The sequence below is a fragment of the Mobula birostris genome, chromosome 14, assembly GCF_030028105.1.
Source record: "Mobula birostris isolate sMobBir1 chromosome 14, sMobBir1.hap1, whole genome shotgun sequence".
Taxonomy (NCBI): Eukaryota; Metazoa; Chordata; class Chondrichthyes; order Myliobatiformes; family Myliobatidae; genus Mobula; species Mobula birostris.
Window position 1 is genome coordinate 66,070,934 of NC_092383.1, and position 55,900 is coordinate 66,126,833.

The 55,900-nt window shown below is 40.8% G+C and overlaps 1 protein-coding gene across 2 annotated transcripts; it reads left to right on the forward strand.

Annotated features, from left to right (window-relative positions):
• Positions 1–24,837: 24,837 nt before the first annotated feature.
• Positions 24,838–54,809, forward strand: LOC140209947 (leiomodin-1-like). 2 transcript variants are annotated; one of them, XM_072278632.1, is made up of 3 exons: positions 24,838–25,274; positions 44,663–46,075; positions 51,763–54,808. In XM_072278632.1, exons 1-3 carry the CDS (start codon positions 25,071–25,073, stop codon positions 51,787–51,789), a joined length of 1,644 nt encoding a protein of 547 aa, XP_072134733.1. In that variant the 5' UTR covers positions 24,838–25,070; the 3' UTR covers positions 51,790–54,808. The 2 variants fall into 2 exon arrangements, with proteins under 2 accessions (XP_072134733.1, XP_072134734.1); XM_072278633.1 differs by lacking the exon at positions 24,838–25,274 and adding an exon at positions 35,137–35,212 and having other exon boundaries at positions 51,763–54,809.
• The last annotated feature ends 1,091 nt before the right edge of the window (positions 54,810–55,900 follow it).

The window sequence follows — 55,900 nt, forward strand, 5'->3', positions numbered from 1 at the left end:
GGGGTCCATGACATAAAAATGGTTGGGAACTTCTGCTTTAAAATGAAGGCTGGTAATTCTGAAATTAATAATATTATCTTGTTCATGTTTGGTCATTGTTTGATTCTCACACTAAATTATGGGTAATTAATATATTGTTTTAGAGTGCACTGTTATGATTCTTAACCCACCAGACCTCTTTGTTTCCTTCATGGCGCCAAAGTCAATGCCTTGAACACAAGAGAATAGGAACAGGAGTAGACCACTAGGCCACTAGGCCCTTCAATACATTGACGCTCCCCAACTTTTCCTTCGATACATTGACGCTCCCCAACTTTTCCTTTGATACATTGACCTGCTCCCCAACTTTTCCTTCAATATATTGAGCTGCTCCCCAACTTTTCCTTCAATACATTGACGACTACATTGGTGTTGCTTCCTGCACCCATGCTGAGCTCATCAATTTCATCAACTTTACTTCAAACTTCCACCCAGCCCTCAAATTCACTTGGTCTATCTCGGACACTTCTCTGCCCTTTCTCGATGTCTCGGTCTCCATCTCTGGAGACAGACTGTCCACTGAGATCTTCTACAAGCCCACTGACTCTCATAACTACCTCAACTATATCTCTTCCCACCCCGCCACATGCAAAAATGCCATTCCCTAATCCCAGTTCCTCTGTCTCTGCCGCATCTGCTCCCAGGATGAGGTTTTCTGTTCCAGGACATCTCAAATGTCCTCTTTCATTAAGGATCGTGGTTTCCCTTCTACTGTCATCAATGATACCCTCACCCGCATCTCCTCCATTTCCCGCACTTCAGCCCTCAACCCATCCTCCCGCATCCACAACAGGGACAGAGTTCCCCTTGTCCTTACCTACCACCCCACCAGCCTCCGGATCCAGCACATTATCCTCCGCAACTTCCGCCACCTTCAACAGGACCCCACCACTAAGCACATCTTTCCCTCTCCACCCCTCTCCGCTTTCCGCAGGGATTGATCCCTCTGCGACTCACTTATCCACACGTCCCTCCCCACGGATCTCCCACCTGGCACTTATCCCTGTAAGCGTAAGTGCTAAACCTGTTCCTACACCTCCTCTCTTGTCACCATTCAGGGCCCCAAACAGTCCTTCCAGGTGAGGCAACACTTTACTTGTGAGTCTGTTGGGGTCATCTATTGCATCTGGTGCTCCCGGTGCGGCCTCCTCTACATTGGTGAAACCCGACGCAGACTGGGGGACCGCTTCGTCGAGCACCTCCACTCTGTCCGCCACAACAGACAGGATCTCCCGGTTGCCACCCACTTCAACTCTGCTTCCCATTCCCATTCAGATATGTCCATACATGGCTTCCTCTACTGCCATGATGAGGCTAAACTCAGGTTGGAGGAGCAACACCTCATATACCATCTAGGTAGTCTCCAGCCCCTTGGTATGAACATAGAATTCTCCAACTTCCGGTAATTCCCTTCCTCTATCCCTATTTCACATCACCTCTCTCATAGTTCCGCCTCCTTCTACTACTTCACATTGTTCTCCTGGCAATCACCTCCCTGCTTCCCCTTCCCCACCCCTTTGTCTTTAAAATTACTGTTTTTTTCAACTACCAGCATTCTTCAAACCCTCCCCAAAGTTCTTCCTTCAGTCCTGATGAAGGGTTTCGGCCCAAAACGTCGACTAATCTTTTCAACTGATGCTGACTGACCTGCTGAGTTCCTCCAGCGCATTGTGAGTAGGCCCTTAATCAATATGGTCATGGCTGGTCTATACTGACCAGATTCCACTTATCCTTAATTGTTCAATCTATCAAATACTTATCTATCTTCATTCATTTCAAATATATCCAACAATCTCGTCTCCACCACCCTTAGGAGGAGAAAGTTCCAGAGATACATTTACTCTCTAAGCAGCAGATTTCTGCAGGCTTCCATTTCAAATGACCAACTCCTTATTTTGTCCCTGTTTTCTTATTCATGAATCTCACTTGTGAAAGCATCTCAAAGACAATCCTGTCAATTCCCCCCAAGGAACTTATATATTTGATTAAAGTCAGCTCACACTCTTATAAACTCCAAAAGAATGGAGACCAAAACTGGATAAACTCTCTCAATAGGACAACCCTCTCCTCCTGGGAATTGACCTGGCAAACACGAGGAATTCTGCAGATGCTGGAAATTCAAGCAACACACATCAAAGTTGCTGGTGAATGCAGCAGGCCAGGCAGCATCTCTAGGAAGAGGTACAGTCGACGTTTCGGGCCGACGCAGACTGGGAGATCGTTTTGCTGAACACCTACGCTCTGCCTACCAGAGAAAGCAAGATCTCCCAGTGGCCACACATTTTAATTCCACAACCCATTCCCATTCTGATATGTCTATCCACGGCCTCCTCTACTGTAAAGATGAAGCCACACTCAGGTTGGAGGAACAACACCTTATATTCCGTCTGGGTAGCCTCCAACCTGATGGCATGAACACTGACTTCTCAAACTTACGCTAATGCCCCACCTCCCCCTCATACCCCATCCGTTATTTATTTATATACACACATTCTTTTTCTCTCTCTCCTTTTTCTCCCTCTGTCCTTCTGACTATACCCCTTGCCTATCCTCTGGGTTTTTTCCCTCCTCCCCCTTTTCCTTCTCCCTGGGCCTCCTGTCCCATAATCCTCTCATATCCCTTTTGCCAATCAACTGTCCAGCTCTTGGCTCCATCCCTCCCCCTCCTGTCTTCTCCTATCATTTTGGATCTCCCCTCCCCCTCCCACTTCCAAATCTCTTACTATCTCTTCCTTCAGTTAGTCCTGATGAAGGGTCTCGACCCGAAACGTCGACTGTACCTCTTCCTACAGATGCTGCTTGGCCTGCTGCATTGACCTGGCAAATCTGTTTTCAACTGTCTCTCAAGCTAGCATATCCAATATTAAATGACTATAATCTGTATTAATTTTACAAATACATCCTTTTCTTAGGGAAAGAGGCCAAATATTCCAAGGGTAGCTTAACCAACTCACTGTACAATTATAAAAATCTCCTTATTTTTAAATTCCAACTGACTTGCCATGAAGTCCAACATGCTGTTTGCTTTCTTAACCACTTGTTGGTTTTGCTGGCTAACTCATGCACTTCATGCACTTGAATCCTAGATCCCGCTGTACTTCATTTATCTGCAATCGCTTTCTTTTTAAATAATAATCCAGCTTCGCGTTCCTCTCACTGCCCATATGCAACAGTGAACTTCATTTGCCAGGTTTTTACCCAGTCACTCAATCATTCTACGTCCATTGTAGAATCACAACGTCCTCATCACAACATAGAATACAGAAATCTACAGAACATTACAGGCCCTTCGGCCCACAATGTTGTGCCAACCATGTAACCTACTCTAGAAACTGCCTAGAATTTCTCTACCACTTAGCCCACTGTTATTCTAAGCTCCATGTACCTATCTAAGAGGTTCTTAAAAGACCCTATTTTATCCACCTCCTCCACTATCACTGGCAATGCATTCCAGCACCTATCACGCTCTGTGTGAAAAAACTTACTTCTGACATCCCCCTGAACCTACCTCCATGCAAAAGTTTGGGCACCCCTATTCAAAATTTCTGTTACTGTGAATAGTTGAGTGAGTAGAAGATGATCTGATCTCCAAAATTCATAAAGTTAAAGATGAAACATTCTTTTCAACACTTTAAGCAAGATTAGTATATTATTTTTGTTTTGTACAATTTTAGGGCGAAAAAAAGGAAAGGAGCACCATGCAAAAGTTTGGGCACCCCAAGAGATTTGAGCTCTCAGATAACTTTTACCAAGATCTCAGACCGTAATTAGCTTGTTAGGGCTATGGCTTGTTCACAGTCATCATTAGGAAAGCCCAGGTGATGCAAATTTCAAAGCTTTATAAATAGCCTGACTCCTCAAACCTTGTCCCAACAATCAGCAACCATGGGCTCCTCTAATCAGCTGCCTGGCACTCTGAAAATTAAAATAAATGATGCCCACAAAGCAGGAGAAGGCTATAAGAAGATAGCAAAGCGTTTTCAGGTAGCTGTTTCCTCAGTTCATAATATAATTAAGAAATGGCAGTTAACAGGAATGGTGGAGGTCAAGTTGAGGTCTGGAAGACCAAGAAAACTTTCTGAGAGAACTGCTCGTAGGATTGCTAGAAAGGCAAATCAAAACCCCTGTTTGACTGCAAAAGACCTTTAGGAAGACTTAGCAGACTCTGGAGTGGTGGTGCACTGTTCTACTGTGCAGCGACACCTGCACAAATATGACCTTCATGGAAGAGTCATCAGAAGAAAATCCTTCCTGCATCCTCACCACAAAATTCAGCAGCAGAAATTTGCAAAGGAACATCTAAACAAGGATGATGCATTTTGGAAACAAGTCTTGTGCACTGATGAAGTTAAAATAGAACTTTTTGGCCGCAATGAGCAAAGGTATGTTTGGAGAAAAAAGGGTACAGATCTTTCTGATCCTCATGCCCTTTCATTTATTTTTATGTCATCAAGACTTGAAAACCATGCACTTTGTTCCGTTCTGCAAGTCATGAATGTAAATGGTAAACAATTGAAGACCAAGAACCAATTTTTGAAGTACTCCGGAAGGCAAATGATGTTAGCATCCATATCGAGAGGGCTAGAATATAAAAAGTTAGAATGTACTATAATGCTGAGACTTTTTAAGGCATTGGTCAGCCATATGTAGAGCAGCTTTGAGCCATTTATCTAAGAAAGGATGTAATGCCATTGGAGAAAAGATTAATGAGAATGATCATGGGATTTAAAGGGTTAATGTTTGAGGAGCATTTGATGCCTCTGGGCTTGCACTTGCTAGAGTTTAGAAGAATGAATGGGGACCTCATTGAAACCCATCAAATATTTAAAGGCCTAGATAGAATGAATATGGAGAGGATGTTTCTAATAGTGGGATAGTCTAGGATCAGAGGAGGCAGCCTCAGAATAGAAGGATGTTCTTTTAGAACAGAGATGAGGAGGTATTTCTTCAGCCATAGGATGGAACTATGTGGAGTTCATTGCTACAGATGGCTGTGGACGCCAAATCATTTGGTACATTTAAGATGGGAGTTGATAGGTTCTTGATTAGTAAGGGCATCTAAGGTTATATGGAGAAAGCAGGAGAATGGGATTGAGAGGGAAAATACATCAGCCATGCTTGAATAGACAAGCAAATTTAATAGGCCAAATGTCCCAATTCTGCTCCTATGTCTTATGGTCTTACATCTCTCTGGACTGAAAAGCAGGTATTCATTCCAACCCTCTGTTTTCTACATGACAGCTGTTTTTTTTTAACCCAATCTGACTCGTTTACTTTAATACCTTCCTAAAATAACTTTGACGTATTTTAAGTAGCTGGTTCATAAATGATGAGTCCAAGCTAAATGGAAGTGATTGACAGAAAAACCAAAAATTACATCAAGAAACATTTTTGATGCAGCTAATTGTGAGGGTCTGCAATGAACAGCCAGGAGTATTAGTGGAGGCAGGTTCACTGTGGCATTGAAAAGGAAACTGGACAAATATTAGAAGGAATTTCAGGGCTGCATGGGAAGAGGACACAGACCGGGATTAGATTGATTGCTTTTACATGGAACTGGTACAGTCTCTATAGATCAAATGGTCTCTGTTGTAAGAACTCTGTGACTCTAAGAGCTAAATCTCATTTGTGGAACTTCGTGCAGTTTGGTTACAATATTTCCCTGCACGACAACGGTAACTACCTTGAAAAATGATGTACCAGATGCAGAGCACTTGCTGATATACCAAGAATGTGAAAAGAGACATATAAATTAAAGTTCATGTTATTTTTCTTCTGCCTCACCTTCAGTTACGGGATGGTACAATCAAGTTTTGACATGATTAGACTTCTTTCTGATATTTCTGATTTCAAAGTTTCAAAGTGCATTTAATATCAGGGTATGCCTCCAGTATACAACCTGAAATCTGTCCTCTTCACAGACATCCACAAAACAAAGAAACCTCATAGAATGATAGAAACTTCGAAGCCCTGAACCCCCCCCACCTCCTCCTCTCTTCTAATAGGTTTTCCAGTCTGTTCTCCGAGTCCTATCACTGATCAAATGACCAGTCAGTTCCTTAGTGTGGCGTGGTGTAAGATACATTAGAACTAAAACTATTGCCATTGGATAACAATATTAAGTCTTTATATTCATTCAAAGGAAGGGGGCTTTGCTGGCGGGGTCAGCATTTAATTGCCCATTCCTAACTGCCCTTGAGAAGGTGGTGGTAAGCTCCCTTCTTCATCCACTGCACGTCTTGAGTGCAGTTATGCCCACAAAGCTGTCATGGAGGAGTGTTCCAGGATTTTGACCCAGTGACAGTGAAGGAACACCTTCATCGTATGGCTTGGGGAGTAACCTCCAGGTGATGATGCTCTCTTGAGGGTTGGGCAGGTGCAGTCTAAGGAGTTTTGGTGAGTCGCTGCAGTGTATCCTGTGGATGGTATAAACTGCTGCTACTGTGCATCAGAACTGGAGTGAGTACATAGATATGGATAGGGTGCCTATCAAGCAGGCTGCTATGTCTTGTAGGGTGTTGAGCTTTTCTTGAGTGGTTTTGATTCGGATTCAGATTCAGACACAGATTTATCGATCACATGTACAATGAAACACACAGTAAAGTGCACCATTTGCATTCACAATCAAAACACCGAGGGATATGCTGGGGACAGCCCCTAATTGTCACTACACATTTTGGCGCCGACATAGCACACCAAAAAACTCAATGGAACAACACATAACACACTAAAGCAGACCACAACAAGCTACAACATTACTTCAGCAAGCCCCTTCCCTCCTTCCCACTGCCCCACACACCCAGGCAAGGAGAGTCTGAAATGAGCCTTGTAGGTGGTGGACAGACTTTGGGGAGTTAGAAGGTGAATTACTTGCTGCAAGATTCCTAGTCTCTGATCTGCTTTTTTTTAAGTCTCATTATGTATGTGGGACTCCATTTCAGTTTGACATCAGTAGTAAATCCCCAGGATATGGACAATGATGGATTCAATAATGAGGATATCATTGAATATCTATGGAGATGGGTGATGGGTATATTTTCTATTGTTGTATATTGTCATTGCCTGGCTACATGTAATCAAATGTATAAATTCATGTCCAACCTGTTAATGCTTAATCTTTTTGCTATATAATTGAAACAAATGCATGAAGAAATGAGTTCTGTAACTTCATTTTATTTTGATATGTAAATTAGAGTTTATTCATAGGAAACATCAGATTATATGGAGATTACACTCTATTTAAGTATGAAGAGTATTGTTTAGCCAGCCATCCTTTGTATGCAACAAAAACCAAAGCACCTATAAATGTACTTTCACTGGGCCTTTTGGAATAAATACCATATAATGTTCCATTAATGTCAAAGAATTAATTCAGTTCCATTAAAATTTTATTAAGACCTCTCTAGCAACTGTTAGGTTATAGATTCCTGAAGATTTAATGCAGATAGAAGATGCAGCAGAATTCTTGAGATTTGCCATTTTCCACTCCCTGGATTATCTTCTATCATCCTACAGACTGCTCCTGAATCAACATCCTAAAGAAATTGAGCAACCTGGGCCTTGGCAGTTCACTGTGCTCATGGATACTGGATTTCCTGAGTAACAGACCCCAAAGTGTCAGGATGGGAGAACACACATAATCTACTCTCATCCTGAACACCGGTACACCACAGGGATGTGTTCTCAGCCCCATCCTCTATTCTCTTTTCACCCACGACTGCTCTACCATTCACTCCATCAACACCATTGTCAAATTTGCTGACGATGCCACCCTAATAGGTATCATATCAGACTGTGATGAGACAGCCTATAGGGAGGAGGTACAGCATTTGACAGAATGGTGTTGTCATAATAACCTGGACTTGAACATCACAAAAACCAAGGAGCTGATAGTAGACTTCAGGAAATCAAAGCACATTGAGCACTCTGCTCTGCACATATACGGGAAAGAGGTGGAGAGAGTAGAGAGTTTCAAGTTCCTCGGCGTCCACATCTCGGCTGACCTCACCTGGACTGCCCATATCTCTTATCAGGTGGGGAAGGCCCAACAGAGGCTCTACTTCCTAAGGAAGCTAAAGCACGCTCTCCTCCCTCATCACCTGCTGATCAACTTCTATCGGACAACTATAGAGAGCCTCCTGATGTATTGCTGTGCAGTGTGGTTTGCCAGCTGCACAGAACAGAACAGGAAGGACTTGCAGCGGGTGGTGAGGGTAGCAGAGCGGGTTATTGGCACAACATTACCCTCTCTCAGAGACATTTATACTGGCAGACTTCAAAAGAAGGCTACTTGTATTTCAAAGGATCCCACTCATCCTGGACATCACTTGTTTTCCCCTCTACCTTCTGGGAAGAGATACAGAGCATTAAGGACGAAAACAAAGAGACTCCTTAACAGCTTCTACCCACAATCAGTGAAATGTATAACACCCCCTTCCCTTCTCCTGCCCCACTCCTAAGACGGCGGCAGCTAAATGCATCACACTTCCAGGAATGGCAGGTGTGCAATAGTCCTAACCCCCCCCCCATCCATATATTATTAATTTTGGACTGCACTCCTGAGGTTTTAGAGTTTATTTTATGTATATATTCTTTGTCATGTTGCAAAACGTTGAGCTGCTAAACTGTGTTTCATTGCTCCACAACAATGACAATGAAGATATTCTTCTTCTTCTTCTTCTTCTTCTTAAGAAAGTGAACAGAGTGAGGAGAACATAAAACTTTGAGATTCCTTGCTGTCTCTGGATATGATACCATTGTAATCCCAAATGAATTACAGTTACTCCCTAAAGATAATGCTAAATACTTTTAGGAACTTATAACATGCACCACAATGCACAATTTTATTTAGATACTCTGTTAAGAAAAAAAATCAAACGATATTGGGTTTGGCCAGTAATACGAGTGTGTCAAACAACGTTACTGAATGGCAGAGCAGGACTGAAGAGCTTTGTGGGCCATTTCAGCCACTTCCTATGAAAAGCATCACATTTTTTGGGCAATGTTGCTTCACATAATTAAAAGCTTGACTGAGGAAGGAGTCTTCAAGCCATATCTTGAGCAGTAGACTGAAAGGTTTGGGGAAGAAATTCCACAGCACAGTTCTAAATGTTGGAGTAAGAACAGGAAGTCAGTACTGGAGGGGCATTAAATTGCAGTTCAGAAGGCAACAGAATATGTCTATGAAAGTATTTACAAACTCAGAAGGGAATTTTAAAATTGAGATATTGACAAAATCAGAGTTGGATCAAACAAAACAACGACAAGTAGTTCTTCACTAAATATTACTCATTCATGTGCTCCCCGGTTTACACTGGATCCTGGCATGATTGGGTTTAGAGGAACAGGTTTTCTACCCTAAAAAATAAAGAATGCTTAGTGACATTAAACAAATGTGAATTAGATTCCTGCAGTTGAGAATATTATCTATGTTGTGAGCCCATGTCCATCTCACTCTAGAGAAGAGCTGGGAATCATCTCCCCATCTCTCATGTCTTCACTCTGGTCATGGGACATGTGACAATCTGTACCACAAAGAATTCAAACACCTACAAAAGGAAAATCAAGAAAGTAAACCCCAAAATATTCCTGCATATCAAGGACAGATAAAGTATTTACTCATTGCTCCAAATGTTTGCTGTCTGGGGCAGCACGGTAGTGTAGTTATTAACATGGCGCTTTACAGTATCAGCGACCCGGTTCAATTGCCACTGCCTGGACGGAGTTTGTATGTTTACCCCATGAGCGCATGGGTTTCCTCCCACAGTCCAAAGATCTACCGATTTGTAGGTTAATTGATCTTTGTAAATTGTCCTGTGATTAGGCTAGGATTAAATCGGGTCATTGCTGGACAGCACAGTATTCCTCGCTGTATCCCAATAAAATAAAAAATAAAAAAATAGCTTCAACTTGTTCAACACAGGAACCAATAACACAACAGAAAAAAATGGGATCAATTGAGAGATCTGGGTATAGGTCTTTTGCACCATTATCTAAATGAAGGTCAGCTCAGGATCACACGTACAGCTACCACATGCCACATAGGGTGCAACAGAGACTCTTATCTCCAGATCAGATGACCTGAGGCCAGAAGGCATCATCAATAACTTCTGGTCATAATTCAGCATTTTAAAGCAGTAGTATAAGCAATGACAAGAAACACAATCGCTCAGATCTTGCCTTATCTATTTTAGACAAGACAAGTAAATTCCTTATTTCTAGTTGTAAGGACGTTCATGTTCCATTTTGCAAATGGTAGGTTCACTTACACCCACAATGGGAATAAAATGGGAAAAGTAATGCTGGATGAAATAATTTTGACTTTGACTTGAAGTGACAAAATAATAAGTAGTCTGGAGCTTTGTGGTTCATCAAGTAACTGATACATTAAAAAGTAGGTGAAAGAACTTCAACTACTATGATTCTCTACACTCACTACTGAGTGTAGTAACCTATGAATGAACAAACCGTTCAAACTTCTGTTTCACACAGCTATGCCAAGAAATTTAGATCCATCCTCAGTCACGAGAGTGAATTGAACAGTGGCTTGACTAAATGTACTGTATTACTGACACTTTCTCTCTCCTTGTTACAGATCCGTTAACTATTTTTCAATCTCCTCATTCTTTAGATCTCTGGATTCTTTCACAGAATTATGATAATTGATCATGACTTTGATTAATGAAGCTACCTAGATATATTTTGATTTATAATTTCTTGCTATGAAGGTATTTAAGTCAGAATTATTATTGGTAGCATACACTTTGAATGAATTTCTTTTGCTGTACTGAAGTCCTTTATGGTTAACATCTTCACTCTTTTTGGCATGCATGAGGATATTTCATGCTCATTGTAAGTACGTCACAAGTAACTGGTATTATTTACTATTGAAATAGTTAGCCAGCTTTTACTTTTTAGGGTTGCATTTAGAATGTTTGGAATCTATTTAAAGAATCTTGCTCTATTATGTATGACACATATCTTCCAAGTTGCATTTGCAACTTTTTAATAATAAGGGTTTTTTCTTTGTTATTTTGATTGGCAAAGTACTTGTATAAACTCTACGAACTACACTGGGTGAGTGAAGTTTGATCAACAGTTCATCTTCATGAATTACTGAAAAAGAATCACGATTAAACATATTTGTTTCACTAATATTTTCTTTCAATGTTTGAACTATGAATCATGATAATGACTCTGAGAAATATCTCAGGAGTGAGTAATTGCTCTTAATTTACATCCCTCATGCTATTGAGCTCAGGTGAACTTGTAGTAATAACCGACAGTTATGCTGTCATGCAAGTCATTTTTGAGAGTTGAAAATAATATATGAAATATGAATGATATATAATTGAATGCTTGGGCTGGTTGAACACTGATCATGTTGGTATACTATCCAGAAGGACTAAATTGTATGACATATGTGAAATTAAACCACCTAACTTAATAGCCAATTATAGCATATACTGTAGTATTTTTCACAATTTCCATCAATATTAAATATGTATTTAATTTTTAATTATGTCAGCCTTTGTAAAGGATCCACCCTCTCACTGCTGTGGTCTAAGATTCCCATTGTATCAGAAATAATGGTGCCCAAGAAGGGCGGCGTGAGCTGCCTCAACAACAATTGCCCAGTAGCACTCAGATCTACTGTGGTTGTGCTTTGAGAGTTTGGTCATGGCCTGAGCAAGGATCTGGAGCCTCGGTAATTTGTCTACCAGCACAACTGGTCTATACAGACGTGATCTCGCCAGCTCTCTTCTAGGCTTTAGAACACCTAGACAAGAGCAAAACAGATGTCAGGCTGTTGTTTATCTATTACGGCTCAGCGTTCCACACCATCATGTGCTCATTATTAATCAATAAGCTTCAAAATCAGGGCCTCTGTATCTCCTTCTGTAACTGGACCCTTGGCTTCTTTATTGGAGACCACAGACAGCATGGATCGGAAATACCATCTCCTCCTTGCTTGCAATCAACACAGGCACATCTGAAGAATGTGTAGTTAGTCCTCTGTTCTGCTCTCTGAACTGTCATGACTTTATGGCTAGAATTAGTACAAAATGTCAGATATGAATTCACCAGTGGCACTAATGTTGTTGGCAGGACCTAAGGTGCTGATGAGGCACTACACAGGGGTGAGGTAGATTGGCAGGCTGAGCAGCATTGCAACAGCAACTTTGCACTCAATGTCAACCAAGGAACTCAGTGCGGATATGAGGAAGGGGAAATCAAGGCGACACAGACCAGTCCTTGTTGAAGGGCCGGGGTGGAAAAGTGATCAGTTCCAACTTCCTGAGCATTAATGTCTTACAGGATCTATCCTGGGCCCAACATTAATGCGATCATGAAGAAGGCATGCCAGGGGCTCGACTTCATTAGGGGTTTGAGGAGATGAGGAAAATCACCAAAAACTCTAACAAATTTCTACACTGGAGAACATTCTGACAGATTGCATTGTAACCTGGTGTGGAGTCGCCAAAGCACAAGATTGCATGAGGCTGCAGAGAGCTGTAGACCCAACAAGCTCCATCATGGGCACAACCCTTCCCACCATCAAGGACATCTCCAGGAGGTGACGTCTTGAGAACAGCATCCACTAGTAAAAACCCTCACCGTCCGGGACATGCCCTCTTTGTCTTACCACCACTGGGAAGGAGATACAGGGGCCCAAAGACACACAATGAACATTTTAAGAACAGCTTCTTCCTCTCCTCCATCAGATTTCTGAATGGTTCATGAAACCAAGAACATTACCTCATTTTCTGTCTTTCACATTACTTGTTTACTTTTTGTAGTCTGTAATAGTTTTATATCTTGCACTGTGCCTCTGCTGTAGAACAACAAATTATGCAGCAAACCAGTGATAATAAATCTGATGCGGATTTTACTTCACATTTGGGGTGTGGTTTTCATTTCTGTTGTTTAAAGTTGACAGGAAAAATTTAATGAGATTTATGAGATTAGACATAGATTACCTTGCCTGGAGCAAATGGACTGGCATTGTTGCCAAAGTGTTTGGGACTACTGACCTTGTCTTGCTTATCAGGAAATGATCAGATAGTTCCTCTGGGGCAGCCCAGCTGCCCATATGAAATACAAACCATCACCCCCTCAAGTCCTATTCCAATTTTAGAAGAATAATGGGGCCCACGGAAGTTCAGTCAAGTTATGGTTGGCATCCATCAACATGGAATCGCAAAAGCAAAATACTATGGATTCTGGAAATCTAATACAGTATTGCAAAATAGTAAAATTTGGAAATACCCAAAAGAGAGACATCAGCAGAAAGAGAACAGAATTACTATTTTTTAACAATTGACCTTCCAGTAGAAGTAGAATAAGTTAGAAGAGGTGCAAGTCTTGGTGAAGAAGCTGGAAAGCATTGAAGATGTCCTGTGCTGAAGTGGATAATGCAGCCCTGAAGTTGCATATTCAGTATGCAATGGGCATTAATATCCCAAGAGTTCATTGCCTGCAATCAACACATGGGACTTGGTGCAATGCTGCAAGTGAAAATCCATGAGACAGTACAGACATCTAACAGAGATAAGCTGGAATTTCTTTAGCCAGAGCGTGGTGAATCTGTGGAATTTATTGCCACAGACAGTTGTGGAGGCCAGTCAACGTACAAACTTAAAGCAGAGGTTGATAAGTTCTTGATTACTAAGACAGTCAATGGTTATGGGGAGAAGGTGGGAGAATGGGATTGAGGGAGATAATAAATCAGCACTGATGGAATAGCAGAGTAGACTCAATGGACTGAATAGCCTAAGTTTGCTTCTATGTCTTATTGACTTATAGTCTAATGAACACAGAAAGATTCAGTTTATGAAATGTATGTTCTGGAAAGTTTTATGTCATCTTATATTGTTTAATATTCTTATGCCAAGAAAAGGCTGGCAAAGTAGAGTTATCCTTCAACATTCTCAGCAGGTCAGAGTCAGAATCAGAATCAGGTTTGTTATCACTGACATGTGACGTGAAATTTGTGAACTTAGCAGCAGTAGTTCAATGCAATACATAATCTAGCAGAGAGAGAAAAAAAACATAACTATAAATAAACAAGTAAATCAATTACGTATATTGAATAGATTATTAAAAATGTGCAAAAACAGAAATACTGTATATTAAAAAAAGTGAAGTAGTGTCCAAAGCTTCAAAGTCCATTCAGGAATCGGATGGCAGAGGGGAAGAAGCTGTTCCTGAATCACTGAGTGGGTGCCTTCAGGCTTCTGTATCTCCTACCTGATGGTAACAGTGAGAAAAGGGCATGCCCTGGGTGCTGGAGGTCTTTAATAATGGACGCTACCTTTCTGAGACACCGCTCCCTGAAGATGTCCAGGGTACTTTGTAGGCTGGTGCCCAAGATGGAGCTGACTAGATTTACAACCTTCTGCAACTTCTTTTGGTCCTGTGCAGTAGCCCCTCCCATACCAGACAGTGATGCAGCCTGTCAGAATGCTCTCCATGGCACAACTATAGAAGTTTTTGAGTGTATTTGTTGACATGCCTAATCGCTTCAAACTCCTAATAAATTATAAGTGTGGTTTTTAATGAGAACCATTGTTTTTCCTCTTCTAATAGCTTAATCTGGTCTGGTCATTCACCTTGTTATTTTGTGACTCTAATTTCTACTACTGCAGTAGTGCCTAGACTCAAATGGATTATGCAAAAGCCTTAACAAAGAAACCAACCAGCCTCTAACCTGCAAGTAGTGAACAATCTCTTTCCATAGTAATGATAGTGTTTCCTTCCAGCAGCTAAACACGCATTCAGCCAAGTCTATTCAGGAGAGAGTCTTAGCCAAAGTTGCAATCGTGGCATTAAATCAATTGAAACTTGTTGTCTACCTTGTAGTGACATTCACTTCATAGGTGTCATTAATATTGTTCAGTGCAACATGCACTGTATGATGAATATATTCTACTGGAATCATACTAAATCTCTAAAAGCTTTCCTGCAGTCTCAAAATATATACTAATATCCAATGTTTTGATTCCGTCCCCCATCAATTTAACTGGTTTATCTTTCTGCAAATTAGAATGATTGCTGAATTGGTAAAAGTATAAGAATATGAAATGTAAGACAAGCCATAGGTCATTTGGCCCTTAGATCTTGCTGTGATATTCAGTGAGATCATAGTTGATCTTCATCGTCAGTGCCATTTTCAACACTATCTCTACATCCTTTAATTTTGTTAATAACCAAAAAGCTGTTGATCTCTGCCTTGAACTCAATGGGTGTGCCTCCAAGGCTCTCCAGGGTAGATATTCCAAAGATTCGCCCTTTACATGGCGTTTCTCGACTTCTCCAAAATGGCTCACTCCCTATTCTGAGACTGTAACCTATGGTTTTCTTTTCAGAGAGTTTTCGAGAGTGAGAGCAATTTTAAGTCCATTTTCTGTTTACATTTTCCTTATATGGTAGAGTTAAGCACTGGAACAGACAACTTTGCCAGCCTTTTCCTGGCATAACAATATTAAACAGTATAAGATGACCCTAAAACATTCCAGAAAATGCATTTCATGAACTGAATCTTTCTACACCCTTTCTGAGTTCATTAAGTCTAAACTTCCATAAAATTATAAAAATAGAACACAAGCACATTAAACTTTAACTTTCCTTGTGCAAGCAGTAAGGAATTTAAGGAACAAATTCATGCAAGGTTATAACTCTGGTATTTCTTATATAAACGGACATGTCCACCTTTCAAAAGTAATTGACTTCCTTTTATTATAAAAGCCGTTTGTAATGTTATTTTTTCTTTTGCTAAACCTCACAAGGTACACTGTAGTTTACTTTTCCACCATTATAGTTCTGCAGAATACTGGCATTGTGAGTCTGACTATGAACCTAAGATTATAATAAAAATAATAAAGAGTAGATTGTTTGGCCCCTGAGACACAGTGTGGGGTCAGGCTGTTCCAGGAGTTGGAGGGTACAGTTTTCCAGACAGAAACACAACCCTGTTTTCAGCCACTGCTTCCACGATTGCTATGAGGTCAATCAAAGTGACCCACAACCCTGCAATTTTCCCCTCATTTGCTCATCTATGATTCAGCTCATAGATTGTGTCGCAGCTGTTGGCATAATTGCGTAAGTCAAAAGCTTGCATTCTTTCAGGGGGAAACCAGGGCAACAGTTTTGAAAGCAAAGATATCCCATTTTCACGCTTATTTTGGTGGTGTCTGATTCTGCACAAGGGAAAACAGCAGTCCACCATTCACACACCAATCATAGGGGATATCCAATTGCTATTTTTGCCCAGTTGTGTTTATTCAGTATCAGAATCAGGTTTTTTATTGCTGTTTTATATGACTTGATGTCCGTTTTGTGGCAGCAGTGCAAAGACATAAGTTACTATAAATTGCAAAATAAATAATGCAGAAAAAGGAATAACAAAATCATGGCCAGAGGTTTGTGGACCATTCAGAAATCTAATGGTGGAGGGAAAGAAGCTGACCCTGAATCATTGAATGTGTGTCTTCGGACTCCTGTACCTCCTCCCTGATGGTCGTAATAAGAAGAGGGCATGTCCCAGATGGTGAAGGTTCTTGAGGATGGATGCCACCTTCTTGAGGCACCGCCTTTTGAAGATGTGCTCAGCGGTGGCAAGGAGTGAGTCTGCAACCCTCTGTCGTCTCTTTTGATCCCGTGAATTGGAGTCTCCATAGCAGGTTATTATGCAACCGGTTAAATTGGTCTGCACGGTACATCTACAGAGATTGCAAAAGTCTTTTGTGACATACCAAATTTCCACAAACTCTTAACAAAATAGAGCCACTGCTATGCCTTCTTGATGACTGAATCAATGTATTAAGCCTAGGACAGATCCTTCATGATGTTGACACCCAGGCACTTAAAGCTGCTCACTCTTTCCACACCTGACCCCTGCAATGAGGTCTGGTGTTACCTTAGCCCCTCTGAACACACTGCCCTCCACTCACTCCACACCAATCTCAACCTCACCAATAAACCACAGACAAAGGGGGTGCTGTTGTAGTCTGGTGGAATGACCTCCACCTTGCTGAGGCCAGGTGGAAAATTTCAGACACCTCTTCTTACTTTCCCCTTGAAAAGGACTCCACTCAGGACCAACAGGCCATTGTCTCTGGCACCATCACCAACCTCATGAACTCTCGAGGTCTCTCATTGACTGCCACCAAACTCATTGTTCCATACCTGACACTGCTCATTTCTACCACCTACCCAAGAACCACAAATCTGAGAGTAAAGGGAGGCCTATTGTCTCTGCTTGCTCCTGCCCCACTGAAATCATGTCTGCATACCTTGACTCCATTTGATCCCCCTTGGTTCAGTCCCTTCCTACCTACATCTGCAACACTCCACATGCCTCAATCTCCTCAACAACTTTCAATTCCCTGGCCCTCATCACCCCTTTATCACCACGCATGTATACTCCCTATACAATCCCTCCCCCATTAAGAAGGCCTTGAAGCTCTCCGCTTCTTTCTCAACAACAGTCCCGACCATTTTCCCTTCACCACCAGCCTCCTCCCTGGCAGAACTGGTCTTCACATTCAGCAATTTTTTTTTCAGCTCCTCCCACTTTCTCCAAACTCAAGGTGTAGCCATGAGCACCTGCATGGGCCCCAACTATGCCCACCTTTTCACTGGTCATGTGGAACAGAACACGTCCCGAGCCTTCCCTGGTAATGCTACCCTACTCTTTCTGAGCTACATTGACGACTGCATTGGCGCTGCTTCATGCACCCGTGCTGAGTTCCTCAATTTAATCAACTTTACTTCCAACTTCCAATCTGCCCTTAAATTCACTTGATCCATTTCTGATACCTCTAATCTCTTTCTTGATCTCTCTGTCTGTATCTCTGGGGACAAACAGTCTACTGATATATTTTAGAAAGCTACTGACTCCCATGATTATCTTGACTGTACCTCTTCCCACCTTGTCTTCTGTAAAAATGCAATTCCCTTTTCTCAGTTCCTTTGTCTCTGCTGCATCTGTTCCTAGGAAATGGCTTTCCTTTCCAAGACATCAGAGATGTCCTCCTTCCTCAAAGGACGGGGTTTCCCTTCCTCCACCGATGATGATGATGCCCTCACCCAGATCTCCTCCATTTCCCAGACATCCCCCCCACCTCATTTTTCCTCCACCTTAGAATGGAACAAGTTCATCTTCTCCTTTCCTACCGCACCATGACCCTCCACATCCAGCACATCATTCTCCAACTTCAACAGGACCCTACCACCAAACACATCTTTACCTACCCAGAAGGAATGCTACAGCTGCCTATTCACTTCCTCCCGCACCCCTATTCAGGGCTCCTAACAGTCCTTCCAGGTGATCATTCACACCTCACCTGCGAATCTGTTGCTGTCATTTACTGTGTCTGGTACTCCCGAAGCAGCCTCCTCTACATTGGTGAAGCTTAATGTAGATTGAGGAACTAATTTGTGGAGCACCTTTGCTCCATCCACAAAAAGCAGGATTTCCCAATGGCCAGCCATTTTAATTCCAATCCTCATTCCAATTTCGACATGCCAGTCCATGGCCTCCTTCACAGCACCATGAGGCCATGCTCAAGTTGTAGCAGCAACATCTCATTTCCATCTGCGTAGCCTCCAACCTGATTGTGTGAGCATCAATTTCTCCAACTTCTGGTAATTTGTCCCCTTCTCCTTTCTCTCATCTTCAATTCCCCACTGTGACTCCCCACCTCTTCTCTTCTCCGTTTATCACCCCCCCCCGGTTCCCCTCCTCCTTCCCCTTCTCCCATGGTTCACTCTTCTCTCCTAACAGATTCCTTCATCTCCAGCCCTTTACCTTTTCCACCTATCACCTCCCAGCTTCGTATTTCATCATCCTCCCTCACCCACCTGGCTTCACCTATCACGTTCCAGTTTTACACTTTCCTTGCCCCCTTCCGCCTTCTTATTCTGGCTTCTTCCTTTTTCCTTTCCATTCCTGATGAAGAGCCTTGGCCTAAAATGTTGACTGTATAATCACTTCCATAAGATGCTGCCTGACCTGCTGAGTTCCTCCAGCATTTTGTGTGTGTTGCTTTGGCATTACGTGCCTGCCTTCTGTATTTTCCACACATATCGTAAGTTCCAATGCTCAGCTTCCAATCATCATTGTGGCTGTAGGTACTTCAACCTAAAAAGTAGTCATAGAACCTAAATTTGACCATGTCCCTTTTGTTCAAGTGGAGGCTTAAGGAAAGAAGCATCTATATTAAAAAATAACTTAAGAGTCCACAATAGATCCAAAGAAAGACAGACCACTCCAGAATTTCTCAACTAAATGTGTGACAGCTCAAGCATTATGTGTTCAGAGGGCAAAATTATGATTGACATAAATAATAATAATAACAGCTCTGTCTGTCTAAGTAGACAATGGATGCGCCCTTTTGGGGCGCAGACCTGGATGATGAATATGGAGATCCTGGGCTGCCCAGACATCAAGATCCCCCTCTCGATCTCGCTGATGTGGTCCAAAAGAATGCGAAGCAGTACATTTGGCATCAGCTTGGCTGCAGGAGCTGCCGGGAGGTGACGTGATAGGTCATCCAACCGCCTTAGGGGCTCCACACCGGATTTGTGTAGGGTTCACTCCTTAGCCTTCTCTTCTCCCAAATATACCCACAGGGCAGTGGGATCGGTAACCCTGGATAGGGAACCATACCGGGTACTGTCAGCCGGAGCCACCTGAGCCTGGGACTCGTGTAAGGCAGGGTCGTCACGCCCTGTAGTAGTGACATATGGAGCCACTACCCACTACCTCTGATTGACATAAATAATTACTTATTAGATTAGTCATGCTGGTTGACTTAAATAATCTAGACTTCAAACTGAAAGCAGCAAAAGCAATTTCCATTCACTGCATGGTTTATGAAAGTTTGAAGCATGTACTATATGCAATCTATCCCTTTAGCTTTAAACTCCACTAAAGAAAACAGTAACAACCATAAAATAGCATGTTCTCATATTTCTTCAGAACACAAAAGGCTTTTTAGCTCATTAAGACTATGCTATTCTCAGATTATTACCAACATTCCCATTCCCCCATTTATCTCCTTATAATTTATGACCTGTCACAAACCTAGCACAATGACAGTACCAGGTGAAGTTCACTGTATTTCACCAGAGATGGAGAAGTTTACTTCCGGGGAAAGAATTGAGAACCTAACTTGTTTGCTTCAGAACAGAGGTTGTGGAAGGTTTAACTAGGATCTTTAGAGTTTTTCACTGTAAGAATGGTACAGATCTGGCACTCGTTGCTGGAAAGTGTGATGGAGACAGAAAACCTCACAAGGTTAAAAAAATAATTGGATGAGTACTTCTTATATCATAACATCAGGCCTTACCTCAGTGAGACTTACATCAGTGGTGGAAAACTTAATGGAAGGGCTTCTGAGAGACAGGGTTTACTTGCAACTGGAAAGGTAAGGGCCGATTTGGGAGAGTCAGTATGATGTGGATTTTTGAAGAGGTGGACAAGAGTATTGACAAGAGCATGGAGGTAGATATGACTTCAGCAAGACCTTTGATAAGATTCCACATGATATGCTGGTCCAGGAATGTGCATGTGGATCTAGGGCCGGGGTTCCCAACCTTTTTTATGCCATGGACCCCTACTATTAACTGAGGGGTCCATGTACTCCAGGTTGGGAACCCCTGATCTAGGGTAAGCCAGCTGATTGGTTACAAAATTGGCTTGGTGGTAGGAGTCAGAGGATGTTGGTGAAGGGTTGTCTTACAGACTTGTGTTGGTATTGTGGGTATGTCCTTTTCTTCTTCTGTGATTGTTGGAGGGCTTCACAGCAGTTTCTCAAAGTGGGTAAACCATGTTTGGACACAGTCTTCTGCTGTTTTACCATTTATTTGACCTGATGGGGACTTCTTCCGTCTACTGATCTCGTTGACTAGGTGCCATGCTTCTCCATGCTGCATGTCTTTGTTAGCAGCCTCTACCTCTCTAATCCTCTCAGCTAGTTCCTCTTCCTTCAGTCGGTCATAGGTGGTAAAGACTACAAGTACTTTGGGTCAAGAGTGATGAATTTGGAGAGGGAAGGCGCTGGCGTGAAGGGCTATGAACGACATGAAGGAAATCTGGAAGTCGAACCTGACCAGAGGGCTTAAAAAGAGGATTTTCATAGCAGTCATAGAGTCCATTCTCACGTACAGATGCTAGATGTGGACACTCAACAAGACTATGCGAAAGTCTCTAGATGGTTGCTATACACGAATGTTCCGGATGGCTCTTGATGTGAGTTGGCAACAGCACATGACGAACGTCGAGCCCTATAACGACCCACAGATGCTCACCACTAAAATCGAGGCGAGAAGACTGCAACTAGCGGGGCACTGTCTACGCCACCCTGAGCTACCTGCCAGCCTAGTCATCATATGGGAGCCCAAGCACGGGAGGATGAACCCTGGGCGCCCTCCCAAGACTATGGTCAACATACTCCTAGAAGACAGCGGCGCGGCTAATGTAGATGAACTGAACACACTGATGAGGGAGAGGGAGAAGTGAAGAGTTCGTCATCGTGCCCGATGCCGGCCCCCTAGGCCTGAGTCAACGTAGTAGTAGTAGTAGTAATAGTAGTGTCTTTCAGATTGGAGGCTCCTGAGCAGTGGTGATGTTGAAAGGATTGGTTTTGGGTCCTCTGTTGTTTGTCATATGTGTGAATGATTTGGAGGAGAACGTGGTTTCAGATTAGTAGATTTGCAGATGACACAAACATTGGTGGTTTAGTGGACTGTAATGAAGACTGCCTGTGGTTACAGGATATCAATCAACTGGGAAAGTGGCCAATCGAATGGCTCTTGGAATTTAACTTAGACAAGTGTGAAGTATTACATTTCTTTAAGTTAAACTAGGGCAGACATACACAAGGCCCTGGGAAGTGCTGTTGCACAGTGGGACCTTCAGGTGTAAGTACAAAGTTCTCTAAAAGTGGCAACACAGATAGACAGGGTACTGATGGAGGTATGTGACATGGTTGCCTTCGTCAGCCGAAGAAGCACGAGGAATTAGTCACCTTACAGTTACACAGCACTTCGAAACTAGAGAGGGTGCAGAAAAGAATTGTAAGGATTTAGCTGAATTGGAGAGTTTGTATTATAAGGAGAGACTGAATAGGTTAGGGACACAAGAGACTGTGGATGTTGGATTATAGAGCAAGTTTGTTTTCTTGGATAGGCTGGGTTTGTTCTCCCCAGAGTGAAAGAGGCTAAGAGGTGATATAATTATTGTTATTCTTCCTCTCCGTGTCTTGTGGCGCATCGGGAGGCAGCCTTGCTGCTTCTTTAGCATATTGTCTGTTTTTTACGAGGCCAAGTTGCTAGCTCAACGCTCAGCCCAGCACGGATGGAAAGCGGGCAAGGAGGCGGTGGGATTCGAACCCGGGACCTCTCATCTCACAGTCTGGTCTGGATGCCCCTACACCACCGGCTGGGGATACAATAGAGGTATATAAAATGATGAATGGAATAGATAAGGTAAATAGCTAGGATCTGTTTTGTATTGTAAGGGTGGCTAAAACTAGAGGACATTAGTCTAAGGAGAGAGAGAGTAAAAAGGTTTAAAGGGGATCTAAGTGGTAAATTTTTCACACATGCAGTATTTTGGCTGAGTTACCAGAGGAAGTAATTGATGCAGGAACAGTAACATCAGTCATTTGTTTAGCAACACAGTACAGAGTAGGCCCTCTGAGCCACGCGGCCCCCACCTTCCACCCCCAGCAACACCTGACAAACTTGCTTAACTCCAACCTAATCATGGGTCAATTTACAATGAGCATTGTATGTCTCTGGACTGCGGGAGGAAGCCAGGGCACTCAAGGAAATCCCTTGCATTCCACGGGTGGGATGTATAGACTCCTTACCTACAGTGCTGGAAGTGCATGCCCCGTGCTGTGATAGTGTTGCTCTAACTGTTACGTTGCCACTGAAGAGGCAGCTGGACAGATATTTGAATGAACAAGGTGTAGAGGAATATGGAATTATTGCATGGAAGATTAGGTAGACATGTTGGCCAGCATAGACATACAGTAGGTGGAGTTGAAGAACCTGTTTCTTTTGTTATAAGACTCTAATGACCCTGACTTAGAAAGCTGAGGACTGAAAAGTTGGTCTCAGTTTTGGAACTTTGAACTTCATTTCTGGACAGATAAAACTGAGAAGTGGAGAAGATATGTTAATCTTCTATCAGGTCTTATAATGCACACCTAAAGTATTATGCATTGTCCTGTCTTTTACTACAATGAAGAATATAGAGGCTAAGCCTGGTTATCTGGAACAACAAGATCTTGCTATATTTGTTAGATTAAAGTCTGTAATGATAGAGTTTGATGATGACAAAGAGAGGAGGTTCACTCAGAGCATTACCTCCGGATATAGACCAGCTGCTTCTGTACTATAGCCTTGACATACATAAGGTCAAGGTAGGATTGTCAGGTCTCCATATGTAGAACACTTATCACACATGCTCCATCTCTTGGTACTTGGTGTGAGCATTCGAAAGAGTTCACCTTCAATGTCCTTTTGTAGGCAGCTCAGAGAAAAAAAATTTAAAGGAAAGAGCATGGACCCATGGTTGGGAAGAAGAATTTAGGCATCTGCTCATTACTAATAAGTCAATCCATTGGACTCAACATTTTTGTCTCAAAGTTCATGTAATAAATTTAAAGATAGAGCAAAATAAGCTCATTCATGGTTGAGCATTAATGACAGAGTTGAGTTCTAGTCAAATGCTCTTCTAAAATGTCTTAATCTTCAGAAGCAATACTAATACAAGAGAATCATACACAATAGGCTAAATGAGTCTATTTCCTTTATTTTGATGCCTGTATTAGCCTGCAATTGAAATTACAGCAGGCACTTCAGCCCATCTTGTGCAGACCAGCCAAGAAGTCCATCAAATTTATGAGGTGGAATGACTTATTCTGAAGCACCTGAAGATGCATAATGTTTCACAGGCTTAACAATAAGCTTTTGGCACATGTACTCTTCACTCTTCCAGAATGCCTGTAAAGGAGGCAGGAGGAAGTCATTTCAATATCAGTAGTAGGCTTCTATGCCAAAAATGCTGAGATGTGAACCTTTGCCAAAATTTTGTAATGAGTTTCAGAAATATAATTGCAAGATTAATTAGCCAATAGGTGAAAAAATATAATAACAAAAAATATTTCTATTTATTCAGCCTTGTTTTAATCCAATTGCATTTTGGCTCCAATTCTAAATAGTAAATTGTGTTCCAAAATATTTCAAATAATAGACACTGTTACTCAACTTTATGCCACTCTGATATTCTATAGACTGCAGTTTACAGATCTACCAGACTGAGGTTTTTTTGGAGGGTGGTATATTTGCTGTGAATATGTTTCTACTGGGAAAAAAATTATTACAGTTTATTTTGTAACTTGGATTAAATCAAACCTTGCTTGTTTAAACCTTTTTGATCTAAGTTGATTTCAAGCACACTGCCCAAATTTAGTATTTTTGATTGTACTAGGATTTTTCCTTCTTGTTCTTCTGCCTTTGAAAGTTTTTACAGTATTAATTAAACATTTAATGCTGCCAACTCTTGCATTTTTTATGTCTCAGTTTTGCCATACTTTTTCCTATTGCCTTTCAAGGCTAAATATGCTGTACTAAATTTGGTAATGTGACTGCTTAGGATTCTGAGGAATGTCTTCACCATGCAACCTAAACTGATAGGCTGTCAGATCCCCCCCTCACTGCTAACTGGCTGCTTATGTAATTAGTATTCAAAAAATGCTTGGAGCAGAGTCTGAATGGTGCAGTCTCACATCAATTATTCTTCCCATTTCATGTTTGGTTGCTAAATCATATAAGGAGTCACTACACACTTGCTTGGTTCTTCAACAGCTAGTTTTATTATTCAAGCTATCAAACATTGTCAAATCTATCTTTCCTTGGATGTAGCTGGATTTCACTGCAAAGGGGTGATTCAACTGGGGACTCTGGACTGTACAGCTGTAGCTTGGGCTTTTTTGGATCACAAGGTAGAAAAAATGTCACGGTTTAGAAAGCACGAATACAAAAGGCAGGTGAGCGAGGATCCAGATATTGATAACCTGCTGGCAAATCTTTCTCCGGAGGAAATGCAAGAACTACAAATAGAGCTGGAGGTCATGGATCCTAATTCCAGTGTGGCTGTCGGATTGAGACAGAGAAACCAGCTAGAGAAGCAGCCAACAGGAACGTGTGATCAGGAGGTAATACTCACCTACTGTGAGAAATCAGATAGAGACTGATAGAGAAGGAGTTGTCTATTGACAGGAGTATTTTGATGTATATTAATAACTAGTCAAAATGGATTGAAAGTTTGAGTACTACAGTTACAATTGACAACATCTTTAATACTTTGCTTATACTCTGTTCATTCAACAAACATTGTGATAAATATTCATGCCTGCTGTTCTTCATTTGCATGCTCTAATGAGTTGATTCTTTGATAGTGAAATTGCCTGATTTTGAGTGTGAATGTGTGTGTGTGAAAGAGAGAGAGGGAGAGAGAGCGAAGGGGGAGGGAGAGGGGTAGAGAGAGAGGGAGAAGGCGAGAGAGAGAAAGAGAGAGAGTGTATTTCTGTGTGTATGCACACATAAACATGTTTGTATATGTCTGTGCACAGTATATAAATTTTTTTTTATATCGAGAATAGATTTGAAGTTTTACGTTCATGGATAAAGTGAGTGGGCAGTTTCACCATCTTTACTCGATTAACATCATGGCAGTCCCTCTTTCGAATCAAGTAGTAAAATTGGATTGTGATTTAAGCACTAAAATGCATGAGTGTTAAGATTATCGTTATATTGGTAACTTCAGAGACTGTCCTAAATGTTTTGCCAACAAAAAACATTAATGTTAAATTGTTACTGATGTCTCAATTAAAACAACATTCGAGTCCATCTACTGAATTAGACCAGTATTCTGATTTGGGCTTTGCAAAATTAAAATATTATGAACTGAAGAACCCCAGTAGTGTGTGCGTTCTCAGTTCAAAAACTTCTAAAGGATACCATCACTGAAAAATTCCCAGTGACCTGGAGTTGTTTTCTCATATTTATGGGCTTCGCATGATATTGATGATTGACAAATGCATTAAGATTTGGAAAATCTACTATACTGATCATATGCTTGACTATTTTTCCCACAACAGAAATGCATTCTACCAAACTTGGCTTCAACCATCCAGCATTCATGCTGATTGTCATTGGTTCAAGAGCCTTGAGACGTGGTCTGCTCATTATCTAGACCTTGTGGTGTTAGTAATTCAGTAGAACAGCTTATGCTGTACCCCTAAGGTCCTTGGGAAGTGGTGATGTGTGGCTGTTCAGGTAGTTTCTAGGATGTATTACAGTTTCATGGTCATTAAAGTAAAAGCAAAATCCATAAGTGCTTATATTTGGTAAATTATACTTTAAAATTTCAAATGACTTATGAGCAGCAGGTAAATAATATTTTATAATGGATGTTATGGTTAGGTGTAGACAAAGTTGTGTGGCGTCAGGATCAAGATTACAGGTTTAGGAGAATAAGAGATGTCAATGTTGGATATCTTGAGCTTCTGTAAATTACCAGCTTGTAATCCAAGAGCTGTCCTTTCTTGCAGATTGACTTTTGCAATGTAATTTTTTATCCTCAGTCATAGAATCTGTTGCTGAAGATTGGGGATATGTCAAATCTTTATCTGTGAATAGCCTTTTCCAACTACAAGACATCAAGAGGCATTTTCAGTATTATAATAGTACCCACTTAAATGACTTTGGAATTCATCCAGTTGCATCCAATTATACTTCAAGAGCTTTTTGCAGGGAAGGCCTCTGGGAGGCCATGGGACCCAAGGAATCAGTGTGGTCATGGAAATAACCAGTAACGTAACAGATAAAACTAATGGTCATGGAAAAGCAAAGTGAGGGGCTGTCATTGGCTAAGTAGTGTATGAAAGTGTGGAGGTGGGTGGAGAGGCTGGTCAATTGCCAAAGATGGGTTATTGAGTCTCGAGTCAGAGGCACTATGCCAATTCCCATTTGTGAGTTCTGTCTATAATTAGAGTCACATCGTTACAAAGTACAGAAGCAGAACCTTTGAGATCCTAAGCCTACATTGGCCAACAAACATCCATTTACAGTTATTCTACACTATTTCTATTTGATTAAAACACAGAACATAGCACTTCAGCCTTTAGCCCATGATGTTATGCCTAAATTAAGACAATCTAACCCTTCCCTCCCACATAGTCCTCCATAATTCCAACACGTTGCACATTTCCACCACCTTCCCTAAGATTAAACCAATTGCTTACCTGCCACCCTTCATGTCATCGAGATGTGTGAGATTGGGTGCCACAGTATCATAGCAGTTAGTGCTACGCTATTACGGCTCGGGGAGATCGAGTTCTGAGTTCGATTCTGACACCATCTGTAAGAAGTTTGTACATCCTTCCCTTGAGTGCATGGGTTTTCTCCAGGTGTACCGGTCTCCCCCCACAGTCCAAATTGTACCGGTTAATTGGTTATGGTAAATTGCCTGTGTCTGATTTCCTCCCACATTCCAAAGACGTGTGGGTTAATTAGCCATTGTAAATTGGCTAGGGTTAAATAGGTGGGTTGCTGAGCGGGTGCGGCTCTGGGCCAGAAGGGCCTGTTTTGCTCTGTACCTCTAAGTAAATCAATAAACAAAACAGAAAACCCAGACACCTGGAGGAAGTGCACACGGTCACAGCGAGAACATGACAACTCCTCACAAACAGCACAGCAGGGTTAAACCTGACTCAGACAGCAGTCAGAAAAATATAGTGAGCGGTTGGGACTGAAGATGTAACAGTGTTCAAAGACAAATAGAAAGGAATTTGTAAGGTTCTCTTAAATGTGCCATGGACAGACTTTTAAGATCATAAATGCATGTACAGGAATAAACCATACGATCCTAATGCTGAGTTTATGCATCAGATAGAGGTTAAAAGTCTCAAACTGAAGTGAAGCTGGATGAAGAGTAATGTAAGTTCATTAAACCCTCACAGTTGGGGAATCGTCATCCTAATTAGGAAAAGCTTCAGGACATGGTCTTAAACAAACCATTTGATGGATTGCAGCCAAAATTTTATTCTGTGGGAATCAGTTTATAAAAACCAGTACTGATGTTTCAGTTGCAAAACAAAGCTTGCTTTACAACCAAGCGACCAGTTACTTAACTCATGAGGAAAACTTGTGGTGAATTTTAGTGAGAAGGAGCCTCCAATCTGATATTTCAGAACATTATTGAGGTGCAAAAATGCCATTCCCTATTCCCAGTTCCTCCACCTCCGCCCCATCTGCTCTGAGGATGAGGCTTTCCGTTCCAGGACGTCTCAAATGTCCTCTTTCTTTAAGGATCGTGGTTTCCCTTCTACCGTCATCAATGATGCCCTCACCCGCATCTCCTCCATTTCCCACACTTCGGCCCTCACCCCATCCTCCCGCAACCACAACAGGGACGGAGCTCCCCTTGTCCTCACCTACCACCCCACCAGCCTCCAGAACCAGCACATTATCCTCCGCTACTTCCACCACCTTCAACAGGACCCCACCACTAAGCACATCTTTCCCTCTCCACCCCTCTCCACTTTCCGCAGGGATTGGTCCCTTCGCGACTCCCTTATCCGCACGTCCATCCCCACGGATCTCCCACCCGGCACTTATCCCTGTAAGCGTAAGTGCTACACCTGTCCCTACACCTCCTCTCTTGCCACCATTCAGGGCCCCAAACAGTCCTTCCAGGTGAGGCAACACTTCACTTGTGAGTCTGTTGGGGTCATCTATTGCATCCGGTGCTCCCGGTGCGGCCTCCTCTACATCGGTGAAACCCGATGCAGATTGGGGGACCGCTTCGTCGAGCACCTCCACTCTGTCCGCCACAACAGACAGGATCTCTCGGTAGCCACCCACTTCAACTCTGCTTCCCATTCCCATTCAGATATGTCCATACATAGCCTCCTCTACTGCCATGATGAGGCTAAACTCAGGTTGGAGGAGCAACACCTCATATACCGTCTAGGTAGTCTCCAGCCCCTTGGTATGAACATAGATTTCTCCAACTTCTGGTAATTCCCTCCCCCTCCCTTCCTCTATCCCTAAGTCACTCTGCCCCCTCCCCCCGCTGCCTATCACCTCCATCATGGTTCCGCTTCCTTCTTCTACTATCCATTGTTTTCCTGCCTATGACATCGATGCTTCCCCTCCCCCACCCCTTTGTCTTTCAAATTACTGGTCTTACAACCGAACCTACAAGTATTCTTCAAATCCTTCCCCCTCCTTCATTCTTCAGTCCTGACAAAGGGTTCCGGCCCGAAACGTTGACTCATCGTTTCCACTGATGCTGCCCAACCTGCTGAGTTCCTCCTGCGCACTGTAAGTGTTGCTTTGATCCCAGCATCTGCAGATTATTTTGTGTTTATTATTGAGGTACTGTCTTCTCAAAGGCTTGTTAAACAGACCCTCTCTGGACAGTTCACTTGGATACTTACAAAATGGTCCCTTAAATGGTACCAGGAAATCCTCCTGCTTCTATAGGATCTCAGCCCAAAGTATCGACTGTTTATTCATTTCAATAGATGCTGCCCGAATTGCTGAGTTCTTCCCGCATTTTTTGTGTGTTGCTTTGGATTTCCGCGTGTTAATACACATGACATCTTTCCCTTATGCCACATCATCAACATCACTCGGTCAGTCAATGGTTAAGACAATGACTTGTAAATAAGTTGATCATCATAAACAAGATGGACAATACATTAATCGTACTTCTCCAAATGCAATTGGATTATTTTATCTGAAATCCTGTTACTTTAGTGAGGGAGCTATATTTTAAAATAGTGTTCCATTTTGTTGGCACTCTAGCTTTAAGATCTTCACAGCAGCTGCTTCACCTTCATACCTTCTGATGATGGCAACTGTATACATAATGAGGTGATGAGATCTCTCCTGCACAGATCATGGTTAGATATGGGGTGTGAAGGTGGGCCATTCCTGAGATAGGTGGGGAAATAGAATTGTGTGTGACATTTCCTCTGGCAGTCAGGCTCTGCCCTCTCTCTGTGACCTCCCAAAGATTCTCCTCTTTTTCCTCATTTCAACATCAGAGTTTGGCACCTCCCTATTTGTGGTCACTGCACTGCAGGAAGAATGCAATTTAAGCTACCGAGGGTGCAGAATAGGCTTACGTGAATGTTGCCTGTACCGGACCATTTGAGTTATAAGAAGAGTTTGGATAGGCTAGGCCTGTTTTCCCTCGCCAGAAGGTGAATGAGGGGAGACCACTGCGGTTTATAAAATCAAAAGGGATATGAATAAGTGGAGAGTCAGTTTTTTCCCCAAGGGTAGGGGTTAAAACCCAAATGGCATTGGATGAGGATGAGAGAATCTAAGGGGCAATCTTTTTTTCTCGCCAAGTTTGGTGTATCGATGCAACAAGCTGCCGGAGGATGTAGTGGAGACAGGTGCATTTACAATGTTTAAAGGACTTTCAGACAGGAATATGGATGGGAAAGGTTTAAAAGGACATGGGCCAAACAAAGGCCCATATTATCATAGATAGACACCTCATCAACATGGATGAGTTGGGCTACGGGGCCTGTCCCCATTTTCTACTACTTTATATATCTCAGTGTATTATTGTTGTGCACATTGAAGATATGAACTAGTTGTGCGGTTAATAAAAGATTTTGTTTTTCTTCACAATCCATTGCCATTGAAGTTTGTGATAACGTGATATAGTTGTACATATAACACTATATCAATTTGACATTGTGAATGAAAGGACATTGTGTTCAGGAGAGTGGAGTTTAATTTATAATTTCAGAGTAGTAAGGCTTGGTGTATGGAATGGTGTTGGTTGGAAGATGGGCATACATTTGGATCTAAATAAAAGTCAATGTCAAGCTTATTGTCAGATGGAAAAGTGCATGCATGCACATACAGTAAAAATAAGACCATAAGGAGGAGAATTAGGCCATTTAGCCATCAAAAGCCTGCTCCACCATTTCATTATGACTTATCCATTTTCCCCCTCAGACCCTATCTCCTGTCTTCTCTCCAAATTCCTTCATGCCCTGACTAATCAAGCATCTATCAACCTCAGCCTAAATGGCCTCTACAGCTGCCTGTGGCAATGAATACCACCAGGTTCACCACTCTCTGGTTAAAGAAATTCCTCCTCGTTTCTGTTCTAAAAGAACGCCCCTCTATTCTGAGTCTGTGTCCTCTGGTCTTAGACTCCCCCACTATAGGAAATATCCTCTCCACATCCACTCTGTCAAGGCATTTCAACATTTGATTAGTTTCAATGAGGTCACCCCTCATATTACAGGAACATAGCATCATATAATCAGAAGAACGACATGAATTATACATAATTTGACAAAAAAAGAATACAATCAGAACAAAAAGAAAGTAAAGTCCATTTTATTGCAAAGTGACCCTAATACATAGATGCAGAATTAGGCCACACACATCAAAGTTGCTGGTGAACGCAGCAGGCCAGGCAGCATCTCTAGGAAGAGGTACAGTCGACGTTTCGGGCCGAGACCCTTCATCAGGACTAACTGAAAGATGAGCTAGTAAAGGTGTTGCTTGAAATTCCAGCATCTGCAGATTTCCTCGTGTTTTCCTTGTGTTTGTAGGCCATTTGGTTAATAAAGTCTGCTCCACCATTCCATCTTGGCTGATATAATATGCTTCTCAATTCATTCTCCATTCTCCTGCCTTACTAATCAAGAATCTATCAACCTCCACTTTAAATATACCCACTGACTTGGCCTCCACAGCGATCTGTGGCAATGAATTCCACAGATAACACTACCCTCTGGCTAAAAAGATTCCTCATCATCTCTGTTGTAAAGGGATGTTCTTCTATTTTGATGCTGGTGCCCCCGGTCCTCGACTCCCCCACTGTAGGAAAAATCCTCTCCACATCAACTCTATCTAAGCTTTTAAATATTTGATAGATTTCGATCAGATCCCCCCCCCCATTCTTGTAATCTCCAGTGAATACAGGTGCAGAACCATCAAATGCTCTTCATACATTAACCCTTTCATTCCGGGGATCATTCTGGTGAATATCCTCCAGACCCTCGCCAATGCCAGCACATCCTTTCTCAGATAAGGGGCCCAAAACTGCTCACAGTACTCCATACTGACATGACAAAATGTTGTAAACTTATGTAAATAGGCTGCACATTTTGAGCTGGGTAGTTTGCAAGCTTGAAATTTCGATGCGGCTGTTTTAATTTGTGCCATCCCCAGTTTTGGGGGAAGACTCTGGTAGCACTTCAGATGTAAATCAAATCCATAGCAAAAGCTCAGACAAAACTATCCTCATGAATAAAGCTATTAATCTGTGCAAATCCAGTGTTTATTTTCGTAATAAATAATGCACCCTGGCGCCATTACACAATGTTTATGAAATAACTTCATCACTTGGGTAGTAGCATAAGGATATTGCAACTGAGTGTAGTGACAACTCTGAGTATTTTACTCAATCCTTCTATGTTGACACTTAGTTTGACAGGCGATTGGATCCTCCATCCGAGGTAACCTTTGCATTACCTGTGCAAGATGTGTCAACAGACAATTTCAATTCATTGCCGAGACTATTTCTATCCTCTACAGTACGTCAACTCCTGAACGTATGGCAGCCTCTGGTGGGAAGCAATCAAGGCCTTGTGGTCTAGTCAATTTTCTACTTCAAAATGAAAGTGCTTTGAGTCAAGGTATAGGCTCCTGCCATAGAAATCAATGTGGGCAATCACGATTGAAGTGATATGTAAACCTCAGATATGTTCTGAACTGCTGTGAGACTCTAGTGTCATAGAACTATGGAGTCAGAGAATCATACAGCATGGATATAGGCCCTTCAGCTTTTGTGGTCCACGCAGACCAAGATTCCTCTCTAGTTTAGTCCCATTTGCCCACATTTGGCCCAAATCCCACTATACCAGGGGTCTCCCTGGGGTCCATGGACCCATTGGTTAATGGTAGGGATCCATGGCATCAACAAAGTTGTGAAACCATTCTCTATACCTTTCCTATCCACGTAGCTGTCCAAGAGTCTTTTAAATGTTGTTAATATACCTTCTGCCACCACTTCCTCTGACAGTTCGTTCCACATACTGACCATCCTCTGGGAGAAAAGTTTCCCCTCAGATCTCTTTTCAATCTCTCCCCTCTTACCCTACACCTAGTTCTTAAAGCCTGAACCTTGGAGAAAAGGCATTCACCCTCTGTCCATAAAAATTATATTTGGTTTCGATAACACAGAAATAAAGATGGTAAAATTAAAAATGGGCTGGGTGGGGGGAAATCGAATAAGTACTTGGTGGTGAGATCCGCAGCTCCACATCTCCAGCTGGCTGGTGGTTCTGTTTTGGCCAATAATGGTTCAACCTGTTTACGTTCAGTAGGATTCAAACATGGAAGGCGGAAGGAACTGGGTGAGAGAGTGAGAGTCTCATCGTTGAAGCCTCATTGTGCCTTACTAGATGCCTTTCAGGTCTACAAGGTCAGCTTGCTCATCCCTCAGATGAGGGTGGGTAAACATGGTCTAAGGGCCAAATCCAACAGGATTCAGCCCATAGCAAATTAATTTGAACACCAAACTAGAATATAGACGAGAATTAATAATGTTATGTTATCTTAATTCCCTCTTCAACAGCAATGTCTGAAAATTGAACAGACTTCACAAAAAGCATGTTGTGAGCTCTGTAACAACACACATCAAAATTGCTGGTGAACGCAGGAGGCCAGGCAACATCTCTAGGAAGAAGGACAATTGCCGTTTTGGGCCGAGACCCTTCGTCAGGACTAACTGAAGGAAGAGCTAGTAAGATTTGAAAGTGGGAGGGAGAGGGGGAGATCCAAAATGATAGGAAAAGACAGAAGGGGGAGGGATGGAGCCAAGAGCTGGACAGCTGATTGGCAAAAGGGATATGAGAGGATCATGGGACAGAAGGCCCAGGGAGAAGGAAAAGGGGGAGGGGGGAAAAACCCAGAGGATGGGCAAGGGGTATAGTCAGAAGGACAGAAGGTGCTACACATGCCCTTACACTTCCTCCCTTGCCACCATTCAGGGCCCCAGACAGTCCTTCCAGGTGAGGTGACACTTCACCTGTGAGTTGGCTGGGGTGACATACTACGTCCAGTGCCCCCGATGTGGCCTTCTATACATTGGCGAGACCTGACACAGACTGGGAGATCGTTTCGCTGAACACCTATGTTCCATCCGCCAGAGAAAGCAGGATCTCCCAGTGGCCACACATTTTAATTCCACATCCTATTCCCATTCTGATATGTCTGTCCACGGCCTCCGCTACTGTAAAGATGAAGCCACACTCGGGTTGGAGTAGCCTCCAACCTGATGGCATGAACATTGGCTTCTCAAACTTCCGCTAATGCCCCACCTCCCCCTCATACCCCATCCGTTATTTATTTATATACACACATTCTTTCTCTCTCTCTCCTTTTTCTCCCTCTGTCCCTCTCACTATACCCCTTGCCCATCCTCTGGACTTTTCCCCCCTCCCCCTTTTCCTTCTCCCTGGGCCTCCTGTCCCATGATCCTCTCATATCCCTTTTGCCAATCTACTGTACAGCTCTTGGCTCCATCCCTCCCCCTCCTGTCTTCTCCTATCATTTTGGATCTCCCCTTCCCCCTCCCACTTTCAAATCTCTTACTATCTCTTCTTTCAGTTAGTCCTGATGAAGGATCTCGGCCTGAAACGTCGACTGTACCTCTTCCTAGAGATGCTGCCTGGCCTGTTGCGTTCACCAGCAACTTTGATGTGTGCTGCTTGAATTTCCAGCATCTGCAGAATTCGTCGCGTAGTGTGCTCTGTGTAGGTCTGTTATCAAAAGGGGCACATGAGAAATTGTGAACAGATGCCAGAATGAAACTTTTGATGTTAATGGTCCCAGATGTAGCTGTTTAGAATTTTTCCGATGCTATTGACTAGCTCCTTTTAAGGGAATGTGTCAGTATAACAGCTGTTAAAAAGAAATGACATAACATAATCTGCTTTTGACTTGTCAGTGTTACAGCCTCCAGTATTCCCAATCTAAATCTCCACAATATGTTATTTTTTTTCTCTTATCACTGGAGACTGCAAAAGCCTGAAGAAAAATGGTAAGAATAATTTCTACAATAACAAGGGCAGACTCTAAATAAAGTATCAACTGCGTAATGCTAATGCTACGATGGGAAAAGTAGATGTTATTTCTTTGCTGCACAACAATATGAATCTCCATATTTCAACTTACGAGAGAATAATCAATCTTAGAGCTGTGGAAAACAATCCACCAGTCTTTGAACATTTGTTGATTCCAGTAATCTTGGCAAAAGGACAATGTCTTGCCACTAGTTCAGTTCATTGCTTTATTTCCTAGGAAGCAGGGATGCAGAACTTTTCATCACAAATCTGGCTTCAAAGCACAGACCAAGAGCGGCTTCACTGCGGGATTATATTTTGTAGATTTGAAGCCGTGTCTAACGAACAATGAATCTTTCTGCTGAAGCCACTAAGAGGTCCTTGGTTCCAGTTATCCACTCTACCAATGATTAAACACCTTGTTATGAGCTCTGGTGCTGAAAAGCTATAGAAAGGGTACTGTCTTTTTTTTTTAAGGAAACTGAGAATAATGTTAAAGAAAAAGTTAACCAAAGCTGGGCAGCCAATGAAAAAGTGAGTGCAAGAAGCTTGTCAGGACCTAAATGAGTATCTCTGTATGCCTGTTGTTTCAATGGTCTCTTCACACACTCATCCCTTCCTCAGACTCATGAGTCCATTAGCCTCTCTCCCTACCCTACTCTCCCACCTACTTCTCCTATTTTTCCTACTGTCTGCTGATATAAACTCTGCACATTCATCTAGACAGTACATCACTGAAGCCATATGGATATTTGTGGACAATCCACAATCAAGGTTGATTGTTACTTTAAGACGTTCGTGAAAGCTGATCCTGAATCTTCTCAAATATTTTTTTCTTTCTTAAATTAAAGTAATTGTATTCCAGTCTCCCCTCCACTGAGTGCTATGGAAGAGATTTTTCGCAGTGGTTCTGAAGAATGGTGAATATTTTACATTAATATTTTTCAGCAGCGGATGACCTTTGCTGAAAACTCAAGTACTGTTGGCAGTTTATTTATTTGTGGGTCCCAAACTATACTTAGCTTTGAAGAAAATATTTCTCAGAATCAACTTTATCTTTGCTTAATCCACATGAACTTTGTTACATTCGGAACAGATGGAATTTAATCTTTCACAGATGATTAGTAGGTATGCTTCAAAACTAGTTGAATATTTAATCTGTACACATGTGTACCATCTATTATGATCTATTATCTAATTTGTGTATATCATTTTAATAATTCTTCTCTTGTCAGTTCAGATTCAGGTTTAGATTCATTTATTTATCACATGTACATCAAAACATACAGTGAAGTCCGTCACACACACAAAATGCTGGAGGAACTCAGCAGGCCGGGCAGCATCACTGGAAAAAAGTACAGTCGATGTTTTGGGCCGAAATCCGAATGTCAACTGTACTTTTTTTGCATAGATGCTGCCTGGCCTGCTAGGTTCCGCCAGCATTTTGTGTCATTTGCGTTAATGAACACCGCAACCTAAGGATGTGCTGGGGCAGCGCATAAGTGTATAAATGTCGCCACACATTCCGGCACCAACATAGCATGCCCTCGATGCTCAGCAGAACAAAACAGGCACAGACACAGACACACACACACACACACACACACTTCCAACCCCAGGACAGGCCTCTAGGCTGCCAACCTCCAGTGTTCTCACGGAATCGCAGCCAACGGGCCTCTGACTTCCCCAGTGGATCTCAAACTCATATACCCAGGGCTTCTGCCATCGGGCTTTGGCTTCTGAATTTCTAACTGACCTTTGAGCTTAGATCGTCGCTAAGGACCCCAGTACTAGCTGATAACAAGACCCCGAATTCTAGCCCTCAAACTCTGGTCTTTCCAATGACAGGATACTGAACTCTAGGTTCAAACTCCAGACATCTTGACTCGTGTCGTGCACCTTGGTGGGGGGAGGGCGCGGTCACTAACCCGTGCGCCTCCTGCTCCAAAAGATATCTCAGTATTTATTTGACTGTTTTTAGGCCAATCTGTATCATCGCAATATACAGGTATGTCAACAATTTTTAACATGAGGAAAGATCTGCTAAACTGTTTCATAAAATGCTGGAAAAATAAAATTTTACTTGCATTTGAAAGGATACAGAGAATGGGGACAAAATGACAAGGAGACGAACTGTGAGTTACACCTAAAGAATCTATTTAGCAAAGAAAGAAAGATCACTACACTCAGCTCATGTAAATGTACAAATGTTAGTTGATAGACTAAACTCTATGTGAGCTTTGAAAAGAAGGGCACTGAATATAAATACATTGTAAGTGTATTAAAATTACATTTAGAAGGGTATTGGTTAGAGGTCCTTCACTCAATAGTGATAAATATTTGTGATTTCCCAGGTAGGAAATAAAGGAAGAAATAAGGGTTTGTTCCTGACACAATTAAATGTTTTGGTGGGAGGAATTACAGAAATGGAATAATAGATTGCATTGGATTAAAGTTCCTTTTCTAGGTGTACTTAGCTTTCTCATCTTCATGAAACAGTTAAATATTCTCAGATTCTTACATCAAAAGCTTAAAAAAAGAATAACATTATGGAATCATATATTATTGCAGCACAGAATGAGGACACTCAATCCATTACTCTGCCAGCTTTGTATTTTTTGTTGTTGCAATGTGAAGTCATGTAAAGTGTCCTCTGCTTACAATTTACAAGCTTTTATTGACACTATATTAATGTTACAAGGTATCAACAGGAAATTTGTAATCTTTGGTGTTCGTCCATCGTCGACGTTGATGAGGACCTCGACACCATTATGATGGTGTCGAGACTAGCGCGTGATTTGGATGTAAGTGAGGGAGAGTTGTGCAGTATCAGCTTCACTCTCCCTTCCCAATTCCCATCTGGATCCAGTGGCAAGACAGAGTCAAGATGGCTGGAGATAGGACTAGGTGCAGTGGATGACCAGGACGTCTTCTGTGTCTTGTCCTGCTCTACACGTTCCAGAATGCTTGCAGAGACCGCCTTCTTGACTGTTGGATCTTCCATTTGTCTCGTCCCCTCAATCTGCCAGAGTCTGTCTTCACATGCTGGGATAGACAACTCCCTATCTCACCGAGGGTTTGAGACCCGTCGGCTACCCTCACCTGGTTTAGCTGGCTTGTCGAAGCCATTGCCCGGGGTGTGGCCGCTGTCGCATGCAAACAGCTACGGGGAGCCGCAGGTGAGAGCTGAGTGCCAGGTGGGGACCAAAGGTGGACTAACCGCCTTGAAAAGGATGCAATATGTTCCCCCACCAGAGGTGCTACCCCCTCCCTGACACCCCATACACCCCTTTGGTATAGATTTTATCACTGCATTGTCAAATTCACTGAGATTTTCTCTATCCATACAATTTCTGTAAAGTAAAATGGACAAAATATAATGATAAATAACAGGAGTACATTAGTTCTTTTTTCGAGATTCAAATTGATGCTCTGCCTCCATCTTTTTAATACTTTATTCCCCACCTCTGATGATGCAGCGTTTTTAGCATTTTGGTTAAGGTGCGTTCTGGAATCTTAGAATGCTGCATAGAACCTCTCACGGATTCATTTTTACCTGGTTTAGTCACTTATCGAGATTATGTCCAATTTCAGACAGCTCAACCACAAAACAGAAAAAATCTACTTCCCTTCTTTATTTTAAACAGTCAGTCTAGGGCGGGCCAATCCTTAACTTTCATTTTACCACAAAGGACAGTAGCCATATGTAAGCCCTTTAACTCTGCAAAAGTATTCTGGAAGGCCGTTGGCGGATCCTGTCACTATCAATACCTCCCAATGATGTGGATGCTCTAAACTGAGCATGATACTCTAAGGAAGGCTAGCCAACTAGTTCTTAAATATTGTGCTTTTCCTGATGAAACACAGTATCCAATCAGACCATGAAGTTTAAGTTTCAAGTGACCTGTTGTCAAACTGGAAACAGTTTGATTGTGGATGCCGAACTGCTAGAAAATATGGGAAATTCTGTACTGCATTGCAGGACTCCATGTGGAATCTGTTGCCATAAGGTGGATGTCCCAAGGATAAAGATAAATATTAAAGGTTAGCTTCATTTGTCACAAGTACATTGAAACATCACAACATACCGTCAACTGTCTTGTGCGCCATTGTCCAACACAATCCAAGGAGGTGGTGGAAGACAAGGATTGAGTGGAGTAGGGTGTAAAGTGAATCACAAGAGGGATAGAAAAAATGTTTAGAAAAACATTCTTGTTTTTCTAAAATGAGTCCTGAAGAAGTACCTTGGCCTGAAATATTGACTGTTTATTCATTTTCCTAGATGCTACCTGACCTGCTGAGTTCCACTGGCATTTTGTTTGTGCTGCCTTAGAAAAAAGTTGCCCTTTATGTTATAATTTCTAGGTTCTGAGGTGAATCTTGATGAAGGGTTTTGGCCCGAAACGTCGACTGTTTACTCATTTCCATAGATACTTCTTGACCAATTGAGTTCCTCCAGCATTTTGTGTGTGTTGTTCTGAAGTAGGGCAGCTGGTGTGAGAATTTGGGATAATTTGAATTTATTTAAATCTTACATCCATCCCGCAACTTGAGGGAGTAAAAATCTTTGCAATTTGACTCTGTCATAGTGTACAGACATATGAATTTATAAGTCTGATGGCTTGTACAAAGAAGCTGTCCCATAGCCTGTTGATCCTGGCTTTAATGCTGCAGTACCATTTGCCAGACGGAAGCAGCTGAACTAGTTTATGATTGGAATGACGGGTGTCCCCGATGATCTTACAGGCCTTCTTTCTGCACCTGCTGCTGTAAATTTTCTTAATGGACAGAAGTTCACATCCACAGATATGCTGGGCTGTCCGTACCACTCTCTGCAGTGCCCAGCGATCAAGGTTGGTACAGTTCCCATATCAGGCGGTGATACAGGTGGTCAGGATGCTCTCAATGGTGCCCCTGTAGAAGGTCTTGAGGATTTGGGGAAAAGGTTTGCTGCATAACAGAATACTAGGATGTGAACAGTGAGTGGGTTATTTGGCAGAGAAATAATGCGTTGAATCTCCAGCACATTCTCTGAACATCTAGAGTTTCTTTCTTGCTTGGTTTTGTGATCTTAGTCAGCAGATCCACAACAGACCTAATCACGGTGTAGACTAGAGTCAAGCAAGGCTACATCATTGCTGTAACAGTTTTCTTAATCCTTCTGAGCATACTTCACTGGAACACACAAAAGTAAAGCCAAGGTCTTCTATGAACCTGCCTCCAATGCACAACATAGCCTCTGACAGTAAAGCTCCATGCTGAGATGCTGAAAACATGGGTCGGAGACTTGACATTCTTCTCAATGGGAATCAAGGGATTTCTCAACAAAGACTGATGTCAGGGATAAAAAGGGCTATTGCTTTCACTGTGGCAGCATGCACTTTGGCCAACTGAGGAAAAGAATGCATGAAAACTAAGGCCTCAAACTCAACACAAAGCTCATGGTTTATTTGACAGCAGTAGTCCCTGATGTCTTGCATGCTTCTGAGACATAGATTTCTTACAGCAATTTTCTCAGAGATATCCTCAATGCCTCATTGAAAATATGGGACATCCCCACTGACACAAGGACTGTGCAGAATGGAGAAGAAGCTTCCAAGATTTTGTCGAGTGGCTCATGTTTGTTTATTGTAGTGGAGCCTGGGAGAGCTTGAATATGGATATCTTAGTAAAAGAGGTGAAAAAGAAGTCATTGTCTGTAAAAATATAAGAGATTTAACTAACTAATGATATGGTTTGTGAGTATTGCTTCTGAAAAGTATTCTACAGCTTGGTTTTAGGTTCTTCGATGCACGTACAACATTCTTACTACCTTGGTATATAAACATGACCAGTTAAAGCCCCTCACAGGGTCATGGTTTGGAAATTAGCCATTGGAAAATCCTTGACTGCTTGACTGGACAAGCTATAGATGAATAGAAAACACGAGGAAATTTTCAGATGCTGGAAATTCAAGCAACACACACAAAATGCTGGTGGAACACAGCAGGCCAGGCAGCATCTATAGGAAGAGGTACAGCTGACGATTCGGGCCGAGACCCTTTGTCAGGACTAACTGAAATGATAGGAGAAGACAGGATCCTCTCCCTTCTCCAGCCTTGTATCCCTTTTGCCAATCAACTTTCCAGCTTTTAGCTCCATTCCTCCCCCTCCTGTCTTCTCCTATCATTTTGGATCTCCCCCTCCCCCTCCCACTTTCAAATCTCTTACTGTCTCTTCTTTCAGTTAGTCCTGATGAAGGGTCTCAGCCCAAAACGTCGACTGTACCCCTTCCTATAGATGAATAGAACAGGTTATTGAAGGAATGGGTTGCAGTCCTAGTCAAAGGATGGAGCAGAATTTTGAGTATGAGGAAGAACGGAGGAAGAGTTAGGGGTACTTTGAAGAGCCCAATGTGCTACCACTTCACATCAAATGGAACTGAGACAACTTAATCAAAGTAAAATTAGTTATACACATGACTTAAAATATGGTGGAAATATAGTGGTTTCCGGTTAAGTGGCCCTTCGGTTATCCAGAACAGGCACTTTTTTTGGACAACTCTTAAAGGACAAACACAAATTGAGTAAGTTGCTGGGATTCTCTTTGTTTACTTGGGAAACTATGCCACTTAATTTGGGTAGGAGATTTGCCAAACAGGTTCTAACTAGCATCAGTTACATACACTTGTGTGGCTGTTAGATGTTGCACCATGCTTAAAGCAAAAAGCTTTTAAATAGCATCCATTGCGTGTGTTTGTGTTCAAAAAACAGTGATTTTTGTCACTGAGAGTTGGTGAGAAATAAGAAGGAAGACAACTCAGTACCATTTTACTCACTGCAGTTTCAAGCATTCAGGTTTGAAGATGTCAAAAATAGCCAGGAGTGAAAATGAAACAATTTCGCTACTTCAACAAGTTAGAAACTATGAAGAATTTGAAGGCATCTACCAACAATCATCTTGAATATTACAATGAAAATGAAGATTTGGAGGACGCAATTGTCAGTATCATTGCATGAAAGCAGTCCATCATCTGCACTGGATGTTTGATGATTTTTTTCATTTCATCCACTGGATGAATTCCTCCGTCAATATTAAATTCTCTGTGTTTATTAATAATAATAGTAATAATAATAAGTATTTTATTGATCCTAAGTGGGAAATTATTTTGTTCTAGCTGCAACATTTAAAAACACATTTTGCAATAATAAAAAATAACAATAAATATGATAATAATAGTAATATTAACTAATAATAGCACAGAATAATAACATATGCACTAATAATTTATCATTGTGCAATAATGTGCAATATTGTACAATAATAGAGAATAATAAAATGGAGAATATTGTATTGTGATGCGTGTTCTCCTGTTGCACGGAAATGAACTGTTGTATATGCTTATTGCATTTAGTAGAAAAGATTTTCTGTAATGATCCTTGTGATAGCAAAGCTGGATGAGTCTGTTCAAAAGGTTACACGGTTTTATAGAATTGTTGAACGATCGGTAGTGTTCTAATTCCATCTGTATTTCATTTAAATACATCATTTGTAACTCTATTTGTTTTTTTTATACCTTTTTAACTATTTCCATGAAACTTTGTCTAACTGGGCCAGCTACTTAATTGGACCAAAATGTACTGGTCCCGTTGTGTCTCATTTAACTGGAATCCACTGTGATATGACGGGCAAAACATAAAAAAAAAATACAGTGAAGGGAAAAGCTATTATTGCTGGATACGGACAATATGTTGCATTTCACTTTCAACAACAGATTTTAGAGATTCTTTTAGAAAAGTTTTTATTTGACAAAATGTGTAAATTGTGGAGGCAGTGGAGTTGCTCTTCAAAGCCCATTAAGGCATTATTGCAAAATATGCATAAAAATTCTACAATATAATTAGACATTAAACATTCCAAGCTAGGTTCTCTCATCAAACCACACTTGCCACTTACTGCTAACTCTGTCCCTATTGATTTTAGAAATTTTGTCACATTAAGTTTAATCTGTCTGGCCTGTTTTTATCAAGTTTTAGCTACATACGTTTTGTTTTAAACAAATGCATTACTTTTATAATTTTCCAGTCATCAAGCATCATCCATGAATCTATAGACATCTGGAAAATTATGGTCTGGGCCTTAGCAATTTTCCTCATTACTTTCCTCATCAACCTAGGATACTTTGCTTCTGAATCCTGTGATTTATCCACTAAGTGCAGCTTCTTTCAATTACCACCTCTTATTCAACTCCTTGTCCACCTAAAAATCTTGGTTCATCTCCCCTTGTTGAAAGTCCATGATCATCTTGCTTGGCAAAAGGTAGGTCTGGACTGTGAATGGCTGAGTGGAAGTATTGTCATGCACCACCTCTTCTACTCCTCCCCCTTAATGACAACCATAGGGGATGTTGGTCGAAAGGGGAGGTTTACACTCTAAGTCTCATAAAGGATCGAAGAAGGTTGAGAATGCTATGAGCTAGTCTGATTGTAGCTTTTAGGGCAGCTTTCAGAGCTACCTGAAGGTCCTAGTCATCCGGTCAGTCTGAGATGAGGATCCCTACCACCCCTCCACAAATCTCTTTGACCCACTACTATCCGGAAGGAGGCACAGGAGTATTATGACTAGGCGAGTCTGGGTAACAGCTACTTCTCTTAGTCTGTGAGACTAACAAATACTTTACCACCTCCGAGGTCTTGTCTCTAGGACAGCAAGCTGTTTACTGTTTACCTGTTCTGCACACTACAGAATTATATTTTTGAATTATATTTTATTAATTTATTTGTACTAATATTTTTGTTGATATGCTGTGTGTGATATATTTTTATGGGTGCACTGTGGTCCAGAGGAAGGTTGTTTCGTTTGGTTGTATATATGTATGGTGAGATAACAATAAACTTAAACTTGATATGGACTAATTTAAGCATCACAGGACCAGGAGTTAAAATGAACCAGAACTGCTCTTGGCCGTGAGTTTAAAGTGTAGGAAATCTCATCTGCCTAGACTGATTCAAGGTCAAGGTCAAGTCCAGAATATAATTTCTGCTGTGTTAATTTTTCCCCCAATTTAATCAATTCATAATTTACATTTTTTGATAGTATCAGATGGTTTAAAATACAAACGTTGTAGTTTGCTAATGATTTTGGTGCTGTCTGGGTAATATTTTCACGTTTTCCCTGTGATAACATGGGTTTCTTTGCAGTGCTGCTGTTTTCTCCAATATCCCAGAGACATGTGAGTTGGTAAATTAATCAGCCGTTATAAATTGCCTCTAATGTGTAGATGGGTTGCCGAATCCGGTCAGAGTTTATGGGAGTTGGGAGAAAATAAAGTTTGCTAAGTGAAGGATTAATGTAAGTGGGTGCCTGATGGTTGGCTCAGACATAATGGGCCGTAGGGCCTCTTTCCATGATCTCCACGGTCTCATCATAATCAATGCCCTTTCTTGTAGGAAGGGAAAAGCCCAGACGATCAGTGTAAGCAAGCCAAAGCAGAAGAACCTGAAAAGAAAGCACTTAAAAAACTGGACAATGAAAATGTGAAAAAGGGTGAGGAACTGCCTAAACCACAGGGAGAAAGAGAAAGGAAAGACAAGGAAAGGGGACGGACTGAAAATCTCAAGGACAGAGAAAGTGATGAAAAGATGAAAAGCAAAGAGGCAAAAATTACTGAGAAGGAGCAGAAGAGTGAGGCAATTGATAACAGGAAGGGCAACAAGGTCAAAGAAAAAGAAAAGGAAGAAAAGGTAACTAAAATTAAAGAAGAACCAAAGGCAATCGCCAAAGAAGGAAATTGTAGCAAAACAAAAAGTGAGACCAAAGACATTAAAGAAAATGAAGACTGCGTGGGCAATTCTAGTAAACACTGTTCCATACAATGTAAGGACTCATCCAACATGGAAAACCTGGAAGCAAAAAAAACGGCCAAAGTTTCAGAAACGCAAGCTACAACTCCAACCATTTATGATGAATCAATAGAAAAAGTTAAGAACAATGATCCGGGAGTAACAGAAGTAAACTTAAATAATGAAGAGCGAATGAAAAATGAGATCTTAATACGATTCGCTGATGCACTGAAAGAAAACACCATTGTGAAAATGTTCAGCTTTGCCAACACTCGTGCAGATGACCATGTTGCATTTGCTGTTGCTAGTGTGTTAAGGGTAAACAAAAGCATAACTAACCTGAATGTGGAATCAAACTACATCTCTGGTAAAGGAATCATTGCTATTATGAGAGCTTTGCAGCAGAATAATGTCCTGACAGAATTCAGATTCCACAATCAACGTCACATTTTTGGAGGGCAGGTGGAGATGGATATTGCCAAACTTTTGAAGGAGAACACCACCCTTCTTAAACTGGGCTACCATTTTGAGTTAGCGGGGCCTCGTATGACAGTGACAAACTTACTGAGTAGAAACATGGACAAGCAGAGGCAAAAGCGCTTACAGGAGCAGCGACAAGGGCAGGGTGGTGATAAGAAACAAGTATTGGAAGTTCCAAAGACAACGGGCATGCAGAAGTCACCAAAGCCTTCTCCACAGTCCTCTCCCAGAAGTTCACCATGGTCATCCCCTAAACCAAGTCCAAAGAAGACCGCAACTCACACCCCGTCTCCTCCTCCCCCTCCTCCTCCTCCTCCTCCACCCCCAGGACTGCCGGAAAATGCCAACTCTGTAACTCAAAATCATAAAATGCAAAACAAGAGGACTGTGGAAGGAAATGGCCAGACCAAGAATTTAAGAAATTCCTTGACACCTGTATCTGAAAGAAAGTTGGAAGATAGACCACCAGTTCAAGAACGAAATTCAAGAGATCAGCTACTGGCTGCCATTCGACAGAGCAACTTGAAAAATTTGAAAAAGGTAAATTATTCCTTTCCTGTGTTGTCCAATGGTTGGTTCTATTTCCAGGGGACAGAGAACTTGTATGGCCAATTATAGAACCTGAAGGTAGATACTTAAAAATCAGTTGATCATGAGTGCATTTATATTAAAAAGTGGGGAAATGTGTTTATTTATTGGAACTAATGCATATAGTTGATTGTGAGCAAATTCATGCAAGCTGTTTTCTAATTATTTTAATAACACAGATTAGAGTCCAAGATTCTGAAATGTGAGGTTAAATTCATACAATTGAAATACGTGTAGAGCCGGTGTTCCCAACTTGGGGTCCCCGTATCCTTCGATCAATGGTAGGGGTCCATGGCATAAAAAAGGTTGGAAATGCCTGGTGCAAAGGAATGGGATGGCGGAATTTCAAGCAACTTTAAAGCCTTATTTTAGTTGTGCTCTTTAATATTTGGATATTGTGTTAATACACATTTATATACCACATGCATTAATTGGAGTACTTTTGTTATGGTCTTCAAATGCATTAAGGTGTATCAGCATATTTGAGGATGTATGGGTCACATAACTTGTGGAAGGGGGGGGCAACAGAGAGAACTGGAAGTCAAAAATTTATTCGTAAGATAAACTTTTGGAAATGGATGATATGTTGGGAGGGTGGAGGGAGATTATAAGAATGAGAGGACTGAAGTGAGATGAAGGAGCAATGTTTGATGGGGAATAGGTGGAATAAAATTACAGGATATGAGTCCAAATTGTGAAGAGCACAGAGGCTTGAAAACAAGAGGAAAATTACTTTGATACTCTGGGAAATGGTGGGAGATTGTGGAATTGGAGAGCTGGACATCAAAAGAGGAACTAGAATAGAAGCCATGAGTGTATAAGCTCGCTGTGATTACAGAAATAAAAATGAATCAAGCTACAACATCTGTCAGAAGAGAATTGTTACCCTGGTTATACCAAAGCCACATATTCAAGGAATCTGATTGCTTGGAGATGAAGAAAGAATTACAAATTGGGAATGTTATAGAAAGATTGGATTCATTTGATTATTGGAAGAAGCAATAAATAACAACAGCAAAATCATGCAATAAATGCAAAATATATGGATTAGGTAAATAGTTGTCAGTCTCTTTTATACATAAAGTGACCATGCAAATAATTGTTGTTCTCATTTAATGCTAAATACGGATGCGGTGACTACTCCAAGTGGGGCCAAGATGAGAAGCGATTGCATTTGTAGAGGGAAGTTTATAAATTCTCAACAGTGTATTGAAGACTAACTGTTAAGGGCAGGTGGTTGACCGTTCAGCTGTGATTCATCTTCGCCAACACTTTGGCAGTTTCAGAATGCTTATGAATTATGAATTTTAATTGTCGAATGAAACACAGTGACCACAATGTTCCATCTCTTTTAACCTCCTCAGTTTGGAAGGGTAAAATGAACACTGGCATTGGGCAAACAGAATGGCATTAAAGGAATGATTTAGTTTTCACAGAACCTCATTTATCAAGATGTTTCTGCTTCCTCTTTTAAAGAGATTGTACCTAATTTTTTAAAGATTTCAGTGGATTGAGGGATATGAGGACTGGCACAGAACAGGAGATGATCATTGGTGGTGTGAAGAGCTGAGGAACAGACTCTTGTTTCTATTTTTTATGTTCATACAGTATGTTCAAATCCCTTGATGTGGTTTCAGAAATATTACAATTTTCTGTATAACCAAGGTATTTTTGTCATATCATTTTCTTAAAATAAAGATATATACAATATAATTTACAGTATAACCCTTGCATTGCCACTATAAAGCCTAATTTTAAAAAAAAATCCCTGTAACCATCTCCTTTGGAAATTGGACTGCAAGTCCATTAGCTCCGGGGGATTCTGTTAATGTTTGGTCCCATTAATTTACTCAGTATTTTTCCCATGTGATAATAATTGTTCTAAATTCCTTACATGGTTTTCTCTATCATTGTCTTTATGATATATTTTTCATGTTTTCCAATAAGAAATTTCTCCATTCTCTAGATCGGCTTTAGGAGACCAGCTTTTCTTCTTCTCCCAGTACTCGTAGAAGCTCTTAAGCTGATGTTACAATTATTAATAACTTGCCAACCACAGGCTCTTGTGCTGACTAAAATAATGTGTGTACATCATGTCCTCTCTGAACCACTTAAGATTCCCAGTATTAAACAGAACAGCTCTTTTTTGTCTCATCGTTGGCAACAAAATGAATGATGTCACTAAAAATACAACCAAGAAACCATTTTTCATCATCACAGCTGAAAGTCTCAATTGCAAGCTACAAAGAGGATCTGTTGGGGAATTTGCACGGGATTGAAACTGCAATCCCAAAGAAGAACTGCCTACAAAAGAACGTCAAATTAAAGAAACTGTTTGAACATTATAGAATCAAAGAGGTTAATTTAGTAATGGAGGAGAGGAACACATTTGGGATCAGCACAGTAGCATGCATTTGTGTTTTCTGTTATTCTCTAATCATGAAATCAAGCTGCTTTAGTCTAATATTATTGATCTAAATCATTCTAGATTCATCATTCATTTTAAATTGAAAAGTCATTTTTATTGTAGTTAGCTTCTGAATGGCACACAATCAAACAGCATTTTGAAAATGATATTAAAATGAGACATACCTTTCCTTTTTAGATACAGTGCATTTTAAGATAACTATCCAATGATTTTTTTGCCAATTATTCCACATACATATGTAAGGAGTTTGTATGTTCTCCTCTTGACCAGTGGGTTTCCTTCAGGTGCTCTGATTTCCTCTCACAGTCCAAAGATGGACCGGTTGATAGGCTAATTGATCATTGTAAATTGTCCTATGATTAGGCTCGGGTTAAACCGGGGAATTGCTGGATGGTGCAGCTCGAAGGGCCAGATGGGCCTATTCCTTGCCATATCTCAATAAATAAATAAATTTGGAATGAACTACATTTTAGAAAAAAAATTAACTACCCCCTTACCTTGTGCAGCATCTTTTAAATATTGTGATTGGCCTCACGTCTACCATTTCATCTGGCAGCTTATTTGTCAAGAACAAAAATGTTATTTATTGATAGAGTGGTCATTGAAACTATGTTTCAGTTACAAGGTAAGCTAAGCTTAATCCATGTTTTGATGCACGGCTTCTTTCCGACATACACCGCTATGGAATATAGAAACATAGAAAGCCTAGAGTATGCCATGCTATTGAATAAGATTATGCTAATCAATGAGGAATACCACAGACCAGCCTATGGCTTACATTTGCTAACACCTTCAGTTATTAAAGATCTATCAATCTTAGATTAAAGAATCATATAGAGTTATACAGCGTTGAAACAGCCTTTCAGCTCAACTCATCCATGCCATCCACCTGAGCTATATCCTTCTAAACATATCCTTGTCAAAATGTCTTTTAACTGTTGCAGTTGTTCTACCATTTCCTCTGGCAGCTTGTTCTGTAAAAATGCCACCCTCCTTGTGAAGAAGTTGCCCTCAGGTCCCCTTTAAAGCTTTTGCATCTCATTTAAATCTAAGTCATTTAATTTTAGAGTCCTTTGCCCGAGGAAAAGACTGTGACCTTCAGAACCAGTAATAATTGGTGCTAGTGAGATAAAAGTTCCAAACATCTGTTACATTCTGTTTCCTTTCTTTTTTAAGTCCAGTGATGTTTAGATCTTTTTTTTTAGGTGATGTTCCTTATTCCCTGCCACCAAAAATAGTTTTACTCCATCCACCATATCTTTCCTGTATTGTCTTGAAAACTTCAATCAAGTCACTTAATTTTCTAAGTTTGATGGAATGCAGTCTCTGAAAGAATACATTTTGAGTTCAGGTCTCACTGCAGCAATCTAAGTATAAGTATCTAGGCTTTCGTTTTGAAGATGCTGTCTTTCAGAGGAGACGTCAAATTAAATCTCCTCTGCCCTCTCAGATGGATGTGAGAAATCTATTAACGTTATTATGAAGATCTGTACACAAATTAGCCCTGGGTCTTGCATTTTTATCACTCAGTTAAAAACATTAAAACAGATCACCTGGACTTTTGATATTGCCTTCTGTGGGAGAAAGCAGACAAGACTCAGTTTGACATATCATCTGAAAGATTACACCTTCAAACACATTGCAATCAATCAATTCCACACTAGAATTGCCTGGAACTTTTTGTTCATAAGTTTCTGTTTGAGGGAGCTTGCTGACTGCAAATTGGCTGCTACATTAAAATAGTGTCTACAGTTCAAAAGAAATTAATTGCCCATAAAATGCTTCAGCATATTCAGGTGGCCAAGAATAGAAACAATTATATTTCAATTGCTTTAGAAAATGGTTAAATCAGTGACAAAAGGAATGGAAGAAAAAGCCAATAAAAGCCTTGTTCTCTTTAAATGCAAACTCTGGTAATGTTGTTTTGCCAAGAAGAGATTTTGTGAGCTATTATTTACTACAATCCAGTAAAGATGATTAATAGAAACCGAAAAGAAAATGGTGGGAGTACCCTTGCTCTCTTGCATCAGTCTTTAGACTTCCATTTACACTGAGGGGAGCCCCTGAATCTGACATTGGGTCCTGCTCCTGAACTGCGATCTGCTGAAAGGATCAAACCAATCATGGATCAAGGCAAAAATGACCAAATATTTAAGTGTCACATATGTAAATTCTTTGAGGATACCACCTTCTAACAAATGAACTATGTCAGAGTCAGTGTCAATTAATACATCAAGCCAAGGCAAAAAGAATATAAACCAAGAATAAACTGCCTTGATAATTCTGATTATATGGAATAAATACAAATATTATAAGAGACAATGAGCCATACCTTGCTTCATCAATAATGGTGAGAAGGACAGCATACATTGTTGTTATAGGATAAATCTGATGTGCACATACGTGCAGTACATCCTGTTCCTCCATTAGATTTGTAGCATTTAACTGATGCAATTTGTGAACAGGTTACTGTGATGATGTGAGCTTAAACTAATTAATTACTATTTACGCAGCAGGCATGTCAAAAAATTTGGGCTTCATGTGTTATTGCCGAACAACGTTTATGAGCATGAAAAATTAATTCACTGATCGCTAAGCTTTGTTGCCTCAGGGTAAAAAATAATTTTCAGATTTTGTTGTTAAGAGTATTTCTATTTTTCATTTTACATCCCAATAATTTAAATGTTATCTATAATTTCCATTTTTCGGCTTGGGTTTCTGAGATTATTGAAGCACCTCCTTCCTGCCATCCATTTCATAGACACCTCTGATCCTTTGCAAAGAGTGCCACACCAATCAAGTGCTGAATGCAAGATGAGACTTCTGACAAGCCCATGAAACCCATGAGTCCAAGCTGTAATGACAATGCTTCACTCAGCAATATCCACAGAATTGAACTGTTAAAGAAGTTTACACTCATTACTTTATAGCCTACTGAACCCCCTTGTAAGATCATTACCTTGTTCTGCCTCCCAGTTATTCCTTATACACTATAAATCTAGAATTATTATTTTTGGCTTCTAATCTTTTTAAAGAAATGTTCGTCTGCCAGGTTCCAATTTTTTTTATGACTGTCTTATCTTCTCTTTTTGGTCTATAAATTCAGCAGTACATGTTTTTAGAAGCCTTTAATTAACAATGATCTCTAAGTTGATTTAATGATATTATTTGAAAGGATTTTCTGATGTAAGTATTTCTTTTTTGATTTTAGGTTGAACTTCCAAAGTTGTTGCGGTAAGAAGATGTGCCATTGACTGCTGTTGAATTTGCCTCAATAATCCATACATGACTCAGATTCACTATTGTGACAAAACTTTCATTGTTATTTTCATCCAGATCATTTGAAGGATTTTTATTGTTCTATAAAAGTTTGCAATCCTGTAAAAGAATAGCAATCTTTCTGAATGCATCTTCAAACATATATTGCGTAATCTTTTCTCTCCATCTTTTTATGAACTTCCATAGCTACATATTTCTGATGCCTTCAGTTTTCCATTGCTTTGGGTTCTTTAAATAGCAGATTTCCAGACGATTTTTGATGACTACTTATTTTTTGAATTCCTCATTGCTATCTTTTACACTATATAGATTTTACTACAGCTTTGAATTCATTTCTTTCATAAAATACTTATCTTGACTACATTTGCAATCTGATCCAAGTATTTGATTGCAATTCTATTTTATCATAATAATTGCAAGTGCAGTTTTAAATTTCCTCCTTCCATAGAACAATGACTTTCTGAGATTATAAACTGCTTCATCAGCCATCCAAGTCCAACATGTATCTGTTTACCTTCTTCCGTCTTATTCCCCCTGTACAGTAGAAATTTTTTGGCAGCTGCCCGATAGTTTTAAACATATAGTGAAATTTTAAAGCTGGCCCTCTAAGATCAGAGGTAAAAATATCCAATGATTGTTAAATTGTCCTGTTAGAAAAGGGTATTGTAAGATTAAAGTCTAATGCCTAGAAATCTTTCCAAGACAAGCTAAGTAATCATCCGATGGTGACTTTGTTTGTGGGACTGATGCTAGGAAATGTAACAGGAAGACCTCATAAGATAATAGTTTTCCCTTCATTCACTCTATCAGCGTCTAGCAAATGAAATAACTATAATAAGGTCAAGGTCAGGGCTAGATCCTGGAAGATGCGAGGGAGAGTGGCCCAGGGTTCAGCCATAAGGGCTATGGACTATTGATTATAAGAATGTTTGGAGGAAGGTCAGCTGCCAGGTATTGGTAGTAGTGTGGTGGTAGGCCAGGGAATGGTAAATAGAAGTAGGTTTTGCAAGTGTCAGTCAACTGGTTGATTTCCGAAGGTTCCAATTGGGGCTGAGGTAATTGATTAAGGGAGTGGTCATTGGTTGTGACAGATTGCGAACATCTGGATGGGTTTGGCTAGTGTTGGGTGGGATCAGATCAGGAGATAGAGGGAATTGGGTTGGGAGAATCATGAGTGAAGAGATTGGGGCAAAGAGTGTGTACTTGGAGAGCTGGGAGATCAGTTTCTTATGGAGGAGGTCAAGAATCCAAAAAAAAAAGAGCTGGGTAAATATTTTAGTTACAGGGAACCAAGCTGAGTTTTTGCAGTCATTTGTCAGGATGATTGCAAGACGCCCAGAAGCAGTTTGCACAGGTGTATTGAAAGCATCCTTCGGCATGAGCAGCTTGCAAATGGCACAAGCCAATCATACATCTCTGAAAGTCCCAGAGGTAGTGCCCACTACTGTGTACCATTGGATACCAATGAGTATGTGATCCTCTGTATAGTTTGCATCAGAAGCACAGAAGATCCCAAACAAAATTTGTTGAATTTATAATATTTTTTGTCATGAAAATCAGATTGTCTAGCACATTAAGAAGTGTCACCATTTGGTATAATTTCTGGGCAACATAGTTTGCAATGATTATTTTTAGTTAAAAATAAGAGCAATGTCTTAATCCTTCAGGAATTGTAAATATTTATCCTTTTTGTTTTACTGTGTAATGGTTTAATATGTACAATGTAAATGTATGCTTAATATGAACATCCAATCATGTTTTGCATGAGCAAGGAAACAACCACGTAACTTCCATTCCAATATCATTATAAATACATCACCAAGACTACAATAAACAGCACAATGCAAATGCTGCAGGTTCTTCTAATTAAAAGCATCATTTTTCTTATCTCACTAATTGTCTGTTTTACTGCTCACTCATTGGTTGGCTTTAAGGCATCCTATGCTTATGACATGTTCTATATTTTTTGTGTTACTGCACAATCCTTTGTTTATCTTTATAAGTATCAAACCACATTTATTTTTATATGTAAAATCATAATGGGAAGTATGTAATAATAACTCACAAAATGAAATCCTTAACTCCAGATCCAAATCATTCTTGTCCTTTTAATGTATTTTGGAGGTGAATTAAATACTCAAAGTGATAGAAAAAAGTATCCATGTAATAATCTGTAATGAACTTCGCTGAATAAAAATGCCTGAATGCCACGGCAAGACATTGCTGCAAAATATAACGCTCAGTTTATCCTCTAATACTGAATGTTCACAAAATATTGACTACTAAGTAACACATGAACTTGGAATTTTAACATCTCAGATATTAAAATTCCAAAATTCATAAATCCTGCACAGTCAGATATAGCTGGAATATGAGATGTAAACAATTTCTATAAACATTTTTCTAATGTGTTTATAGCATATTTCCATCATAATGAAAGTATAATTAGACTTGCCAGATTCCAATTTTTCATTGAGCTACTGTTTATGGTAAAACATTGCTTAAAATACACCAACCTGGACATACTGCTGCTTCAAATATTTTCACTCAATGCCATGGTTCTAGGTAATTTAGTTTTCAGGCAATATAGCCAACATGTCCAAACCTTGACATACAAAAACATATAAATTTGTATAATTTAATTGGATATTATCATCTTAGACCTGGCTGGTGGTGTAGTGCCGGACTTCAGGACGAAAGGTCCCAAGTTCCAATCCAGCCGGCTCCCCTGCACGCTTTCCATCCGTGCTGGGTTACGAGCGGGTGATCTCTTTGGAAACTCACCCGGCAGAAGGCAATGGCAAACCACTGTTGTAACTGGCCTCGTACGAGGTTCCCCACTACATCAGAGAGGCGTAGAGGGAAATCGTCGGCTAACCGGAGAAACTCCGGATGCGACATCCCTTTCCTTTCCTATTATCAACTTACAACTTCAAAGGAAATGATCACAAACAAATTGCAATTCTTTCCTTGAATAAAGTATATGATAAATGTATTAAAAAACTGGGACTTAAAGACATTTTAATCTCTTTTACCAAAAATACAAGGAATATGCAGAGAAATGGTTAGTATCACCTTGTTTTTGCTTGTTGATTGAGAAAGTAATTTAGTAGCAAAGTGGTTTGAAATGTCACGAGTGATAAATGTCTTTTCCTGAGAAAAATGCCCTTCACTTCTTTGCAACTATTCAATAATAGTGGCTCTAGTTCAAAATAGTCAGTTGGTGATGAAGATCCTAAGAATGAGTTCAGGCACTAAGTAAAAACAGCTGTTTTCCTGAATTGGTTTATCAGAATTGATGTGCTACTTGATAGTGACTAAGTGCTCCAACCAATCAGTTGTGGTATGCAGACTGACAGAGCTTAATCGGCTGGGGGGCCTATTTCAACAAACAGAACTACCGTCTATATTTCTCGGTGTATCTTGTTGCTTTGCCAGTGCTACAGTTAGCATCATTGCAAAGGGCAGAAAAATACTTCTCCATCCTGAAATTGGATGATACAGGGGTGAGTGACTTTGGTAACTAAGAGCCTCCAGTAGAAACAACATTCAAAGGGGAGGTCACTTGCTTTTTTATCTGCTGAGTAATGGTATTTTGTAACTCTATATCCCCAATCCTCTTTGGATATCATTCTCTGTGCAACTTTAGTAAGGTGCCCTTTAGGAATATGAGGGGTGCAATCTATGCAATGGGAAAATAAACCCTTCACGTTATGCCAACTGGGAAGTATCACAACTCACAGATTTTTTTTCAATGGGCTTCATGTTTCCCTGAAAAACAAGCTTCTGGCCCATCTCTCTACTCATTTGATTCTGATAATGAACTTAGCCGATATTGAGGAGAGGAGGAAAAAGGGCTGAAAAAATAGATTATAATGTATTATTATGTACAAGGAGCCTGCAGATAAAGGACAAGAAAGAAAACAAAGAGCAACAGAAATGTGATATTAATTTATCCTTATTTATTTGATTTTTAATGAATTATCGAAGTATTGGCACCTGGTGACCGTAATCATCTAACCGGAGAAGGCAAAGTAACTTAATTCAGCTTCACTCATTGTTCTTCTGAA

Bases quoted from the DNA above. Each gene is read 5' to 3' on its own strand.
- LOC140209947 (XM_072278632.1), top strand. From the start codon at position 25,071: ATGTCACGGTTTAGAAAGCACGAATACAAAAGGCAGGTGAGCGAGGAT. The intron at 25,275-44,662 runs GTAATACTCACC...CCTTTCTTGTAG, and splicing joins CAGGAACGTGTGATCAGGAG to GAAGGGAAAAGCCCAGACGA. The intron at 46,076-51,762 runs GTAAATTATTCC...TTTTGATTTTAG, and splicing joins ACTTGAAAAATTTGAAAAAG to GTTGAACTTCCAAAGTTGTT.